Below are 72,089 nucleotides of genomic sequence, written 5' to 3'. Positions count from 1 at the left end.
TCAGTCCCTGAGTGTTCTCACCATCAGTCCCTGAGTGCCCTCTCCCTCAGTCCCTCTCCCTCAGTCCCTGAGTGTCATCTCCCTTAGTCCCCGAGTGCCCTCTCCCTCAGTCCCTGTGTGCCTTCTCCCTCAGTCCCTCAGTCCCTCTACCTTAGTCCCTGAGCATCCTCTCCCTCAGTCCCTCAGACCCTCTTCCTCAGTCCCTCTGATACTCTCCCTCAGTCCCTCAGTCCCTGACTGTCCTCTGCCTCCGTCCCTGTGTGTCCTCTCCCTCAGACGCTCAGTCCCTCTCCCTCAGTCCCTCAGACCCTCTCCCTCAGTCCTTGAGTGCCCTCTCCTTCAGTCCCTATGTGCCCTCTCCCTCAGTCCCTGAGTGTTCTCACCATCAGTCCCTGAGTGCCCTCTCCCTCAGTCCCTCTCCCTCAGTCCCTGAGTGTCATCTCCCTCAGTCCCCGAGTGCCCTCTCCCTCAGTCCCTATGTGCCCTCTCCCTCAGTCCCTGAGCGCCCAGTCACTCAGTCCCTGAGCACTCTCTCCCTCAGTCCCTCAGTCCCTGACTGTCCTTTGCCTCAGTCCCTGTGTGTCCTCTCCCTCAGTCCCTATGTGCCCTCTCCCTCAGTCCCTGAGCGCCCACTCACTCAGTCCCTGAGCACTCTCTCCCTCAGTCCCTGAGTGCCCTCTCCCTCAGTCCCTCTCCCTCAGTCACTGAGTGCCCACTCCCTCAGTCCCTCTCCCTCAGTCCCTGAGTGTTCTCACCATCAGTCCCTGAGTGCCCTCTCCCTCAGTCCCTGAGTGTCATCTCCCTCAGTCCCCGAGTGCCCTCTCCCTCAGTCCCTGAGCGCCCACTCACTCAGTCCCTGAGCACCCTCTCCCCCTGTCCCTCATTCCCTCTCCCTCAGTTCCTGAGTGTTCTCTCCCTCAGTCCCTGAGTGCCCTCTCCCTCTGTCCCTCATCCCCTCTCCCTCAGTTGCTGAGCGTCCTCTCCCTCAGTCCCTTAGTGCCCTTTCCCTCAGTCCCTCTCCCTCAGTCCCTGAGTACCCTCTCCCTCAGTCCCTCTCCCTCAGTTCCTGAGTGTCCTCTCCCTCAGTCCCTGAGTTCCCTTGCCCTCAATCCCTCTCCCTCAGTTCCTGAGTGTCCACTCCCTCAGTCCCTGAGTGCCCTCACCCTCAGTCCCTCTCCCTCAGTCCCTGAGTGCCTTCTCCCTCAGTCCCTGAGTGCCATCTCCCTCAGTCCCTGAGTGTCTTCCTCAGTCCCTCTCCCTCAGTCCCTGAGTGCCCTCTCCCTCAGTTCCTCTCCCTCAGTGCCTGAGTGTCCTCTCCCTCAGTCCCTGTGCGCCCTCTCCCTCTGTTCCCCAGTCCCTCTCCCTCAGTTCCTGAGTGTACTCTCCCTCAGTCTGTGAGTCTCCTCCCCCTCAGACCGTCTCCCTTAGTCCCTCAGTCCCTCTCCCTCAGTCACTGAGTGTCCTCTCCCTCAGTCCCTCTTCCTCAGTTTCTCAGTGCCTCTACCTCAGTCCCTGAGCGCCCTCTCCCCGTGTCCCTCAGTGCCCTCTCCCTCAGTCACTCTCCCTCAGTCCCTGAGTGCCCTCTCCGTCAGTCCCTGAGTGCCCTCTCCCTCAGTCCCTCAGTCACTCTCCCTGTCCCTCAGTGCCCTCTCCCTGAGTCCCCCTCCCTCAGTCCCTCTCCCTCAGTCACTGAGTGCCCTCTCCTCAGTCCCTCTCCCTCAGTCCCTCAGTCCATTTCCCTCAGTCCCTGAGTGTCCTGTCCCTCAGTCCCTCTCCCTCAGTCTCTCAGTGTCTCTCCCTCAGTCCCTGAGCGCCCTCTCCCTAAGTCCCTCAGTGCCCTCTCCCTCAGTCCCTCTCCCTCAGTCACTGAGTATCCTCTCCCTCAGTCCCTGAGTGCCCTCTCCCTCAGTCCCTCTCCCTCAGTCCCTCAGTCACTGAGTGCCCTCTCCCTCAGTCCCTCTCCCTCAGTCCCTGAGTGCCCTCTCCCTCAGTCCCTCAGTCCCTCTCCCTCAGTCACTGAGTGCCCTCTCCCTCAGTCCCTCTCCCTCAGTCCCTGAGTGACCTCTCCCTCAGTCCCTCTTCCTCAGTCCCTGAGTGTTCTCTCCATCAGTCCCTGAGTGCCCTCTCCCTCAGTCCCTCAGTCCATCTCCCTCAGTCCATGAGTGTCCTCTCCCTCAGTCCCTGTGTGCCTTCTCCCTCAGTCCCTCAGTCCCTCTCCCTCAGTCCCTGAGCATCCTCTCCCTCAGTCCCTCAGACCCTCTTCCTCAGTCCCTCTGATACTCTCCCTCAGTCCCTGACTGTCCTCTGCCTCAGTCCCTGTGTGTCCTCTCCCTCAGACGCTCAGTCCCTCTCCCTCAGACCCTCTCCCTCAGTCCCTGAGTGCCCTCTCCCTCAGTCCCTATGTGCCCTCTCCCTCAGTCCCTGAGCGCCCACTCAGTCAGTCCCTGAGCACTCTCTCCCTCAGTCCCTCAGTCCCTGAGTGCCCTCTCCCTCAGTCCCTCTCCCTCAGTCACTGAGTGCCCACTCCCTCAGTCCCTCTCCCTCAGTCCCTGAGTGTTCTCACCATCAGTCCCTGAGTGCCCTCTCCCTCAGTCCCTCTCCCTCAGTCCCTGAGTGTCAACTCCCTCAGTCCCCGAGTGCCCTCTCCCTCAGTCCCTATGTGCCCTCTCCCTCAGTCCCTGAGCGCCCACTCACTCAGTCCCTGAGCACTCTCTCCCTCAGTCCCTCAGTCCCTGACTGTCCTCTGCCTCAGTCCCTGTGTGTCCTCTCCCTCAGACACTCAGTCCCTCTCCCTCAGTCCCTCAGACCCTCTCCCTCAGTCCCTGAGTGCCCTCTCCCTCAGTCCCTATGTGCCCTCTCCCTCAGTCCCTGAGCGCCCACTCACTCAGTCCCTGAGCACTCTCTCCCTCAGTCCCTGAGTGCCCTCTCCCTCAGTCCCTCTCCCCCAGTCACTGAGTGCCCACTCCCTCAGTCCCTCTCCCTCAGTCCCTGAGTGTTCTCACCATCAGTCCCTGAGTGCCCTCTCCCTCAGTCCCTCTCCCTCAGTCCCTGAGTGTCATCTCCCTCAGTCCCTCAGTCCCTCTCCCTCAGTCATTGAGTGTCCTCTCCCTCAGTCCCTCTCCCTCAGTCCCTGAGTGCCCTCTCCCTCAGCCCCTGAGTGCCCTCTCCCTCAGTCCCTGAGTGTCCTCTCCCTCAGTCCCTCAGTCCTCTCCCTCAGTCCCTGAGTGCTCAGTCCCTCTCCCTCAGTCCCTGAGTGTCCTCTTCCCTCGGTCCCTCAGTCCCAGAGTGCCCTCTCCCTCAGTCCCAGAGTGCCCTCTCCCTCAGTCCCTGAGTGCCCTCTCCCTCAGTCCCTCAGTCATCAGTCCCTCTCCATCAGACTCCTCTCTCTCAATCCCTTAGTCCCTCTCCCTCAGTCCCTCTTCCTCAGTCCCTCAGTTCCCTCATCTAGATCATTAATATATATTGTGAATTGCTGGGGTCCTAGCACCGATCCCTGCAGTACCCCACTAGTCACTGCCTGCCACTCGGAAAAAGACCCGTTTATTCCAACTCTTTGCTTCCTGTCTGCCAACCAGTTCTCTATCCAAGTCAGTACCTTACCCCCAATCCCATGTGCTTTAACTTTGCACGCTAATCTCTTATGAGGGTCCTTATCGAAAGCCTTCTGAAAGTCCAAATACACCACATCCACTGGTTCTCCCTTATCTATCCTATCAGTTACATCCTCAAAAAATTCCAGTAGATTAGTCAAGCATGATTTACCTTTTGTAAATCCATGTTGACTTTGTCCGATCCTGTCACTGTTTTCCAAGTGCTCTGCTATTACATCTTTTATAATGGACTCTAGCATTTTCCCCATTACCGATGTCAGGCTTACCGGTCTATAATTCCCCATTTTCTCTCTACCACCTTTTTAAATAGTGGGGTTACTTTAGCTACCCTCCAATCCATGGGAACTATTCCAGAGTCTATAGAATGTTGGAAGATGACCAGCAATGCATCTACTATTTCTAGGGCCACTTCTTTAAGTACCCTAGGATGTAGATTATCAGGCCCTGGGGGTTTATCGGCCTTCAATCCCGTCAATTTCCCTAACACCATTAGGACATATTAGGACAGACTTGGTCAAAGAGGTAGGTTTTAAGGAGCTTCTTAAAGAAGGAAAGAGAGGTAGAGCGGCGGAGAGGTTTAGGAAGGGAATTTCAGAGTTTAGGATCTTGGCAGCTGAAGGCACAACCGCCAATGATGGAGCGATTAAAATCAGGGATGCTCAATAGGGCAGAATTGGAGAAGCGCAGATATCTCGAAGCATTGTGGGGCTGGAGGAGATTACAAAGATAGGGAGGGGTGAGGCCATGGAGGGATTGGAAAAGAAGGATGAGAATTTTAAAATCAAGGCATTGCTTAACCGGGAGCCAATACGGAGGGTGGAGTGGCTATTTTCCTCTTTGTGTAAAGTGAAAGGGGGCATCTTTTACCGGGTTTACGGTAATTTACCTTCCTTTACCTGGTTTACGGTAATTTACTTGGTCAAGCAGCCTTTTGCTGCTGCACTCTGACCAATCCCAAACAGCGGTTTCGAATCGCTAAACCCACCCTTCCAGTTCTGACTGGAGGAACTTATAATTAATGATATATAAAAACGGACAAATGATCTGGATGTGAGAAAGTCAAATTTTATTAAACTAAATAAACTACACCACACGATTTTAGTACAACAGTTAAAATTGCTTAACGGGGAAGGCAGATGGCAAAAACGACGGATAAATGGCTACAATGTTAACCTTACAATCTTAGCAACATTTCCCTTAAATGACCACCCCTTTACTTCTCACTAGGTTGCCTTGTTGAGGAGTCAGAAACCTGCTCACCTGTGGTCCAAGGAATAAGAGAAAGAGATATGCTTCTGAGAAGCTATCTTTATATCCTGGGAGCTCCTGCTGTTTTGGCGCTGAAAAGGTCTTTGTGCAAATTCGTGCTGAAAAGTTCGAATACACAAGAGAAAGGCCATGATTGGCTGATTCAAACGGGCTATTTCCTAGTGGCCAAACTGCTCCCATTGTCTGGAATGGGTTTGGATGAATTACCCATTCTTTTAAACTGTTCCCCTTGTCTGTGAATGGGTTTCGAATAAAGCTTGGAGTGGTTTGAATGTGTCTTCATTCTGGGGCCAAAATGGGATCTCATTGAAACTTATAAAATTCTAACAGGACTAGACAGACTAGATGCAGGATGTTCCTGATGGCGGGGGGAGTCCAAAACCAGGGGTCACAGTCTAAGGATAAGGTGTAGGCCTTTTAGGACAGAAATGAGGAGGAATTTCTTCACCCAGAGAGTGGTGAACCTGTGGAATTCTGTGCCACAGAAGGCAGTTGAGGCCAATTCATTAAATATATTCAAGAAGGTATTAGATATATTTCTTAAGGCTAAAGGGATCAAGGGATATGGGGAGAAAGCAGGGACAGGGTACTGAATTTGGATGATCAGCCATGATCTCATTAAATGGCGGGACAGGCTCGAGGGGCCGAATGGCCTACTCCTGCTCCTATCTTCTATGTTTCTATGTAATATCTCATGTGGCTCGGTGTCAAATTTTGTTTGGTAACGCTCTTGTGAAGCGATTTGAGATGTTTTACTATGTTAAAAGTGCTATATAAATACAAGTTATTGTTGTTGTAAATTTCATCTTATCCAAAATTCTGCTGCCTATATCCTATCCCACTCGCTCATCACCCCTGTCCTTGCTGACTTACATTGGCACCCGGTCAGCCAAGGGATCAAATTTAAAAGTATCATCCTTGTGTTTAAATCTCTCTATGACCCGCTGCTTCCTATCTCTGTAACCTCCTCCAGCCCTACAACCGCTGCCCCACCCCCGCACTCTTCATACCTCTGACTCTGGCCTCTTGTCTATTCCCCTTTCCCTTCACCTCTGACCAAACCTTTGGTCATACCACCCCCCCCCCCAACCCTTTCTTGGTTCAGTACCTGTGTTTCGTTACACCTCAGTGCAATGTCTTGGATGTTTTACTACAGTAAAGGGACTACATAAAGGCAAATTGTTGGTAATAATTAACCTGGTAGCAGAATGGACCTCATTATAACACTACTTTGCTGGTGTCCTGGAGAAGCTGACAGGTGTTATCAATTAAGGCTATACAGGGTAGGCTTCATCTTCCAGGATCCACCCAGAAACTTGTCTTTTTGCCTGAAAGAGTGGCAGCACTGTGAACTGCCTTAATATAAAGGCATTATGGCAACTGCGAGGAAAATGAGCATTGATTTGCAGGGGATGGTGTTTGTTATTACAAGGGAGCTGGACGTTTAGGGGAATGGTACTTTCCTGTTGATGTAAACAACCAGATTGATAAAGGGAGCATGTATAGCTACGTGGGTGCAATCTATGGCCCCTTATACTCTGGAGAATTCTGTTTAATAAAAATACATGATGATGATAGACTCTCATGCTGATGACGGGCCCTAAATCTGATGCTGGGATCTTATGCTGATGAAGTGGTTTACCGTCCACAACCCTTCAGCTGCATTCAAGCCTGAAAATGGTTCGGGCCTTGACAGTATCTTCAGATGGGCAGCACGGCTGCTCTGTCGACTTCACGTTCCTTTTGAAGTTGAAAATCCACCCAGTCCCATTACCTTTACTGTCCATCTGTTTAGTATGTGGTTTATTAAAGCCGAGATACATAAAACTTATGACTAATTTGCATCTTTTCTTCTTTACCAAATATGTCTAGCACAGTATTTAGTGTTACAGAAATATTCTGCTTAAATTAAACATATCTCAAGACTTTTATTCAGCACCTCCTCCAAACTTAAGTAATGACAATCCTACAATTTTTGCTGCTTACATATTAATCATTTTTTTAAATGTTTAGAGTTCCGACATAAACATAAATAACAGGAATATAGCTGACTAGCTGAAGTGCCCGGCGGTGCCGAGGCTTTTTCGAGGGCATGTTGTTGTTGGAAGAGAGAGAGAGAGCGACTGGGGGGAAGAGAGAGAGCGACTGGGGGGAAGAGAGAGAGCGACTGGGGAAGAGAGGGAGGGGAGGGGTGGGGGGAAGAGAGGGAGGGGGGAGGGAGGGGAGGGGGAGGGGAAGGGAGGGCGGGGGGGGAGGGGGAGGGCGGGGAAGGGGAGGGCGGGGAAGGGAGGGCGGGGGGAGGGGAGGGGGGAAGGAAGGGAGGGAGGGGGGGAAGGGAGGGCAAGGGAGGGTGGGGGGAGGGGAGGGAGGGCGGGGAAGGGAGGGCGGGGGAGGGAGGGCGGGGGGGAGGAGGGGGAGGGAGGGCGGGGGGGAGGAAGGGAGGGAGGGGGGAAGGGAGGGCAGGGGGGAGGGAGGGCGGGGGGGAAGGGCTGGGGAGGGGAGGGTGGGATGGAGGGCGGGGGGGAGGGAGGGGGCGGGCGCCCCCCCCGAGGGTCGCGACCCCCCCGAGGGTCGCGCCCCCCCCCCCCCGGAGGTGAAGACCGCCGATTGCGCGCGCAGCAGGAGCTGAGACGCGGCGTCTCTCTCGGCCGGCGGGCCCGGTTGCCAGGGCAACCGTGACGTTGACCAAGCCAGAGAGAGAGACGCCGCGTCTCAGCTGCTCCTGCTGCGCGCGCGGCCCCCCCCCCCGAGGGTCGCGGCCCCCCCGAGGGTCGCGGCCGCCCCCCCCCCTCCCCCCGAGGTGAAGACCGCCGATTGCGGATGTGCGAGACGTCCGGCGGGCCCGGTTGCCAGGGTAACGCTGGACGCTCAGCAAGCCCCGGCAGAGAGAGACGGCTCAGCTCCTGCTGCGCGCGCACCCTAGCGGCGCTGGGCTGAGGCTCGGCCCTCCAGCCTTCGAGTGGGGCCGGGAGGTGCCTAGCTCGGGCGTGGGTGCGGAGGAGACGCCGAGGCTTCTAGGCCTACCTGGAAAAACGGGGAAAGGTAGGAAAATTAATGAGATTAGATAAGTTAATTACTTTCTAAATCATTTTTTAAAAAAACAATATGTGTTTTAAAAGCAACGTTTTTTTTTAAGACGCAGAAAGCGGGAAAAAGGAAAAGTTTGGAATCAAGATGGCGGCGACTCACCTCGGTTCAGAACGATAAAGCCCGGCCACACGCGCACCGATTGGCCCGGCGGCACACGCCAGCAACCCGGCGTACGATTGGTCGAGCTCGAGGTCACTCTGTCGCTAATGAGCGGATAATGAGATGCTAATGAGCGGAATGTTGAAGGTTTTTGGGATACCGCGGGCGCAATTTTAGCCCGGCCGAAACGTAAATACGCTTAAAACCGTCTCGGAAGCGTAAGCTTTCTTTGGAGGTAACGCGCGCGTAGGTACGCCCTGTAACTTTCGAGTGCATACCCGCAACGCACACGCGATGACAGACAGACAGATAGACAGAATGACAGAAGTACCGATTTATATATATAAAGATAATAATATAATATAATATAGCTGATATAATCAATTGCTATGCATTACAAATTACAAAGATTAAACAATGTCAAATGTTAAAGTCAAATGTTTCATTTATCACACACTGTAAACAATCTCTTGAATTGTTTTCAGAAAATTACCTCAGAGTTGAAGAACTCATTCTTTACTTTATTGACATTTTATATGAGAAAAAAACCAAATTCTGGTTATTTGCATTGTTCCTAAAAATGATTTTTCTTTTCTCAGTCCTGTCAATGCTTCTCCATCACTGGACTGAAGACTGGAGAAAAGTGGCAAGTCTTCAAAAGTCTTAGCACACTGTGTGAGCGGCCAGTCTTGCTGTCAAAATTGTGGGAGCTGTAGACACCTGCTGGGAAATAAACAGTACTACTTTCTTGAGTTGCTTCAGGTCATAAAATGATGTTTCAGGGAACCCAACTCATGCACTCAAGCTTCTGGTGGAAAATATTGTTAAACATTTTATATGTGCAAAACAGGTGAGCCTAATAATTTTCTTGTGAATTTTGAAATGTTTTATTGTGTTACAAGCCTTATTTTGACCACTTCTCAGCTAGTGAAAGTTCAAGATGGCAACTGATAGGAATTTAAAAAAATATCTGAAACAATTTCATTGGTTCAGTCTGCTTGTTGCTATTGGTTTTCTTGAGTGCTGATTTTGATTGTAAGTTTGTCAAAATTACCAATCCTCACTTATTATGTGTTGTAGTTTTGTGCATATTCATTCAGAGTATTATACTAAATTGTGGGACTAGAACTAATCACACCGAAGTATGATGGGCAAAACGTGCACGAAACACAATTGGGTCAAAATTCTGTGCCCATTCCGGTGTATTCACACTGTAACTTTAGTGGGAGTGCGGCAGAACATTTGGAAACTAGACCAGGACCCAGATACACTGGGTCCCTCCATCCACCCCAAACAAGGTCATCATCATGAGGTGAAGTGGGGCCAGAGGCAGCGATTCCCTAAATCAGGAGATGTGACCGTTGCCCTCAAGCAAACTGAATGTGTCCTTGGCCGTAGTATGCCTTTTAAAGCAGCTGTATTGGCTGAAGAGTAACCAGATAGCAGGGTGCTGGATTAAATCTCCCCCGAACATCTTTCAGCTGCCCCGGCTGTACTATCCAGCCTTTTGGTTGGGGGAAGTCAAACAGATCATAGGAATTCTCCCTGACCCTATGAACTTTGTGACATCACTTGTGCTAAGATGCACTGCACTGTGGATTTTCATTTTACTAGCAATCTGCTTTTGCATTGCTCAGTGAGTCAAAGGATATACTGCTTTATACCATGTAATATATAATATATTCTCAGAGCCACTGATTAATGGTGATTGGATAACTGAAATTGAATTTTCATTACAAACTATCATGGGATTATCAGTTGTATTTTCAGATTCAAATAATGCAAAGATGTCCATACTTTTGTAGATATTGTAAATGAGTGATCTTGATTATTATTATAGCTGTTAATTGTTAAGGGTATAGAAAAAAGTTATTCAGAATATTAAATTGTGAGGGTAGAACTATTAAATGTTTATATCTTTTTATCTTTCCATGTGAATTTTAGCCTAATCTTCACCACCTTCTGTGCATATGCACTTATGCTCTTTAAAAAAAAAACTGCCAATATTTCAAACATTAAAAGGTAAGCTTAGGACTGGTATCAGGAATTTCTTCTTCACATACTGAGGAATAAACTTCCAGATAAAGTAGTGGTAGCAAGAACACTGGAACCATTTAAGAAACAATTGGGGAGGGAACATTAAGATTGCTCTGAATCAAGATAGGCTGACGAGCATTCCTTGTCCATAATTATCTTGTGAATGCTGCTCCTTACTTTCCTGGTCCTTTCAAAGGAATGCCTGTTTTATGCAGGCATTCAATGCATTAAGTGGATTTGTGGCAGGAATGACAGGAAATCTGACAGGGTCCATCATTCCTTCATTAAATGCTCATTTACGTGCTCCTGGCAACTAAAGGGTGGTCACTTGAGCCACATGCCCCCACATCTGGCATATACTCTAGTATGCAAACTCAGACCTGCTATAATATGATCCTACTCCAAAACCCATCCCTGCCCGTCTTGAATCCGCTGAGAAAGATGCAGATTTTCAAGGTCATTATCTCTTACTGTTTGTGTGTCTCTTTCTCAGTCTTCTCATCAGTCACTGGCAGTTTTTAAAGAGCGTGAGTGCACATGCACAGAAGGTGGTGAAGATTAGGCTGAATTTCTCACAGGAAAAATAAAATGGTAATTTATATGAAATAACCCAAACATTAGTAGATCAAAAGATCAGATATGTGGAAAAAATGGAAAGCACTGTAAAAGATCGCACATACATGGTGAATATAAGGCTAGAGGGCTCAGTCACAATTGGACCTAACTGTATGACAGACAAATGGATTTCAAAGCACAGAAACAAAGCTGCAGGCAAGGAGAAAAAAGTGATTCCTCGGCCCTCAAGAGATAAGTAGGTCTCTGGAAATAAACTGTAGTGTAGGAATGTGAATACAAAACCGAAATTATTTGGGTAAGTTTAATGGCCTGCAATCTCTGTGGATGGCCGTTTATGCTGTTTCTTTCGAGTTTCCATCGGTCTACTGCTGGAGTTATGGCAGGTGACCGTTGAAGCCCATAGAATTTTAGGGTCAATGATTTAGAAGAAATTAATTAATTTTTCTATGTTTGTTATGTTATAAATGTTAATTCTATGGTTACATATTCAGCTGGGACAGAAATAAAAATGCAGTGGGGAGCATTTTGAAAAAAAAATGCAGGGATGTATGTGATTGGTGGAAATTGCAGCCTTCACGTTGTTGTTTTTTGTTGGCTTGTTACAAGTTTCAGCAAACACAGTATGCATAAGTTGCTTATGGAAAACCATGACACTTAATTTTTCTGCAAACGGGCAGATTTAATGTGCAACACGTTATTTGCAAGACTTCTAATTATATAGATAGATGATCATCCCATACATTTTCTTGGATTTTGCTGAGGTTTGGAGAACGACAGTGAGTGCAGTGGAGGCCAACATATCCGGCTTTAATGGTTTTGCCAAACATAGTGCAGGCTAACAAAAAAGGGTATTGTCTCTTAATGCAGCTTTAATCTTTGGGTTCCTGGCAAAACACACACTCTGGTTCTTGATCCGAATGCTGTTCCACTTGAATTGTGATAGAGTGCACACTGAAGTTGTCAAAAATCATCTGTGTAATTTTCTTAAGCACTTGTTGAGGATCCACTGTGTCACCTGTGGATAGCAAGAAAAGTATTTATTTTTAAGCAGGTACTATCAACTCATTAAGCATATGCAAATATATGGTTCAAAGCATGCTGGCTGACAAATAAAACAGGATGCAGCACAGTGGCTTGATCACACCCTTTTTAAATTGACAGCTCCAATATCCCATTTCCAATAATTCTCTGTGAATTTCAGGCTTATTTCATGTACGTACTGTTTAGGAAAAATAAATACTACGTAAGCTGCACATGCAATTCTCATGCACAAGGCTGCAGGAAAGACCAGGAGCTGTGAGGAGACCCAGAAGTCTCGGCAGAGTGGAAAGAAGAAAGTCCAAGATACTTGGACCAGTGAAAATTCAGGACTTACTTAGGCAGAACGGAATTAGGAAAGGTGATGTAGGACTAAGGGAGAGCAGAAGGGAGAATGGGAGGGCACTAACAGAGGCCAGGAGAATTAGGCAGCATGGCTGAGAACAGCAGCCCACCAGGTAGTACCCTCCCTAACTGGTCCTACAAGGGCCTCTCCGAGGAGCTGTGCATCCAAGAGCCGTGCCTCTCCAAGGATGCCATTGGGCATCTCTGACAACTTCATCACAAAAATTTGTAGACTTGCTCCACTGCCCTATCCATATGACATCAGCCCTCAAATTTTATGGCTGTGGATCATGCAGGTGACAGATGCCCTCTTTCATAGAGCAGTTGAGTTCAGTCACTTCGGCATCACCCCCAGGCAGCAAAGGCACCGAGTCAGGGACTTCTACAGGATAGCTGGGTTCCGCAGGGTTCAGGCTGCCACAATAGCATACACATGGCCCTGAAGGCAGAAACCAAGCAGTCACCGACATGTGAATAGGAAAGAGTTCTTTTCCCAGGACGTCCAGCTGGTCTGTGATGCAAAGCAGGGGGTGACTTCACCTGCTGCTGCAGGGGGCATCAGAGGGCAGATCCTGTAGGACGTCTTCATCAATCCATCGACTGTAGTAGCAGTGCCTCAGCCATCCCTTCTTTAACGCACCTTACCAGATGACAGCAAAACAGATCTCTTTGGCCATTAGGATCTTGCCAGGAATCCTCACCTGTATAAAGATGTCTGAACCTACTGAATTTACTGACTTACTGTAATGTTCATAAATAATATCTTGAGACAAGTGCCCAGTGTACTTCAAAGCAAACAGTTTTATTGGAAGCTGAGGCGATGGAAGGTTATGTTTGTGAGGATAAGGCTGTCAGTTAAGGCTTGTGTGACAATTGTGATTACATAGGATGGGAGAAGTGAAGTGAAAAATGTGGGGTGTGAGGATGTTAAAGTGCAGGAAAGTGTGTTGGGGTTATGCAAGGCATTTGGTGTTTGTTAGGGGAGTAACATGTGCCTTTAGCCAGAGTACAGCGTGATGGATTAGTATTGTGAGTGTTGCTTTAAGAGGGTGAACAGTGTGGTGGTGCTCAGGGCAGAATAGGGGAATGTGCTGACATGCTACCCTTGCCTGCTCTCGAAGTGTTTTCTCTTCTTTCTGCACTGTTGATCAGCCCTGGGTTTGAGGGAGTTGGGAGTCAGTGCCAGTTCCAACTCCCTGCAGGCTTGATGAATGGAAAAGACATGAGTGTGTGGCTCCTGTCTTGTACATTTTTTAAAGAGGGCTTGGAGGCCATCTTCAAAGACCAGAGTTGTGCTGCTTCTGCCTGCTGCCCTGGCGTGATGTCCAGTGGGCACAGCTATCACCTAAGTGGGCATGACGGTGCAAATCTGGACTGATGCTGTGGGTGAGAGAGGACATCAAGTGATTTGCTGGAAATTGCCATCAAAACACTTGTTGGCTGTTTACCTTGCTGTTGGACAGTGTTGGGCTGCTGCCGGGCGTCTGTAGAGTGTCTTTTTTAAAGAGTTACACACTTGTACAATGGAGGTTTCCCGGGGGAAAGTGGGGAGTTGTCAGCAACTTACAGTTTCTACACTCAGGTTACATCAGAGCTGCAGCAAAAATATTTAATCTAACTTACCCCAGGAAACTTGTGTAACTCCCTATGTTGGTGAACGGTGTAACTTTGTGGCACAAAAAAGCCATAACTGACATTGAGGAAATTCAGAGCCCATATTTGCTGCTAACTTGGATGAACAGGTATAACTAATATAACAGCAGGTACTACTGACTAAATGAAGCCAAGAAATTGCATTTAAAATGTTTCTTTACTGACCTGTGGCAACATGAGCTGAAAGAATGACCTGGTTCATGGTAAGAGCCCAGAGATGAAGGCTATGCACTGTTTTCACTCCATTAACTGCCAGTATCTTTTCCTTCACATCATTGTAATTCAGTCCAACTGGTGCACCTTGATGAGAACAGAAACAACAGAGAAATTAAATTAAATTAAATACTATTCGTTATCTGTCGTATATTGATTATATATTTTACATTCTATTTACATATACATATACACATAATTATATGCACATATAGATACATTTTCCATGCTTTTGTTACCTCCAGACTCAACTATTCTAATGCCCTCCTGGCCGGCCTCAGATAGGAACAGTAGTAGGTCATGCAGTCGCTCGAGCCTGTTCTATCATTCAATTAGATCAGGGCTGATCTGTATCCTAACTCCATTTGGCATTTTTGTGGGGTTTTCTAAGAGGTGGAGCATCCACCTGTCTCAGACAACAAGAATGCTTAGCACCATACATATTCTCAGCCATTTTCTGCCTCTTGTTGCTAGTATAATGTTCACAAGAAAGAATCCTTGACCCGTTCACAATGCTTCAGATGGTTTGGGGTGTGTGATTTGATTATGAGAAAAAATACTGAAATTTACCAAGCAATAATAGTATGCTCTTTGTTTTCTCATTTGTACTCTCTCTCAAACTTACTGATCCCTCCACCATTATCCACTCTCTCAACTGCAAGTCCAGTCTGTGCCTGCCACCCTATAACAGACCTTCCCTTTTGTTCTTTCCTCGCCTCTGTACTTGCTTAAAACCTGCTACAGCTCTAACATCTTCCAGTTCTGGCAAAAGGTTACCGGCCTGAAACGTTAACTCTGTTTCTCTCTCCACGGGTGCTGTCTGACCTGCTGAGCATTTCCAGCATTTTCTGTTTTTATTTCTGTGCTAACTATGGATGGGCGCCAAGTCCAAAAGCAAATTCCCTGAGCTAGCTAGATAAAACGTAACCATTTCAGATGAACACCAACTTCACAAAGAAATTGCCTCATATACCACCTCTTTCAATTGAGAAAGACTGAGCGAGTGCAGCTGGGGGGAGATATTGCTGCCACGGCCATATCTGGGACCAGAGGTGCATCCAGGCCCAGCCATCAGGGCAGCAGAGTGGGGTGCTAAGCATTAAATTTCACAAAAAATTCTGGAGTCATTCATGAGACAGTTAAATGTGATGGAAGAGGCTGTAGTTTTCTATGGCAGAATGAGTTAGATGGGCTGAATGGCCTCCCTCATCTGTACTTGTCTTTGTGACGCTTGTGTAGTATTCTGGGGACGAGTGTACAGCTCTATATTGCCACATGCTGGTGCTTAAATGCACTGTATTTGCGAGTAATTAATTTGTCTATTTATACCAGTGTCAGCCAGTGGCTCAGTGGGTAGCACCCTTGCCTCTGAGTTAGAAGGTTGTAGGTTCAAGTCCCACTCCCGAGACTTCAGCACAAAAATCTAGGCTGACACTCCAGTGCAGTGCTGAGGGAGTGCTTCACTGTTAGAGGTGCCGTCTTTCGGATGAGACATTAAACCGAGGCCCCGTCCACTCTCTCAGGTGGATGTAAAAGATCCCATGGCACTATTTCAAAGAAGAGCAGGGGAGTTATCCCCAGTTTCCTGGCCAATATTTATCCCTCAATCAACATAACAAAAACAGATTATCTGGTCATTATCACATTGCTGTTTGTGGGAGCTTGCTAAGCGCAAATTGGCTGCTGCATTTCCTACATTACAACAGTGACTACACTTCAAAAGTACTTCATTGGCTGTAAAACACTTTGGGACGTCCGGTGATTGTGCAAGGTGTTATATACATGCAAGTCTTTCTTTTACGCTTCCTTTTTTAAAAATGTTACCGATTCAGAATTAGTAAAATTATCTTAAACTGGGCAGTGTGGGAGCTGAAGTGAAGGTACAAGCCCTGCCCAATTGTCAGTAAAGGATCCGCTTCCTGTTATAAACCCTGCCCAATTGTCAGCAAGATTGGCTGCCTGTTATAAGCCCCACCCAATTGTCAATAACAGATTGGCTGCCTGTTATAAGCCCCGCCCAAGTATAACAGATTGGCTGCCTGTTATAAGCCCCGCCCAACTGTCAGTAACGGATTGGCTGCCGGTTATAAGCCCCGCCTAATTGTCAGTAACGGATCGGCTGCCGGTTATAAGCCCCGCCTAATTGTCAGTAACGGATTGGCTGCCGGTTATAAGCCCCACCCAATTGTCAGTAACAGATCTGCTGCCGGTTATACACCCATCCAGTTTTCCTTTGCATTAAAGTCAGGGGAAGGAAAATCGTGCAGGGTGTGTAATGGGCACCCAATCTGATACCATCAGTTTTCTGTCCCCGCCGAAGTTCAAAGTTATCCCACATCATGTTACACATGGCATTTGATTACTTCTATCTGTACTCGAAGTAATCGAAGTGTGACATCACCAGAAAGCAGATAAGTGATTGGTTGGTGAGTATTTCTCTCTTTTTAAACTTTAACTCTGTGGTTTATCGTTTCAAAGCTCTCTGTGGTGTAGCGGGGACTGTTTGTAAAACCAGGGCCCTTAAATATACCATTTAACTGTAGTGTAATTGGTGGGATTGATTTGATTTAATTTAATTGCAATTAACTAAAGGGTAAGTCATGGCAGGACAGCCCGGTGCCGTGGTATGCTCCTCCTGCGATATGTGGGAACTCAGGGACACTTCCTGTGTCCCTGACAACCATGTGTGCAGGAAGTGTATCCAGCTGCAGCTACTGGCAGACCGCATTGCGGCACTGGAGTGGCAATTGGATGCATACTGGACCATTCGCAATGCTGAGGACGTCGTGAATACCACGTTTAATCAGTTGGTCACACCGCAGGCAAAGGTTGGACAGGCAGAAAGGGAAGGGGTGACCAACAGACAGTGTACTAGGCGCAGGCAGGTAGTGCAGGGATCCCCTGTGGACATCCCCCTCTCAAACAGATACACCACTTTGAGTACTGTTGGGGCAGATGGCTTATCAGAGGAAGGCAGCAGCAGCCAACTTCCTGGCACCAGGGGTGGTTCTGCTGCACAGGACGGGAGGAAAAAGGGGGGTAGAGCTATAGTAATAGGGGATTCTATTGTAAGGGGAATAGATAAGCGTTTCTGCAGCCGCAAACGAGACTCCAGGATGGTGTGTTGCCTCCCTGGTGCAAGGATCAAGGATGTCTCAGAGCGGCTGCAGAACATTTTGGAAGGGGAGGGTGAACAGCCAGTTGTCATGGTGCATACAGGTACCAACGATATAGGTAAAAAACAGGATGAGGTCCTAAAAGCTGAATATAGGGAGTTAGGAGGTAAATTAAAAAATAGGACCTCAAAAGGTAGTAATCTCAGGATTGCTACCAGTGCCACGTGCTAGTCAGAGTAGAAATAGAAGGATGTTTCAGATGAAAACATGGCTAGAGGAATGGTGTGAGGGGGAGGGATTCAAATTCCTGGGACATTGGAACCGGTTCTGGGGGAGGTGGGACCAGTTCAAACCGGACGGTTTGCACCTGGGCAGGGCCGGGACCGATGTCCGAGGGGGAGTGTTTGCTAGTGCTCTGGGGGAGGGTTTAAACTAAAATGGCAAGGGGTTGGGAATCCGAGCAGGGGGACAGAAGAAAGGGAAACAAGGATAAAAGCAAAAGATAGGAAGGAGAAAAACAAAAGTGGCAGTCAGAGAAATCAACGGTTTAAATCAAACATGGCCACAGTAAATAATAATTCTAATAGGTCTAAGAGCGTTAAAAAAACCAAGCCTGAAGGCTTTGTGTCTTAATGCGAGGAGCATTCGTAATAAGGTGGATGAATTAGCTGCGCAAATAGAGGTAAACGATTATGATTTGATTGGGATTACGGAAACATGGTTGTCAAGGTGGCCAAGGCTGGGAACTCAACATCCAGGGGTATTCAATATTCAGGAAAGATAGGCAAAAAAGGAAAGGGAGGTGGGGTAGCATTGCTGGTTAAAGAAGGGATTAACACAATTGTAAGGAAGGATATTAGCTCTGATGATGTGGAATCTGTATGGGTAGAACTGAGAAATACCAAGGGGCAGAAAACGTTAGTGGGAGTGGTATATAGAACATCAAACAGTAATGCGGAGGTTGGGGATGGCATTAAAAGGGGAATTAGAGAAGCGTGCAATAAGGGCACAGCAGTCATCATGGGTGACTTTAATCTACATATAAATTGGGCTAACCAAATTAGTAACAATATTGTGGAGGAGGAATTCCTGGAGTGTTTACGGGATGGTTTCCTGGACCAATATGTCGAGGAACCAACCAGAGATCAGGCCATCTTAGACTGGGTATTATGTAACGAGAAAGGATTAATTAACAATCTTGTTGTACGAGGCCCCTTGGGTCGGAGCGATCATAATATGATAGAATTCTTCATTAAGATGGAGAATGAAGTTGTTGACTCGGAGACTAGGGTCCTGAATTTAAATAAAGGAAACTACGATGGTCTGAGGCGCGAGTTGGGTAGGATTGATTGGGGAATGTCATTCAAAGGGTTGACGGTGGATAGGCAATGGCAAACATTCAAAGACCGCATGGATGAACTACAGAATTTGTTCATCCCAGTTTGGCATAAAAATAAAACAAAAAAGGTGACTCAACCGTGGCTAACAAGGGAAATTAGGGATAGCATAAGATCCAAGGAGAGGACATATAAATTGGCCAGAAAAAGCAGTAAACCTGAGGATTGGGAGCAGTTTAGGATTCAACAAAGGAGGACAAAGGGTTAATTAAGAAGGGGAAAATAGAATATGAGTGTAAGCTTGCAGGGAACATAAAAACTGACTGTAAAAGCTTTTATAGATATGTGAAGAGAAAAAGATTGGTGAAGTCAAGCATAGGTCCCTTGCAGTCAGAATCAGAGAAATTTATAATGGGGAACAAAGAAATGGCAGACCAACTAAATACATATTTTGGTTCTGTCTTCACAAAGGAGGACACAAATAACCTCCCAGAGATGTCAGGGAACATAGGGTCTGATGAAAGGGAGGAACTGAAAGAAATCAGTATTTGTAGGGAAATGGTGTTAGGGAAATTGATGGGATTGAAGGCTGATAAATCCCCAGGGCCTGATAATCTACATCCTAGGGTACTTAAGGAAGTGGCCCTAGAAATAGTAGATGCATTGCTGATCATCTTCCAACATTCGATGGAATCTGGAACAGTACCCATGGATTGGAGGGTAGCTAATGTTACCCCACTATTCAAAAAAGGTGGTAGAGAGAAAACGGGGAATTACAGACCAGTAAGCCTGACATCGGTAGTGGGGAAAATGCTAGAGTCCATCATAAAAGATGTAATAGCAGAGCACTTGGAAAACAGTGACAGGATCGGACAAAGTCAACATGGATTTACAAAGGGTAAATCGTGCTTGACTAATCTACTGGAATTTTGAGAGGATGTAACTGGTAAAATAGACAAGGGAGAACCAGTGGATGTGGTATATTTGGACTTTCAGAAGGCTTTCGATAAGGTCCCGCATAAGAGATTAGCGTGTAAAGTTAAGGCACATGGGATTGGGGGCAAGGTACTGACTTGGATAGAGAACTGGTTGGCAGACAGAAAGCAAAGAGTTGGAATAAATGGGTCTTTTTCCAAGTGGCAGGCAGTGACTAGTGGGGTACCGCAGGGATTGGTCCATGGACCCCAGCTATTCACAATATATATTAATGATCTAGACAAGGCAACTAGATGTAATATCTCCAAGTTTGCAGATGACACAAAGCTGGGTGGGCGTGTGTGCTGTGAGGAGGATGCCGAGAAACTCCAGGATGATTTGGACAGGTTGGGTGATTGGGCAGAAGCATGGCATACAATATAACGTGGATAAATGTGAGGTTATCCACTTTGGTAGCAAAAACAGGAAGGCAGATTATTATCCTAATGGCAATAGATTGGGAGAAGGGGAAGTGCAACGAGACCTGGGTGTCCTTGTGCACCAGTCGCTGAAGGTAAGCATGCAGGTGCAGCAGGCGGTTAAGAAGGCAAATGGTATGTTGGCCTTCGTAGCGAGAGGGTTTGAGTACAGGAACAAGGATGTCTTGCTGCAGTTGTACAGGGCCTTGGTGAGACCACACCTTGAGTATTGTGTGCAGTTTTGGTCACCTTATCTGAGCAAGGATGTTCTTGCCATGGAAGGAGTTCAGCGAAGATTCACCAGGCTGATACCTGGGATGGCAGGAATCACGTATGAGGAGAGATTGGGTCGATTGGGCTTGTACTCGTTGGAGTTTAGAAGAATGAGAGGGGATCTCATTGAAACTTATAAAATTCTGACAGGACTGGACAGACCAGATGCAGGAAGAATGTTCCTGATGGTAGGGGAGTCCAGAACCAGGGGTCACAGTCTAAGGATAAAGGGTAGGCCATTTAGGACAGAAATTTAGGAGGAATTTCTTCACCCAGAGAGTGGTGAACCTGTGGAATTCTCTACCACAGAAGGCAGTAGAGGCCAATTCATTAAATATATTCAAGAAGGGGTTGGATATATTTCTCAAGGCTAAAGGGATCAAGGGATATGGGGAGAAAGCAGGGACCGGGTACTGAATTTGGATGATCAGCCATGATCGCATTGAATAGCGGAGCAGGCTCGAGGGGCCAAATGGCCTACTCCTGCTCCTATCTTCTATGTTTCTATGTTACTCGTCCTCTGAATTCCAATTACTGATCGGGTAATTGGCCTGCCCCTTTATAAAAGGTGTTAATTGACACATTAAATTTGGCACATTGGATCCAAAATTGGCTTAGTGGCAGGAGGCAGAGGGTGATGGCCGAAGGTTGTTTTTGTGACTGGAAGCCTGTGTCCAGTGGTGTACTGCAGGGATCGGTGCCGAGTCCTTTGCTGTTTGTAGTGTACATTAATGATTTAGATATGAATGTAGGAGGTATGATCAGTAAGTTCGCAGATGACACGAAAATTGGTGGAGTGGTAAATAGCGAGGAGGGAAGCCTCAGGCTACAGGACGATATAGACGAGTTGGTCAGATGGACAGAACAGTGGGAAATGGAATTTAACCCTGAAAAGTGTGAGGTGATGCATTTTGGGAGGACTAACAAGGCAAGGGAATACACAATGAATGGTAGGATCCTAGGAAGGACAGAGGATCAGAGGGACCTTGGTGTGCATGTACATAGATCCCTGAAGGCAGCAGGACAGGTAGATAAGGTGGTTAAAAAGGCATATGGGATACTTATATTCTATGCGTCAGCTAATGAAGGCAAGAGCAGGGAGGTTATGATGGAGCTGTACAAAATGCTAGTTAGGCCACAGCTGGAATACTGTGTGCAGTTCCGGTCATCACACTATAGGAAGGATGTGATTGCATTGGAGAGGGTGCAGAGGAGATTCACCAGGATGTTACCTGGGCTGGAGCACTTCAGCTATGAAGAGAGGCTGGACAGACTGTGGTTGTTTTCCTTAGAGCAGAGTAGCCTGAGGGGGGACCTGATTGAGGTGTACAAAATTGAGGGGCATAGATAGGCTAGATAGAAAGGAATATTTCCCCTTAGTAGAGGGATCAATAACCAGGGGGCATAGTTTCAAGGTAAGGGGCAGGAGGTTTACAGGGGATTTGAGGAAAATCTTTTTCACCCTGAGGGTGGTTGGAATCTGGAACTCACTGCCTGGAAGGGTGGTAGAGGCAGGAACCCTCAACATTCAAGAAGCATTTAGATGAGCACTTGAAACGCCATAGCATACAAGGCTACGGACCAAGTGCTGGAAAATGGGATTAGAATAGACAGGGCTTGGTGGCCGGCGCGGACACGATGGCCTAGATTTTCAGTGTGCCGTGAGGTGGGCTTTTAAGCGGGCGGGGGGCAAAAATCCCGAATTCGGGGGTCCCGACACCATCGCGCCCAAAACCCGCCTTCACGTAAGTTTCAGAGGAGGCGGGTACCTGCCCCGCACTGGGACCTGCCGACCCGAGGCGGGAAGGGATTAGTGCCAATTAACTGCCTGTTAACAGGTAGTTAACAGGCAGTTTTTAGCCTAATCCCTATTTTGAGGGGTGTCGTGTGGGATTCCTGACGGCTCCAAACCACGCCAGGTTAGAGCAGGCGGGCTATCGGGTTGAAGGACTTGGAGGGGTCGTGATGTCGGTGTTCAGGTGAGTGATGAGTGCAAAGCTAAGTGTGTTTGGTGTGTCTAAAGTGTGTAAAGAAGTTTAAAGTACCTGAACTTACCTTAACAGCCTTTCTTCCTGTAGGCGTCAGGAGTCCATCACTCAGCCTGAATGGCTGCAATCTGTCAAAAGTGACAGCCTTCAGCTTTCATTGCCGGTGACAGTTCTAACTGAGTCTGTGTAGAAGGACTCAGGTTAGAAGTCAGACTGTCAGTGTTTGACAGCTTCAAACTGCTGTGAAACAATGATATTTCATCTGTCAAGGCCCGAATGTTGTAGTCCCGCCTCCTTCCCGACAGCTTAATGAAAATCGACCCCGATAGGTCTCTTTCTGTGCTATATAACTCTATGACTCTAAGGCCTAGAAATTCGGTGGGCTGCACCACAAGTTAGCGCCTAAAGAGGGCACTTAGTGGTTTTAGCGCCACTGGCCACGCCTCCTGCAAAATTTAGCGGGGCACTAATGGCGGTGTTAGCCTGTAGCGCTGCGCCGCCACCGATGACGTCATCGGTGTGCGCAGCGCCCCGCTACCGCCCCGAACGCAATATTGGGTTGCACCCCCCCCCCCCCCGTAGTGCCGGTCGCAATTCGCGACCGGTTCAGGGGGTCCTACCTGTGGCGGTAGTGGCGCTAATTAAAGGGGAGGTGTGGGGCGGCCATTTTTTTCGCTGGCCGCCTGCCAGCACATCCTCGCACCACTGTCCCCGGCCTCCTGATTCCCCACCACCCCCCCCCCCCCCGGGCAGTGCCGGCTATGTCCCAAGAGCCCGGCACCGAGGAGAAGCTGGCACTCGTGATCAGAGATCGCACTGGTGCAGGCCCCTCCCCTTTTAAGAAGGGGAGGAAGGCCTGCAGTACCGCAGCGCGCCGTGCCGCAGCATGTGGCGCTGCAGCACGTTGCGCTGCGATATTCAGTTTCAGCGCCCCAAGAGGGACGCGGGGCGCCTCGAGCAGCGCCGGCTTCCGTTTGGGGCGCTGAAACTGAATATCGCACTGGCGCAAGCGGCTCCGTCCGGAGCGGAAATTCTGGCGCCCAGGCGAGCTTGGCGCCACAAACGGGGCGCCACCGAATTTCTAGGCCTAAATGCTTTATCTGGGAGTGTAGGCCACATATCCACAGTTCTACAGGGAAAATCCTTCCAATAGCAAAAAAGTTCCAACTGCTTGTAAAGCATAAACACAATGGCCCTGAAATTAGGATCGGGGGCTTGCCGCGCGTGCAAGCCCCCGATCTGCACTCACCCTGCGCACCGACATCTGAAGCCCGGGCCTGCTTGCATTTCCTGTCACAGGCCCGGTTCCGATGTCGGTGCGATGTGCTTACCTGATCCAGCGGCGTAGTTAGTGCGATGTGCCGGCTGGGATCAGGTGAGCACTGTGCAGCCAATCAGGGGAGGGGAAACTCATTCATGAGTTTGACAGTAAGAGCTGTCAAACCCATGAAAAGTATGGGCTGCCAAAACACTACTTTAACTATAAATAAAATTTAAAAAAACATCCCACTGATTTTTTTAACTTATTTATACTTAATACAATGTTTTAAACAATTAATCAATTTTTTGGAAAAAATAAATTTTTAAAAAATAGGGTCTAAAACTAAACTTACCATCCTGTAAATTCTTTAAAAATAACACACCTGTGGGAAAAAAATTTCTACATTGTACTAAAAGCCCACTTACCTGAAAAACTAAATACTTACGTCTTGTTTTTCCACGCGTAAAGACTGGAGGCGTTTACACGCGCGCAACTCTGGAAAAAAAAAGGAATTTTACTGCACACGCGCTGCCTGTGCAGTCGCGCGCGTTCTGCCTCTTAACCCCTTGGGTCAGAGGACAGGAAATGCCGGTTTTCAGCGCATGCGCTGTGCATGCTGAAAACCGGCAATTCCTCCGGGCACACGTGTGAGTACCCCGTCCGTACTCATGCGTTGTGCCCGGAATTACTGGGCCAATAAGCACAAATTAGAAACAGGAAAAGACCATCAGGCTCAAAAGGTCAGTGCCTTTTGATTGATCCCATCTGTCTATTTGTGTACCACATTCTCCAATCCCTTCTCTGTCCAGATACACATCTACTTGCCTCATAAGCCGATTTATATCATTTGCTTGAATGACCTCCTCTGGTAACTTACTCCACAAGTCCATTATTCTTTGTGTAAAAATAGTTACCTTCTTACTCATGAAAAGTACTATAAGAACTTAAAAACATAAGAAACAGGAGCAGGAGTAGGCCAATCGGCCCCTCGAGCCTGCTACGCCATTCAATATCATGGCTGATCCAATCTTGACCTCAACACCACTTTCCCGCTCTCTCCCCATACCCCTGGACTCCCTTGTAGTTCAAATGTCTGTCAATCTCCGCCTTGAATATATTCAATTCTAAAGATTCACGACCCTCAGAAGAAATTCCTCCTCATCTCCATCTCTTGTCCGACAGGATCGGACAAAGTCAACATGGATTTACAAAAGATAAATCGTGCTTGACTAATCTACTGGAATTTTTTGAGGATGTAACTGGTAAAATAGATAAGGGAGAACCAGTGGATGTGGTGTATTTGGACTTTCAGAAGGCTTTTGATAAGGTCCCACATAAGAGATTAGCGTGTAAAGTTAAGGCACATGGGATCGGGGGCAAGGTATTGACTTGGATAGAGAACTGGTTGGCAGACAGAAAGCAAAGAGTTGGAATAAATGGGTCTTTTTCCAAGTGGCAGGCAGTGACTAGTGGGGTACCGCAGGAATCGGTCCTAGGACCCCAGCAATTCACAATATATATTAATGATCTAGACGAGGGAACCAGATGTAATATCTCCAAGTTTGCAGACGACACAAAGCTGGGTGGGCGTGTGTGCTGTGGGGAGGATGCCGAGAAACTCCAGTATAATTTGGACAGGTTGGGTGATTGGGCAGAAGCATAGCAGATGCAATATAACGTGGATCCACTTTGGTGGCAAAAACAGGAAGGCAGATTATTATCCTAATGGCAATAGATTGGGAGAAGGGGAAGTGCAACGAGACCTGGGTGTCCTCGTGCACCAGTCACTGAAGGTAAGCATGCAGGTGCAGCAAGCAGTTAAGAAGGCAATGGTATGTTGGCCTTCGTAGCGAGAGGGTTCGAGTACAGGAACAAAGATGTCTTGCTGCAGTTGTACAGGGCCTTGGTGAGACCACACCTTGAGTATTGTGTACAGTTTTGGTCACCTTATCTGAGGAAGGATGTTCTTGCCATGGAGAGAGTGCAGCGAAGATTCACCAGGCTGATATCTGGGATGGCAGGAATGACGTATGAGGAGAGATTGGGTCGATTGGGCTTATACTCGCTGGAGTTTAGAAGAACGAGAGGGGATCTCATTGAAACTTAAATTCTAACAGGACTAGACAGACTAGGTGCAGGAAGGATGTTCCCGATGGCAGGGGAGTCCAGAACCAGGGGTCACAGTCTAAGGATAAGGGGTAAGCCATTTAGACAGAGATGAGGAGGAATTTCTTCACCCAGAGAGTGGTGAACCTGTGGAATTCTCTACCACAGAAGGCAGTAGCGGCCAATTCATTAAATATATTCAAGAAGGAGTTAGATATATTTCTTAAGGCTAAAGGGATCAAGGGATATGGAGAGAAGGCAGGGACAGGGTACTGAATTTGGATGATCAGCCATGATCTCATTGAATGGCCTACTCCTGCTTCTATCTTCTATGTTTTTATGTTTCTATGTAAATGGGCAACACCTTATTCTGAAACTATGCCCCCTGGTTCTAGATACCCCTACTAGGGGAAACATCCTCTCAGCATCCACCCTGTCAATCCCCCTCAGAATCTTATATGTTTCCATAAATTGAGGGCATCATGAAGCCAATAGTTACATACTTGATGACACCTCAAACTGTCTCTGATCAGAACTTGTTCTTATGTCACTAGAACTAAAATGAGAATAGTAGAGATAAGAATTACCTTCCATCAGCACCAACAAAATATCCCGCAGAACGGTGATAGTTGTTCCCAACACAAACACAGAGAAAATAAATGTGCAGATAGGATCAGCTACTTTGTATTCAGGCTGGAAGAAACAAGAATAATAATGCCAATTCAAAATGTTTATCAGATGCTGCTGTGAAGCATATTATTAGTCACTGCTTACTCCATTTTAAATTTTATGCTTGTTATTTCCTTTCTCTCTAAGTCTCCATGACCTATGCACCCAAGTTAAGACCTCTGCCAGTGTTGCTCACTAAGGTGCTCAAGGGCCCAGAGTGAGTTTTTTACTTCTTGCTTTCTGTCACTTCTTGTGGAGAAGTGTTCAATCTATGTTTACAACCTCTCTCCAATTGCATGGCTCAGATTGCAAACCTGCCTGGTAAAAAAAAATCACAAGTATGAATATGCTTTGTACCACCATGACACAATGTGCTGGGTGCTAGATCACCTCATTACTAATGACCATATGGTTATTAGCTTCCTGTAATGGAGGCTTCAACAGATTGCATTCAGATAAAGTGATTCATTTGTCCCCCAAACAAAATTTGGATTATCCAAGCCTTAATCTGTACACATAGGGTAGACAAGGCAGAGCTTCCCTAAAACCAACGAAGAAAGCATTACCAGGGAATCTGGAGACGCTGGTTCATCAGGGAATTTGGGCAGACAAATATCCATTACAGAGTTCAAACAGATAGCTGCATAACCAATAGGCTACCAAAAACTTAAGACAGGCACACAGGATTATAGAGGGCGATTTTCTGAATACATGCCTTTCTCTCTGGAGAATCTTGCCTGCCAGTGTATACAGGTGCACTATCCCTTATCCGAAACCCTTGGGACCAGATGTTTTTCGGAATTCGGAATTTTTCGGATTTCAGAATGGTATTCAGAATCAGTATGTAACACCCTAGCGGGGGTCTGGGCAGCACCCCGTAAGCAAACACATTAATATTTCTGCAGCGAACCTTATGAATATTCACTGAGTGGGATAAATAAAGACCATAAATAGTATTACAGTTTATTTGTACAGTAATAATTTGGTAAATTAAATAGTGGGATAAATATAGACCATAAATACTCTCGTTACGCTCCACGAAAAAACTTTCGGTTTTCAGAGGTTTTTGAATTTTGGAATTGCGGATAAGGGATAGTCTACCTGTATTAAAAAATTGTGAGCAACCAACATTGGCACATACTCAGGAAAATTATCCCTATAGTACACTCTTTGAATATTGCACAGAACTGGAATGGAAGAATGAAATTATTGTTGAGATTTTTAACGAAGAAAGAAAAGACTTGCATTTATATAGCGCCTTTCATGACCACCGGACATCTCAAAGCGCTTTACAGCCAATGAAGTACCTTTTGAAGTGGAGTCACTGTTGTAATGTGGGAAACGCGACAGCCAATTTGCGCACAGCAAGGTTCCACAAACAGCAATGTGATAATGACCAGATAATCTGGTTTTGTTATGTTGGCTGAGGGATAAATATTGGCCAGGACACCGGGGAGAACTCCCCTGCTCTTCTTCGAAATAGTGCCATGGGATCTTTTACATCCATCTGTTCATTGATATACATTTGGCATGTATATCAATGAAAGCCAATTGCTTTCTATAGGTGATACTTCCATGGTCCCAGAAGCACAGAAATTACCATGCTCCATTTGATCAACTCAATCTTTATGCATCATGACAAATTTCCTAACTAGATTACTTACCTAGAACTTTTTTGAAAAAAATTACCACATAGCATAACTATTTTTGCTATTCCACATATCTGTTACAATGCGAGAAAAAAACTTGATGTGTTAACTAGTTTGAGATTCTCTTGTTTCTAGGGGATCTAGTGCAGATAACCCTGGAGTTGCCATGTGCGCCATGGTGAGCTGTAGTTCTGTTAAACAGTCATTCACAACTGCACAGATGTGGGTAAGAGGACCCCTGCATATTTACCAGATCTTGCAGGATGCTGTAATAATTTGAGCTCAGACAGCATCCTTCTTTTAAATGCAGACCCCATGAGATCCAGATCCCAGGACTCTGCAGCTGAGGAAGGTGGTGAGCTGGCCCTCCGAATATCTGCTCCTGCTCACATGCTCTGTACATCACTATCTACATGCTCTGGTTGGAAGCACTGGTGGAGTGCATGACAAGTGCTAGGTGCCACTGGGACCTATGCCTTGTTCACTGGGAATGCCTATAAAAACTTTTGGGGAACATATGTTAGAATGGTGGATGAGAAACATCTGCTCAAACAGAACTCACACAGTGAATAATGTGAGTCATGGTGCTTTGCTGCAATGAGTCAGTGGGTGAGTGAGTGATTGTAGAAGAGAACAACAAAAAAAGGATAATGTTAGCACTGAGCTTTGAGAGACTTCCCGCTTCATCCTGGCCTATTCTCGCTATGTTCTCAAGCTCCAAGAAGTTGAACATCGCTTATTCAAATTGACTGCTGAATCTAAAATTAGGGTGGCCTCTCATGTCTGGACCTGATGCCTACTGTTATATATCATATTTTGCTGCAAGTCAATTAAGCCCGAAAACAAGCGATGCCACCGCTTAATGGCTGCCCGCAAAAAGCGCAAGCAGCATATAAACGAGCAGAGCGCAAAAGCTCTCTTGCAGTGCACTCTTTCCGGCAGTAACATCAGCAGGAGGCCGAAGGTCGCGTCTAAAGGATCGGTGCAGCGTTCTTGGGCAGTCACCTTATTAACAGTGAAGGCCCGGCATAGATGTCCTTAAACCGCTGCCTGAGAAATCCTGAGATTATGCCCAAAAAATAAGCCGAGCGCAGAAAATGTAATGGACTGAGTGCAATATAAAGGAAGTAGCGCCATTATATGGAAGAGAGATGTTGCTGAAGTGGCAAGGATGCAAGAGATACCAGTGAGTACTGGCCACTTGCTAAATTTGTTAAAATAAGGCAATGATCACAAGAGATGTACTGTGGAAATTCCACACTGTTCTTGCATGCTTATTTTAGGATTATGGTTGTATAGGAACTGTATAGGCACCTATGTATATATTTTCAATAAAAACAAAAAAAATCCTCTATAAATCTTAATATTTCTTTGTTTAGCAGGTTCATCAACATTTTCTTGATGTAAACTGGATCTTGATAAACTTCAAAAAAAATTAAGCAACAATGAAAAAAAAGCCAGCTTGATCTGGATCATATTAAAGAGTTTTTGCAATAAACTGAAAGACAATTGAAGTCAATTATTTGGGTGTAACTTATTTAAAAGTAGCACGGTAAATGTGAATTGAAATAAAATTAAGACAAGGGAAACATGAACCTCTTTACCTCAGAATTTACTGGTGTAAATCGTGCAGAGAGTTCAATTACATTTTTAACAACAGACCTTTGAAGAATTCTTGGTGAGAATATGGTGTTAAATTTTTCTTAATTCTTATCCTTTTAAAAACAGACTTTGAAACTTTACATATTATTTTATGAGTTCCTAGATTTTATAAATTGGGTTTTTTAGTTTAAGGAAATGTAGCTTTGATTTTTTTCCTGAGATTCTTACAACTGTAGTACAGTATAGTTTATTCTAAAAGTATTTACCACCTGTAATGTTTGACTGACCAGGGGGGAGATTTGATGCATCTCATTGGATGCAGTTTTCACTCCAATTACATAGTCTGAGCTCTTCATAGTTACCAGTTATCTCAGCAGTTGTTTACTGTACGGTTTATAGCTCACCATCACCTTCTCCCAGCTCTATGCACCGTCAACGGCTACATGCACGGGCGTGCTTTGGAGAGGGCGGTAAGAGTGGCGACATCCAAAAATCATTGACCGTGCGTCAATTCGGCGTTGCACACTGATTGATCTCACCCTCCTGGTAATTAAAATACTTGCGGCGAGCGCAAGCAACGGCAGCGCTGCCGACATGCCCAATATAGCAGCCGTCACGTTCCGCACCGGAAGTGGGCGGAAACGAGGCGACCGCCATTTGTTCTTCAAAACCAGCTGGCGCTAAAGGTTCGAATTTCTAGGCCATAGTGTTGAGATGCTGGGATTTAGAAAATTGCACAGAATGACAGCCAAATTTCCACTCTATAATGGAGATTGTGTGAGAGGCAATGAAAATGGATCTGGTTGATAGTTTGTGTTGTAAACTTGCGTTGTGAACTCACCTTTTCAAATAGTCATGCAACAACAGTTCCAGTTTTAAGTGGCAGAAATAAAGTGTTCCCTCCTCCAGTATGGGTGTGAATGTGTAGCTTAGAAAGAGCTGTTTTCTGAGAGTTTAGCATGCAGCCTCAGTCCAGGTGTACCAAGGTTGCATGCATGATTTGTCCATCTACTTGGTATAATAAAATAACAAAATGAAATGGAACTCAGAAATTTTGTTGACCCAGAACTATCGACAAATTATAAATATAATAACTGACCTTAAAGAAAATTATAAAGGCACTGATTAGCACACTAAGGCTTTGTAAGAAATCTCCCACAACATGGATGAAAGCGGCTCGAATGCTGGCATTTGGCTGATGGCTGTGGACAAATTCTGCTGACTGTTCGATGTAAGTTGCACTATGGTTGTGACCATGACCACCCTGATGAAGTGCCAATCCCATTCTGGAAAAGATAAAATTAGATGAGTTTTGCTTTTAGGTTTCAATAGGAAGCAGTGATGAATAGATATAAAATGGGATATTTATATACATTGAATATTATGGTTTGAGTTTGCATTTCTGTCTCATCATAGGAATTGTAGTAAGTGGTCAGTTTTTTGTTTCTGCACAATTATTTGATTTTTTTTATATTCAGAGCTAAAGGGGGCAAATTTTGGTTGCTTTGCACCTCCTGTTAGCACCCTAGCAACTAGCACCCAGGCGGGATGCCGCTAACGCCTCCCGTGAAATTCAACAGGAGGTTAGCGGCGGTGGTAGCCGGTAGCACCCCGCGGCGCTGTGCCTCCGGCGATGGCGTCATCGTCGTGCACAGCGCCTCGCTCGCAAACTTCGGTTGCGCCCCGACGTACCGCTGGACGCCTGGTTCGTCAGGGTTGGGGGGGCATACGTGCGGCGATATTTAAAGGGGAGGTGCTGGGCGGCCATTTTTTTGCTGGCCACCTGCCAGTACCTTCCCCCCTCTGCCGGCACCCTGCGGGGGTGCCGGCCGTGATCAGGCAGCCCGGTACTCCGAGTGTCGGGCTCTTTTGTCGGCACCCCGCTCCCTGGTGGCCCAGCTGGGCCCTGGTTCGTGCTGCGCAAGGCCCCTCCCCTTTAATAAGGGGAGGGAGGCCTGCAGTACTGCGGTGCTGCGGCACATAGTGCCGCAATATTGGGCTGGAGCGCCCCAAGAGGGAGGGGGAGCGCTTCCAGTAGCATCCCGCCTCCTGCTTGGGGCGCTACCATCAAATTTCGGGCGCGGGGGCGCTAACTTTCTCGGGGCGCTAAAAGTAGCGCCCCAGCGAAGTTAGCGCCCCAAAGTGGGTGCGACCCAATTTTTGCCCCAAAAGATTTTATCTCTCTTTAATTGGGATTTTCGAACAGACATGTTTCTAAGAAAGGTGTTAGCCTTAGCTCAGTGGTAGCACTCTTGCCTCTGAATTAGAAGGTTGAGTTCAACCTGTGCCCCACTACAGAGATTCATTGCTGTTTGTGTGCAAATTTCCTACATCTCAATGGTGACTATACTGCAGCACTACTTCATTGGCTTTGGGATATCCTGAGGTTGTGAAAGGTGCTATATAATTGCATGTTCTTTATTTTTTAATGTATATGTTTTATTAAAGTGCATATATTTGGCAGAAATGTAATGGTGAATGTAAAACTAGAATGAGAAATAATATTATAGTCCAGTACATTTAGAAGTAAGCAAGAATATTAGTGTTTAGTCTTCTGACTGTGCTGCAAAAATACTGTAGAAGTCAAGTTTATAATACTGTAGAGAATCAAGCAGAATACAGAAAATACAGAGGATAACTAAAAAGGAAATAAGAGGGCCAAAGAGAGTGTATGAGAAAAGATTAGCAGGTAGCAGAAAAGGGAGTACTAAAATCTTTTATAAAACATATAAAGAGTATAGGGATAGTCAAAGGAAGGGCGAAAAAGAAAGACTTGCATTTATATAGCGCCTTTCACGACACCGGACGTCCCAAAGCACTTTACAGCTAATGAAGTATTTTTTTTTTAAGTCACTGCTGTAATGTAGGGAACGCAGCAGTCAATTTGCACACAACAAGTCTCCCATAAACAGCAATGTGATAATGACCAAATAATCAGTTTTAGATCTTGATTGAGGGTTAAATATTGGCTAGGACACCGGGGATAACTCTGCTCTTCTTCGAACTAGTGCCATAGGATCCACCTGAGAGTGCAGATGTGTTTAACGTCTCATCTGACAGTGCAGCACTCCCTCAGTACTGCACTGCAGTGTCAGCCTAGATTTTGGTGCTCAAGTCTCTGGAGTGGGACTTGAACCCACACCCTTCTGCCACAGCTGACGCTCTTGCCGATTAGTGACCAAAAAGGAAATCTTCTTGTGAAGGCAGATGGCTTGGCTCAGGTACTAAATGAATACTTTGCATCTGTCTTCAAAAAGAAGAAAATTCTGCTAATGTCACAGTAAAGGAGGAGGGGTAGATAAATTAGATAGGATAAAAATAGATAAAGAGGAGATACTTAAAAGGTTGGCAGCACTCAAAGTAGAAGTGTCACCCGGTCCAGATGGGATGCATCCTTGGTTGCTGGGGGAAGCAAGGGTGGAAATAGCGGAGGCTTTAGCCACAATCTTTCAATCCTTCTTGGATATGGGAGTGGTGTCAGAGAACTGGAAACTTGCAAATATTACACCCCTGTTCAAAAAAGGGAAGAGGGATAAATCCAGTAACTATAGGCCAGTCAGCCCAACATCGGTGGTGGGGAAACTTCTGGAGATCATAATCCAGGACAAAATTAATTGTCACTTGGAAGAACATCAGTTAATGGCCCAGAAATTTGGGTCTCCACGGGCGAGTATGCACGGGGTACTCACCCATAAGCCTAATGGAAGTGCCGGTTTCCTGCATGCACTGCGCATGCGCGGGAAACCGGCACTTCCGTTCCCCTGAGAGGGGTTCAGAGTTCGAACGCGTGCACGCGAGAGGCTGTGCGTGCGCATCGAACTTAGGTTTTTTTTTTTTTACACATTTTCCCGGGAGGGTAAGTCTGCAGAATTTACACATATAAAAAAGCAGGCCTGCTTTTTACAAGGTAAGTGGTGAATTAATTAAAATTAAAACATTTTTTCCACAGGTTTATTATTTTTAAATACTTTAAAGCAAGGTAAGTTTATTTTTAGCCCTGTTAGAAAATAAAATTATTTTTTTCAAAAATTTAAATTATTGTTTAAAATAGTTATTTCATGTAATTTATAGTTTATTTAAAAAATGTGAATTAAAAAAAAAAAAATTATTTGAAGATTTAGTGATGTTTTGGGGCCGTAGTATTTATAAGTTTTGACAGCTCTTCCTGTCAATCTTATGAATGGAACATTCCCTGCTCTGATTGGCTCCCTATGGCCCACGTGATCCCAGGGGACGCATTGAACTAACTGCGCCCCTGGGATACGCAAGCACTGCGCGCCGGCTGCTGGAGCAGGCCCAGGATCGGAATTCCACGCGGGCCCACAGCTCAACGGCCGGCGCGCAAGGTAAGTGCAGGTCAGGGGCTTACACCCGCGAAGCCCCCGACCCGAATTTCTGGGCCAATAAATGACAGCCAACACAGATTTATTAAAGGTAAATCGTGTCTGACCAACTTGATTGAGTTCTTCGATGAAAGAACAGAAAGGGTTGATGTTGTGTATATGGATTTTCAAAAAGCATTTGATAAAGTGCCACATAATAGACTTCTTAGCAAAATTGAAGCCCATGGGATTAAAAGGGCAGTGGCAGCGTAGATACAAAATTAGCTAAGAGACAGTAGGCAGAGAGTACTGGTGAACGTTTGTTTTTCAGACTGGAGGAATGTAGACAGTGGTGTCTCCCAGAGGTGAGTATTAGAGCCATAGCTCTTTTTGATATATACTAATGATGTGGACTTGGGTATTGGAATTATAATCTCAAAGTTTGCAGATGATACAAAACTTGGAAATGTAGTAAACAGCGAGGAGGATAGTAACAGACTTCAGGAGGACATAAGACAGACTGGTGAAGTGGGCAGATATATGGCAGATGAAATTTAATGCAGAGAAGTATGAAGTGCTGCATTTTGGAAGAAAGAATGAGAGACAATATAAACTAAATGGTACAATTTTAAAGGGGGTGCAGGAACAGACAAACCTGGGGGTTTGAAGGTGGTAGGACAAGTTGACAAAAAGCATATGGTATCCTAGGCTTTATAAACAAAGGCATAGGGGACAAAAAGGAAGGAAGTTATACTAAATTTCTATAAATCACTGTTAGGCTTCAGCTGGAGTATTGTGTCCGATTCTGGGCATCACACTTTAGGAAGGATGTCAAGACCTTAGAGAAGGTGCAGAGGTGATTTACTAGCATGGTACCAGTGATAAGGGACTTCAGATACATTAAGAGACTAGAGAAGCTGGAATTGTTCTCCTTAGAGCAAAGAAGGTGACTGAGATTTAATAGAGGTGTTCAAAATTATGACGGGTTTGATAGAGTAAATAAGGAGAAACTGTTTCCACTGGCAGGAGGGTCGATAACCAGACAGGGATTTAAGATAATTGGCAAAAGAACCAGAGGGGAGAGTAGGAGAACATTTTTTACACAGCACGTTATGATGATCTGGAATGCATTGCCTGAAAGAGTGGTGTAAGTAGATTCAATAGTAACTTTCAAAAGGTAATTGGATATATACTTGAAAAGAAAACATTTGCAGGGCTATGGGGGAAAAAAACAGGAGAGTTGGACTAATGGAATAGCAGATACAATGGCCTCCTTTTGTGCTGTATGAGTCTATGAAGTCCTAAAACTTAAATCTTTTAAAAACATTATCCTTGAAATTACACTCTCAGATAATAGGTATAAATATTGGTCCAGGGCCCCAAACACTCTTTCCAGGTGAAATAGCGATTTACTTATACTTCTTGCAATTTAGTATACTGTATTCGCTGCTGTCTCCTCTACATTGGGGAGACCGAACGCAGATTGGGTGACCGCTTTGCGGAACACCTCCATTCAGTCTGTAAGGGTGACCCCGAGCTTCCGGTCGCCTGTCACTTTAATTCTCCGCTCCACCCCCACTGATCTCTCCGTCCTCGGCCTCTTACACTGGTCCAGTGAAGCTCAACGTCATCTTTTGATTAGGCACTTCTGGACTCAACATCGAGTTCAACAATTTCAGACCATAACCTCTGCCCCTATCATATTTTTTTCTCTCTCTCACATGGCAGCTGTTGACCATTCTGCCATTGCCAATTACACTTCATCTAGAGTCATCTTTTGTTTCTTAACTTGTCCCATTACCATCTCCTTTTGCCTTGCACCATCATCTCTTTTGTCTCAATCTCTCCTGCCATCCATCCTATCACAAACCTTCCCTTTTGTTCTTTCCTCCTCTCCCTGCCCCTACACTTGCTTAAAAACCTGTTACATCTCCAACTTTTCCCAGTTTTGATGAAGGGTCATCGACCTGAAATGTTAACTCTCTTTCTCTCTCTCTCCATAGATGCTGCCTGACCGGCTGAGTATTTCCAGCATTTTCTGTTTTTATTAAATGTTGAACATGTTCATTTAAATTTCCTCTCTCCGCTATTTTAGCAGAGACATTAATCCATTTAAAAGTAATGGATTAAAACTTTCTCTAAACTAGCAGAGAAGAAATTCATCCCTTACTGTAATTTCAAGGTGACCATTTCTTATTTAGGAAAAGAACATCTTCCAGCGTGCTGTTTATACACAGGTTATAACTGAAGCATGCTTGCTGTGACATGTACCAGCTAGTCTATTACAAAGGAACTGTCTTCATGAAAAAGTGCTTCACAGGTTTTTGTTTGTAAACTAAACACAATGGAACAATGGAAATTGTGCTAAACAGAATCAATGACATGAAGTTACAATGACAAAAACCTTCATCATCAAACAGATAAAAAATTGCAAAACACTTTTTCGAGAAGATGTCCATTTACACCAAAGAGCTCAAACAGAAAAGGCACCATTGCTATTGTGAAGAAAGTGGACACCTCCATGACGTATGCTATACCATGTAGACAAAATTCCAGTTGGAGCCTGGGTGGAAATCGGGCATAATGCCTAATGGGTTAGCAGAAAATGGAGTGGAACCCAGTTCCACCCTATTAAGCAAGACCTGCAAAATTCCAGAAGGTGGGGAGAGGATGAATCTTGACCCCGCAGCCCAGCACCCTGCCATGTCACAGGAGCATGGCTAAAGAAGTTTCCAGGCTACCCCGGGAATTCGGCCCAGTATGTCTTTGGCAGGCCTCAGCAAAACTCTTGCCAACTGAGAGCTAGTCTTGCAGAGGCCCCAGGAACAGCCCCAAAACTCCTGTAGCCAAAGAGGGAGAGGGGATCAATTAACAACTTTAGTGGGCCAGCAACTTTCAGAAGAACAATATTGTCATTTTTGGCCTTCTAAACTTTAGCCCCTCCCCAGAGTGGATACCGCTGAGGCACCCCACAGGCATGGACTGCCTACCCTATCCATGCAAATAACCCCATCCTCGCAATTTGGGGCCAGGTCTTGGCTTTTGAGCATGGACAACTTTAGGGCTTGCTCCGCCACACTTCCTCCAGCAGAGTGACCTAATTAGAATTTTGTGCCTTACATGTTGAACTTTGCTTTTATCACGAGCATGTATGCATCAATTTTCCCAGAACGTCTGATTGGGATTTCCTGGCACTACCAGTCAGAGATCTTTTCCAGATTTGAATAATGCATGTGACTGAACCTTCCTAGATATGCTGAGACCTTTCTCATCATGGACAAGTGTCCTTCCTTGTAAAAAAAATTATTTTACTGGACATTTCTCTTTGCAATGGGGAAGTAGATCTCCTCATTACTGTTTCTGTGGTTTGATAGTAAATTTCCCTCACTGGATGAGAAACAAAAGACCAAGCTGCTTGGCATAAAACTGTGGAAAGTGAGCCAGGGAATGGAGGGCCATTATTGGCCGTCTCCCACCCTTCCCGCTCATGGCTCACTCCCCACAGTGTTTTATTAAAACCCAAAGTGCCCCGGGGAGATCAGAAATTTTGTGGCCACAGTTATCTCAAATGTCATTCCATCTTGGCTGTTATGTGATAATATTATCTCCCCTTCTAGATGATTGCTTTGCTCCCACTTACTGCTTATGATAGTTGTCTGGTCAAGAACTAATGAAATCCATCCAATGGAAACAAGCAAGAGAAAGTGGCAGGCAGGTGTAGAATTTGAGCTGGTGATGATCTGCTTGCTATGCAAAGGTTCATGCTCATGATTGCTTTGGCAAACATGAGGTAATTTTCTGACTTCGCTCTCCCAGTGGGGAGCCTTGCTCGGGACTTCATATTGGAAATTTGGGCTGCGTAGCACATGATCTCCTGTCCATCTAAATTAATGGGTAGAAAATCATGCACCCAAATTTCTGACAAGCATTCCCAATGAGCAAGGCTCCATGCTAGAAGCGCAAAGTTAGAAAATTGTCCCCACTGTATCGTCATAAAGTTTCAAAACAATGGGGTGGATTTTGTGGCCCCTATGGGTGCGTACGTGCCTGTAAGGGCCGCACAACTTCTGCCCAGCGAATGCCCGTGAAATTCTTACGCCTGGTAAAAGCAGGCTTACGGCCTGCTTTTACCAGCATAAGAGATTTAAAAAAATACATTTTTTATCAATTATACATTGAAAAACCTGTACAATAAAGTAAGTTTTAGCCCCTTTAAAACATTTAAATTTATTTTTCAAAAAATTTGTTTTAAATATTTACTTAAATGGCATTTTAATTAATTTTAAATATGTAAAACTAACTGTGCTGTCCCCACTGCTGCTTTGACTGAGATTGCCTACCACATTGGGGGTGGGGGAATGGAAAGGTAAAAGGATTACTTTTTATTTTAAAAATATGTTCATAAAAGTTATGTAAAGACTGTTTTATTAAGAAAAAGGTGGTATATGTAAGGGAGCACCAAAAAAGTTATAGAAAGTTAACTTACATTACGTTTGCTACCACTGCACAGGTAGATGTTACAAGCATGACCATTCCATCAATTTCATAACCAGCATGGATGAACCTTACACAGGCGAGATAGACCAGTACTCCTGTTACAAGCCAAATTGTGATCACCGAGAAGAGTGCACCAAGGATTTCTAGTCAAAATAAAATTGGACAAGAATTTATTTCGGAATTAGTGAGGCTCCTTAATAGATAAACAACAGAAAATGTATTTACTGGGTAGAAAGCAGAGCCAAAGTGTTTATTCACAGAGAAAGAGGAGTCCATCTGCACTGTCCTCTCAATCAGCAAATGATGACCAGCATAAGAGGGAAGGAATAACTAAAAATTGAAGAATGAAAATTGAGTAAGTGCAGATCTTCACATCTCGTAACAAACAAAAGACAATAGCCAGACATCAGCAATGCAGTCATTGCATAGTCCAGGACGCATATAAATCATCTTGTTTCATGAAGCGAAAAGAAAAGAAAATCAGGTAGGCTATATAACGGGCAGCTAATCCAATACCGTCCCTTACACCCATAGAGTTTTACAGCACAGGAGGAGGCCATTTGGACCGTCTTTTTACACAGGGTTTTCAGGACACAAAATGCCCCAAGCCAAAACATCATAGAACTTTTAGTTTACACTTTTTCAGAAAAGCTACTGTTACAAGTTTTTTTTCTCATATTCCTAATGTTTCCCTTTAAGTAAACAGAAAATTTCAAATATTTTTATGAAACTCCTACCTGCTCTGTACCATCCAAAATTTAATTTCTTTGTGGCCGCTCTTGAAGATAACCATAATGAGCACAAGCTAATCAGAAAACCTGTGACATCTGCTAGAAGATGTGCTGCATCGGTCATAACAGCCAAGCTCCCTGCTAGATAGCCACCTGAGAAAGAATAGAAAGGTAAGGCATGGCAAACAATGGAATGATTCTATATGTGCCTAGTAAAGACCATCACAATCTAGTAATTACCCAACTTAATTCAATTAATTTTTTATTGCAATTGTTCTTTGCTTATACATTGTCATATACATTACATTATTATATTCATAGTATATAACTTGCATTTATATAGCACTTCACAGGAGCGTTATCAAACAAAATCTGACACCAAGCCACATAAGGAGATATTAGAACAGGTGACCAAAAGCTTGGTCAAAGTGGTAGGTTTCAAGGAGCGTCTTAAAGGAGGAGAGAGGTAGAGAGGCGATGAGGTGAATGTATGGCTGCCAATGGTGGAGCATTTAAAATTGGGGATGGGCAAGAGTTCAGAGTTGGAAGAGCACAGAGATTACGGAGGGTTGTAGAGCTGAAGTAGGTTACAGAGATAGGGAGGGGCAAGGTCATGCTGCCCCTTGGCGACATCATCCGAAAACATGAGGTCAGGTTTCACATGTACGCTGACAACATCCAGCTCTACCTTAAATGAAGCACCCCCCCACCCCACCCCCCTCAAAAGAAGATTCAAAGTACAAAGAATACAACATTTGGCCATTTTATGAAGTCCCTGTTGAAATGGGTTCACCAGAACGGTCCCAATCTCAAGTAGTCAATGCCAGCACCCAGCCTTAAATGAGTGTTTCTAGAATGGCCTTATGAGGTGGAACCTCCACTTGCTCCTACAATGTCACTAACGTGAGGGGAGGGTAAAGAGCCAGATTCCAGGAAACTCCCTAAATTGGGAGTTCTCATACTATGTCGGGATCAAGTGTATGATCAGCACAGGCACACGTGATCTCACCAGGTGCACCTGCTTGATCCTGGCAGAATTAGGACCCAACAGGGGGTTGAGGCTGAGCTTGGAGCCTGATGAGGAGACTAAAAAGTCTTGGGTCTTAAGCGTGGGCACCTGATACCCACCCCCAAGGCAGCCACCTACTGGTGGCATTCCTGGGGTCTTCAGTAAAGGCTTGGGGGGGGGGGGGTGGCATAGAAGCACACAGTGATGAAGGCCTGCTCCTCCAGCCCTGCCAAACCTATGAACTTCAGCATAGTCAGTGGCGGTGTTCTGTGTTTCCGCTGATTTTCCAGACCAAATAATCTGGAATTGGTTTAAACGTAACATTATAGAAACATGAAAACCTCACATTGTTAGATTATTTCATAGTGGGCTGAATTTCCTTGACCATTGTGTTGGAGTCCCACTCCAATTCTTGCAGGAGTCCGGCAGAATGGCTTGGAAAACAGCCAGGACCTGGATATGCCAAGTCCTGCTCCCATTTGAGATTTCCCATGTTGGCTTTGTAATAGGAGGAGCCTCTCTTTACACTGGGTATTCCCACTTCTCCAGCCCATATAGGACCTGGCATAGGACTGGAGGCTGGTACCTCCAGAGTGGAGCAAGCAAAAAAAGTGACCCGGACCTTGAAAAGTGGGCAGTTTCTTTCCCCCCAAACTTTTTTTTTTTTAAACTCCCATAAACTGAAAGGGGGGCAGTAAATGGGGTCTTAGACATCCCCTCCGCCTCAGATAGCAGTCAGGCACCAAAGGTTAGAAACATAGAAAAATAGGAGCACGAGTAGGCCATTCGGCCCTTCGAGCCTGCTCCGCCATTCAATATGATCATAGCTGATCTTGTATCTCAATACCATATTCCCGCTCTCTCCCCATGCCCCTTGATGCCTTTTGCGTCCAGAAATCTATCTATCTCCTTCTTAAATATATTCAGTGACTTGGCCTCCACAGCCTTCTGTGGTAGAGAATTCCACAGGTTCACCACCCTCAGTGAAGAAATTTCTCATCTCAGTCCTAAATGTCCTACCCCATATCCTGAGACTGTGACCCCTCGTTCTAGACCCCACCAGCCAGGGAAAACATCCTCCCTGCATCCAGTCTGTCTAGCCCTGTCAGAATTTTATACGTTTCAATGAGATCCCCTCTCATTCTTCTAAACTCTAGTGAATACAGGCCTAGTCGACCCATTCTCTCCTCATACGACAGTCCTGCCATCCCAGGAATCAGTCTGGTGAACCTTCACTGCACTCTCTCTATGGCAAGTGTATCCTTTCTTAGGTAAGGAGACCAAAACTGCACACAGTACTTCAGGTGTGGTCTCACCAAGGCCCTGTATAACTGTAGTAAGACATCCTTGCTCCTGTACTCAAATCCTCTTGCAATGAAGGCTAACATACCATTTGCCTTCCTAACTGCTTGCTGCACCTGCATGTTTGCTTTCAGTGACTGGTGTACAAGGTCACCCAGGTCCCTTTGTACATCAACATTTCCCAATCTATCACCATTTAAATAATACTCTGCCTTTCTGTTTTTCCTACCGAAGTGGATAACTTCACATTTATCCACGCTATACTGCATCTGTTATGTATTTGCCCACTCACTCAACTTGTCTAAATCGCCTTGAAGCCTCTTTGCATCCTCCTCACAACTCACAATCCCACCTAGTTTTGTGTCGTCAGCAAATTTGGAAATATTACATTTGGTTCCCTCATCCAAATCATTGTGAATAGCTGGGGCCCGAGCACTGATCCCTGCGGTACCCCACTAGTCACCGCCTGCCACCCTGAAAAAGACCCATTTATTCCTACTCTCTGTTTCCTGTCTGTTAACCAATTTTCAATCCATGCCAGTATATTACCCCCAATCCCATGTGCTTTAATTTTGCACACCTCTTATATGGGACTTTATCAAAATCCAAATACACCACGTCCACTGGTTCTCCCTTATCAATTCTGCTAGTTACAACCTCAAAAAATTCTAACATTTGTCAAACACGATTTCCCTTTCATAAATCCATGTTGACTTTGTCTAATCCCATTAATATTTTCTAAGTGTCCTGTTATCACAACCTTTATAATAGACTAGCATTTTCCCTACTACTGATGTTAGGCTAACCGGTCTGTAGTTCCCTGTTTTCTCCCTCCCTCCTTTTTTAAATAGTGGGGTTACATTTGCCACCCTCCAATCTGCAGGAACTAGTCCATAATCTGTAGAATTTTGGAAGATGACAACCAATGCACCCACTATTTCCATGGCTACCTCTTAGTACTCTGGGATGCAGATTATCAGGCAACATGGGGAAGGCGGGTACCCTCCCAATGGCCCTGCAAACTTGGACAGGGTCAGCACAGGGGTGCACTGGAAGTGCAATCCCAGAATAACTGCCAAGATCGTAGCTCGTTGATTTTTGACCTCCACTGCATTAGGAGGACATATGTTAAGTGTTCACATTTATTATATTCATGATTCCTTATTACTAAATTTCAGAGGTAGCAGTACGTAAACTGTTAAATTATTGTTCCAGCTAAATCTGGAAAAATTCTCACACTAAGTTTGGTTGAAGGCTAACGTTGAGATAAGCCAGGTGTTTTCTTTTGAACATTAAATAGTGTTGTTTAAAATGAAAGTGCCCGCAGCGAAGCCTCTAATATGTTCTAAGAAGAGTGAATCATCCTTTAAACAGCTGAGGGCCAAATGTCCGTGGGCCTTTGATCCCAGCATAAGTGTTGTGATCAACCTGCGGGGAACCTCAGCTACTGTTCCTGCTGGACTTACCAGCAACTGGGAGTTTCCCCCATTAAATTAATTTGGCTGATGCCTCCTCTGCAAGGGACGAATCTTACGCGCGATCCCTAAAATGAGACGACCAAGAAAAAAACACCGGTCAGAAAACTTTCCAAGGGGGGATCAGATCATGGCCCAGGCCTGGAACCCCAGATGGGCCCCACTTGCACTCCTGCAATGGGTGGTACACCTCCTTTCACCGGAGGCTCCGCCCCAAACAAGGCCCCGCGGGAACTGCCAGATATGCCTAATTCCTGGGCCTTCCTGTTGGATTCACAGTGAGAGTGTGCCTGAAGGAGTGTTGAAATTCAGAGCTCTGGTACCTCCAACACACCATACAGACAACCTGTGGCCTTTAAGGAACAGGTCATGTATGCCACAAATTTACTGAAATTCTTTGAGCAGGTAACTAAGTTGGTTGGTAAGAAAAGCCTTCTTGGATTTTTCAGAAGATGTTCAATAAGCTTCCACGTATGAGGCTTATGGGGAAGATTAATGCTTATGGAATTAATGACCAGTTAGCTAATTGGTTTGCACAGTAGCTTATATAGTGATATATAAAGCAGATGTGTATCAGGGTGTGTCGGTGGGAGTACACCCACTTTGGGTGAAGGTTGGGGGGGGGGTGGAGGGGCATGAATTATCGATGGCTACATTTTTGTTAAGAAACCAAAGCTGGTGGAAGGGAGGGGGGAGTGGGTGTAAGATACTGGCCATACCACACAGCAGGAGACATCGGGTGGGGGTTGAGATGGAGGTACCATAGTGCTGGGATTTGGGAAACATGGATAAGGCAGCACAGTGGGAGACATGGGCCTGGGGCCAGCGTGACTGAATGTGGATGAGCCAGCACAGTAGGACACATTGGCTGGGGGTTGCTACAAGCGAAAATGTATAAAGCAGTCTCAATTTTTAAGTAATGAAGCAGTATAATATTTAAAAAAGTATTGGAGCTGAGGTCAATGGTGCCTGCAGGCATGGAGGGGACAAAAAGTTTTAAAAATAAACATTTTAATAAACAAACAGAGATGGAGAGGCAATGGGGAGAGGGTGCAGGCTAGCCCACAGCTTGAGAAAATAGCTGAAACATATATATATTAAAAATAAATAAAATAGGTAGCTAGAGCCAGAGAGGGAGGGGAGGAGGTATTGACTTAAGGAAATAAAAATCGGGAGAGATGGAAAACGGGCTGCTGATTCACTAACGCACAAAGTCAAAATTACCACACTGTGTGGGAGACCAGGCTGGGAGAATCTGTGACAGGCAAGGTGTGACACCCTTAACATTGAAAACTCTTATCACAGCACCACCTACCAGTATAACAGGTATTACAGTTTGAATGAAAGGTCATCGACCTGAAACGTTAACTCTGTCCTCAATTTTCATAGGGCGGCGTGAAGGCTGCGTGCGAGTGCAGTAGCGGGCGCTGCACTCGGCAAGGCCGGGGATGTGGAAGCCCTGCCAATCTTAATGGCAGGGCCTCATTTAAATAGACCTTTCCACTGTTCTGCCTGACATCCGGCCAGACTGATTACCTGGCCGACAGGCAGGAGTGGGAATTTAGCAACAGGTGACCTGTGGGAACGGTCCCTGGCAGTCAGTGGGGGGATCTTTGGTGCACGGGTGGGATTAGTGGGCATAGCCCTGAGCCTGCTGATCTGTGCAGAATTATGTCAACCAGGAACACTTCAGTAAGATAGATGATCGGCTGAAAGGAGGATATGGCAATGATCGGCTGAAGGGGGGCTGTGGTCGTGTTCGGGAGCCCGGAGCTGGGGAGACCCAAGGCTTTCTTATGAGGCCTGGAGGGGAATTTTAAGGTTAATAGAGAAATACAGTGCAGTTTTAATTTCAGAAACATATATTGAACCATATATTGAACATATACTGACTTATTACACCATAAACAGCATACGACAACATAGGTGAATAGCTCCCTCAGTGTTAAATTTCTACATACATTATTTAGTTATCACTAATTTTGTGCCTGAAAAACAGATGGGTGGCAGCTGAAATTTGGGGTGACACCCCGTGGGACATCCCGGCTGCTCCTTTGACGTCCAAGCCCGATGACTGCAACAATCAACTGGGCCTGTAATTGGTAGAACAGCCTGCCTGCCTGCCTGCAACAGGAATACGACTACTTAAATATGCAAATAGGAATCCTACGCCAGTTATAAGACCCCAATTGTAAAATTCAAGTACAAGTGGACGGAACATGCGCTGTTCACGTTCCACATGGTTATACCTGGCAGTGAAGAGGAAAAGGCCCCAAAAAGCTTAGTGAAAAATTAGTTTTGCATGGCCAGTTCTCCTGTGGCTTCACAAGAATAATGTCAGCCGTTGCTGCTGCTGCCCTGGGCTCGCCCTCCCCTTGGCAAATATGCTAACTCCCACTCTCCCGCCACCCCACCACCAAATAGGCCAAATTGGCCTCTGGACCACTCAATTCTGGGCTGCCTGGAACTGGTGAGCTGCAGCGGGATGTCCGTTGGTGGTGAGGCCCAAACCCAAATTTGATTCAGGCCTCATGTCGTCACGAGTGGGCGGGCAGGCAGGCAGAGCAGCCACAGAAGGCTTTGCACCCTCTTTCAGTGGCAGAACTTGAATTTCTCCCCCATTATTCATTCCAGGGTTAATATATGCCCGATAGAAGAAAGAACTTGGATTTATAGAGCGCATTTCGCAACCTCAGGGCGAGGTCGTCCCGAAGCGCTCTACAGCCAAGGATGTACTTTTGAAGCATAGGCACTGCTGTAATGTACTCACCAACCAGTTCTCCGATCATAAATAGTACACAGATGACCAAAGCTATCCACAGCCTCCTCTTGGCTTGGTGTTGCTCTATTTGCTTCTGTTCAAGAGCCTTTTTGTTGCAGTGGCAATGGAAGACCCCGCTGGATTCGCTGACAGTCTCAGGTGGGAGGTGGATGTCCAGTTCCAGATTTGGCTGCTGGCAGGTTGAGCTGTGGGATGGCACAGGTCGGTAGTGGGTCAGCTCAGCGCGGGCATCGGTCACTTTCCTTCTCACACTCGAGCCCTGGGGGTCAGACACCAGGGGCGCGAGGCCGGGGCCGATGGTACCGGGCGGGTGGGCGGCCCGGCCTCGTGAGCTGGCAGCCGGCCAGCTGCTTGGGCGCTCGGAGACACCTCATCGGCCGGGGGTAGGAGGCGAGACCAGGAATGAGGGGGCGACACCGGCCGAGGCTCCAATCCTAAGGAGGGGATGGGGCCTATGAGGGAGGGGTCACTGGGGTGTGACCTTTGAGGGGGAGGGGCCACTGGGGGTGGGGCCTTTGAGGGGGAGGGCCAATGGAGGCAGGGCCACTAAGGGTGAGGCCTATGAGGGGTGGGGCCACTGGGGGTGGGGTCTTTGAGGAGGAGGGCCAATGGAGGCGGGGCCACTGAGGGTGGGGCCTATGAGGGGCGGGGCCACTGGAGGTGGGGTCTTTGAGGAGGAGGGCCAATGGAGGCGGGGCCACTGAGGGTGGGGCCTATGAGGGGAGGGGCCACTGGGGGTGGGGCCTTTGAGGGGGAGGGCCAATGGAGGCAGGGCCACTGAGGGTGAGGCCTATGAGGGGTGGGGTCTTTGAGGAGGAGGGCCAATGGAGGTGGGGCCACTGAGGGTGGGGCCTTTGAGGGGGAGGGGCTGATGGGGGTGGGGTCTTTGAGGAGGTGGGGGTCAATGGAGGCGGGGCCACTGGGGTGTGGGGCCACTGGGGGTGGCCTTTGAGGGGGCGGGGCCAATGAAGGGGGGTTCGAAGGGAAGGGATCAATGATGGAGGGGCAATCGATGGGAGGGATCAGAGGGGCAGGGGCAATGAGGGGAAGGGATGATGGGAGAGGGCGGGGTGAACATGAGAGGGGTTCTTGGAGGGGAGGGGCCATTGAAGGTTGAGGTGATCTATGGGGCAGGGTGATTGAGGGATGATAGCAGGCCCGAATGTTTTGTGGAGCCTGGAGGAACACTCCTGCTCATCCTAACCCCACAAATATGTGAAAAAAAATTCCCGACCTGGTTTTTTGAAGCGCCTGCTGTGGTCACTTTAAAGAGGGCTGGATAGGCTGCTCCATGCCAGAGGCCAGTGGTTGGGGCCTTGCGCCTCAGCCTCCACCTCATGCCTCTCAAAAATGACGTCTGGGTCCTACAACGGCTTAGGACCTCAATTTAAAGACAGGATTTTAAATCCCTGCTCCCACCGGAAACAGGAGTTAACATCAAAGCATTCCACTTACCACTCTTTTTCTGCCTCACAGCTATCCTAAAGCCAGACAGCAAAGGTGCACGCTTGACTTATGAATTTATGCAAAAGGAGGTCTGTTACATAGACTGGACTTCGAAGCTGTCCGCCATGGCAGCTCGCCAGCATCAGTTAAATAAGGCTGGGCCATAATAGGCCGAGCCTCCCACTACACCTCCCAAATGGTTTGCCTGTGTGTTCAGCCAGCCGACCGGATGCGAGTTAAGATTCCCCCATAGTGCTGACCACGTATTTTGAGGCTCGCTCAAAATTCAAGTCGGGCAGCCAATGGGATGTTCTTTTTTAAATTTTCCTTTGTCTACCGCCCCGTTTTCTAGCATTAATGGGGCGGTAGACATACGAAAATCGGCCCCTACTGTGATTTTATTATGGTGGCATCTAGAAAGTACTGAACCTTTACAATCTCAGTTGCAGCTGAGGTTGCCATGGTGACAAGTAGGGTTCAGCTTTCATGAGGATTCTTTCGCTCTTCTACAATCTATTTCAAACTTCATTTTGAGCTCAGGCTCATTTAAATCTCACTGGAAATCTGCACACTCCAAAAGGGCATCCCGCTGCAGCCCACCAGCTTCGGTCTCGTGCAGTATAAGACAGTTCAGACGTTGCACCCACCAGGTAGGTCCTGGGAGGGGGACTGCGGAGGGGTTGGGTCCAGGCTGGCAGCGACCTGAAGTATTTTCATGGAGCTAGGAAGAGGACTTCTCCTGGCTGCACAAAAATATAACCCAGAAACCTATCGGGGCTATTTAAGGAGTAGCCAGCAGAAGTCCTTTTAAGGACTGCAGATGAGGCTGTTCAACACCAGGATACATGGCACAGCATACGCTCTACCCATGTGTCTCTGAAAATTACAATCAGGGTCCTAAGTATGTCATAGAATCCCAATTTACACTTACTGCTTGAAGCAGGTGGGCGCTCCGGCTGCCCAAGGGATGGTCCATTTAGAAATGGCACTAATGGGGCGGTATATCTACTCACTGAGCCTTTGAGGTAGACTTCTCTTTTGCACTTGGGCATTAAATAATCATTCAGGAGAAGCACATAGATGAAGATTCGGTGGGTGGTATCACACACCCATAACAGAACCTGTCTGATTTTCCATCCATTTCAATTAATGGACAGAAAATGGAATGAGTTCCATTACAGGCATGTGATCCTTCCTGCCAGATTTTTCTCTGGGTTTTGCCAAGGCAATTATTTCATGCCAAAATGCCAAAAGAGGAAAATTTTCCCTTATTTCTTTTGAAATAGTAGCGAGGCAATATTTTATACTGTCAGCCATTCTATTAAATATCTTCATCACTAAGTGCAGAATTCTGGCTCTGAGCTCAAAAGTTATTGACCAAGTGATACAAGGAGCATCTCTCACAATTACTGATTCTTAGTAGTATCTGGAGTTTCTGGTGGATGCCAACTTATCCTTGGTCACTGTTAAGAATATAAGAACATAAGAAATAGGAGCAGGAGTAAGCCATACGCCCCTCAAGCCTGCTCCGCCATTCAATAAGATCCTGGCTGACCTTCTACATCAACTCCACTTTCCCGCCCTATCTCCATATCCCTTGATTCCCTTAGTGCCCAAAAATCTATTGATCTCAGTCTTGAATATACTCATCAAATGAGCATCCACAGCCCTCTGGGGTAGAGAATTCTAAAGATTCACAACCCTCTGAGTGAAGAAATTTCTCCTAATCTCTGTCCTAAATGGCCAAACCTTTATCCTAAGACTATCACCTCAGGTTCTAGACTCTCCAGCCAGGGGAAACAACCTTTCAGCGTCTATCCTATCAAGCCCTCTAAGAATTTTATGTTTCAATAAGATCACCTCTCATTCTTCTGAACTCCAGAGAATATAGGCCCATTCTACTCAATCTCTCCTCATAGGACAACCCTCTTATCCCAGGAATCCCATGAGCCCTAATCGTGTGTAACAACCTCTTGTGTGGCACCTTATTAAATGCCTTCTGAAAATCCAAATATAATACATCCACTGGTTCCCCCTTATCTACCCTCTCATCCCTAGTCAACATTTATTGCAGCCCCTCTAAGACAAGTATATCCTTCCTTAGGTAAGGAGACCAAAACTTTACATAGTACTCCAGGTTTGGTCTCACCAAAGCCCTATATAATTGCAGCAGGACTTCCTTGTGTCCTTGGCCACTGTTAAGAATATAAGAACATAAGAAATAGGAGCAGGAGTAGGCCATATGCCCAGTAGGCATCCACCAGAAACTCCAGATACTACTAAGAATCAGTAATTGTGAGAGATGCTCGTTGCATCACTTGGTCAATAACTCTTGTGATGTTCAGAGCCATAATTCTGCACTTAGTGATAACCACCACTGTATCCCACTGGCTAGGCCATTGGTTAATATGGTGAATGGAGTGCACAAAATTTCACGTGAATCTGCAATAACATAATATTAGCACAATTATTTGAGAAATACCTGGATCTGAGACTGATGCTTATGATGCAATCCAATACATCCCTTTGTAGTGTCAGCTGTGGCTCAGTGGGTAACACCCTCGCCTCGGAGTCAGAAGGTTGTGGGTTCAAGTCCCTACTCCAGGGACTTGAGCACATAAAGCTAGGCTGACCCTCCAGTGCAATACTGAGGGAGTGCTGCACTGTCGGAGGTGCCGTCTTTCAGATGAGATGTTAAACCGAGGCCCCGTCTGCTCTCTCAGGTGGGCATAAAAGATCCCATGGCCCTATTTCGCAAGAAGAGCAGGGGAGTTATCCCCGGTGTCCTGGCCAATATTTATCCCTCAATCAACATAACAAAAACAGATTATCTGGTCATTATCACATTGCTGTTTGTGGGAGCTTGCTGTGTGCAAATTGGCTGCCGTGTTTCCCACATTACAACAATGACTCCACTTCAAAATGTACTTCATTGGCTGTAAAGCGCTTTGAGATGTCCGGTGGTTGTGAAAGGCGCTATATAAATGCAAGTCTTATACTCTTATACTCCAACCCGCTTGCAATAAAGGCTAACATACCATTTGCCTTCCTAATTGTTTGTTAACATATTAACTTTCTGTGATTCATGTGAAAAGTCCCCCAAATCCCTCTGAATACCAACATTTACTAGTCTCTCACCTTTTAAAAAATATTCTGCTTTTCCATTCTTCCTACCAAAGTGCATAATTTCACACTTCCCCACATTATACGCCATCTGCCACCTTCTTGCCCACTCACTTAATCTGTCTTTTTTCCCTTTGCAGCCTCTTTGCGTCCTCCTCTCAGCTTACTTTCCCACCTAGCTTTGTATTGTCAATAAACTTGGATATATTACACTCTGTCCCCTCATTGATTTAGATTGTAAATAGCTGATCCTTGCGACACTCCACTAGTTACACACTGCCATCCCGGAAATAACCTGTTTATTCCTACTCTGTTTTCTGTCCGTTAACCAATCCTCAATCCATGCTAATATATTACACCAATCCCATGAGCCCTAATCGTGTGTAACAACCTCTTGTGTGGCACCTTATCAAATGCCTTCTGAAAATCCAAATATACTACATCCACTGGTTCCTCCTTATCTACCCTGCTAGTTACACCTGTCAAAAATTCTAATAGGTTTGTCAAACAAGATTTCCCTTTCACAAAACCATGTTGACACGTTTGAACTGTTCTGTGGATTTACAGACCAAGAATGTAATGAGATTAGGGAATAGGTTATGCAATTGCGTTCCCAGTGCAGAGCCTCCTCTGCCAGGAATGCATATCGGAATTCAGGCACGTGCTTCCTACAAGTTTTGAACCACTAAAATTAATGGCACAACCACCTGAATTCTCAAAATGCATTCTCGGTGCTGGGAGTGTGATTTGGTTAAATTATCCCTATTGTGTGATACATTATGCAACAATGAAGAGTGCAAATTGTCTGAGCTAATCTTCAGTAATTGCTATTGGGGGCGAAATTCAACTTTAGTGGGAGCGCAAAACGTACATTAGTTGATTGGGCCTCTGTTATACAACACAGCCCAATTTTCCTTTCCATTGACTTTAATTTCACCCCCATTGTCTCTATGCTAGTCATTCTTATTCCAGGGATTCATTTTCCAGCCTATACTGACCTATTCTCAGCACCCTGGAGAGGGAGTCAGCCTTATTCCATGCATTTCTCTTTGGCAAAGCTGCTTACATGAGTACTTGAGTTAAACAGGATCATGACAAGTTAACCTTAAATGGAGCAGTAGACTTGGATGTCTAGAACGTCAAGGTGGTTATAATGTAAACTGTTCTTTATAGGTCCATCTACCAGACTGAAGACACTCTGATGCTTGGGATGATAGCTGCTATACAACATTACTTGGCGGCTGCTTACAGTCATATATCCAGGGTTTAGTGCCTACTATTATAATACTATGGAAGCATAGTTCTGTAATCCTTCAATCAGTACTATTTGTACTGTTATTATTTTTTGTTGATGCTGCTTTCACAGACTAATATTAAGATTGGCTTCAGATAGCTGTGTTTTTTAAGTGTTCTTTTGTCTTGATATCCGAAGCAAAAAATATACTACTGTATTCTGTCTGGAGAAATCTGCATCACCATGGGGACCATTTAACTTAGTTTCCTTCAGTGACATCAATGCCAGCATTTATAAGTTAATTTCTTCAGAACAAACAACAACAGATAGCCAAGAAGCTGCTGTTCACACTCTATTGAGGGGTAGAATTCATTAATACCGTTGACCAAGGAACCTCTTTGATACTATGTGTTGTCTACCTTTAGAGAGCCTGAAGAATTGTATGAGATGTGAGTTTTCCCTGTATCTCCAGTTTCCTGTTGGATTGCTTGTTTCCACTTTGAGATGATTAGAAAGGGATTCAGTGGGACCTTCTCCACATAGCGTGCATCAGGGATTGAATTGAAAGATTCTGGAAAGAACCACTAGGATTTGAGTATGTTATTTAAGTACTGTGTAAGTCAATTGCAGAGTGGGAATTAGTTGCTGCTAAAGCTCTGCACTTTCAACTGGCAAAACTGCCGTCCAGTGTCCATATTGCAGTCGGGCGAATGTGGAAAAGCATTTAGACACTTTATGGTGAGTTATGCTGCTCTCCATGCCTCTTGGGAGAAGCTTCTAATACCTACTGTTCATCTACCATGGACTTAAACCTACATTGGTCAGCTGTCTACTGACCAGGAATGACCAATTTATTGTGACTGAATAATTCAAATTCTGTTTTCATTACATGGGATTTCAGGATTTTCACCAGTGTTTTTGGAACCAAATTCTGCAATTCCTTTCTTTTTCCCCATGAAAAACTATGAATTAGTGACCTTATTATTCACCAACTACTGACTATGGTAGTTTGGGGGGTTGAGGGGAGAAAAATAATCAGCTTTCTTTGTGGAGTCTGTTTGGGTCCAGTGTGACCTGCTTGCCAAGGATGCCCGATGAAAATTTGGAACCAATTCAATCATCCATGTCTGACTCCATAATCCAATACCTGAGCCAGGCAAGTCTTTAGTACTCCACAGCGCAATTAAGGATTTACCAAGCATCTGGCTCAATGATGGACTTGGAAATAGAATTGTAACTGAAGGGGGTTCCATTGGATTCTTTCCACCTGGCTCAAATTAATCCTGAAAACCAATGACCTAACAGTTAGGATGGTCCTAGCTGGACAAGTGTCAGTAATTTTACCAATGATCTGTGTTGGTAAACTGTGTATTTTTAGTTGGTTAAACTCCAGCAGTATGCTTACAAATACTCTGGAGGTCCCTAAGCCTTAGCTCTTGCCAGTATGCACCTACATTTTTGGGGGTCAGATAAAGTGACGTGTCCCTACGCTGAAAGAGTGTACATTCTGGGGGTAATTTTATGAGTCCGCTCTCCCATCCACTGGGAGCACGAATCAGAATTCAGGCACACACTGCCCTCTGACCAGGAAGGTTGCAAAATCATGGATAGTGTGCACCCAAATTTCTGATATGTACCCCTGCAAGTGAGGCACCCAGCCAGGAGGGCACGCAAAATCGCCTCAATATCAAAAAAATGAAAACTTTGGGGGGAATTTTAATGTGGGTGAGTGTGTGGGTTTGGGTGCGGATAGGGGGTTAAGTCATGGAAAAATGCGAGCGCGTTGGCAAACCAGCTCCAACCCGTTGACTTCCGCATTTAACTCCAGCGCGTTAGACTGCATGCGTGCAAACCCCTTGGGAGAGGCAGGTTGTCAATTTCAATATGTTAATCACTCAATTGCAGCAAAATTAACATGGCTTTTGGAATTTAACTGTGGGTCCACGGGTTGCCCGAGCTTCCTGGAACTCGCCAGGGAAAGCAAGGCGAGAACACAGCAGCAATTAAGGGCGCTGAAGACGTGACAGGGAAATATGCCAATAAGTATTGACACCTCACAGCTGCTTTCTTACCTGTTTGTGTGAAATGCTTTGTTCACAGCACTTGTGCTGAGGTTACATTTACAACTTTGGAGGCGTTATCTACATTTTGGAGATTTGTATGTCTGATATGCACTTTGGAGCTCTGATCTATCAGATCAGCATGGGTGCCGCATATGCTGTGTTACTTTGGACCTCAGACAAGGACCAAGATGAGCAGCAGGAGTAGCACCTGCAACAGTCTGCTGCTCACAGACCTCCAGCTGCACAGGAGAGAGGGGATCAGCAGAGAGGTGCAGTTCGCAGGAGGCCATATCCGGCACAGTGTCTACAGGCAGAGGATAAGCATCCTAATTATCCTAATATAGACTGGGATAGTAATAGTGTAAAGGGCAGAGAGGGGGAAGAATTTCTGAAGTGTTTTCAAGAGAACTTTCTTGATCAGTATGTTTCCGGCCCAATGAGGAAGGAGGCATTGCTGGATCTGGTTCTGGGGAATGAGGTGGGTCAAGTGGAGCAAGTGTCCGTAGGGGAACATTTAGGGAACAGTGATCATAGTATCATAAGGTTTAGATTAGCTATGGAAAAGGACAGGGAGCAATCTAGAGAAAAAAAAGTTAATTGAAGGAGGGCAAATTTCAGAGGGTTGAGACTGGATCTGGCCCAGGTAAATTGGAATCAAAGATTGGCAGGCCAAACTGTAATCGAACAATGGGCTGCCTTTAAGGAGGAGATAGTTCGGGTACAGTCGAAGTACATTCCCACGAGGGGGAAAGGTAGGGCAACTAAAGCCAGAGCTCCCTGGATGACAAAAGAGACAGAGAGTAAGATGAAGCAGAAAATGAGCGCGTATGACAGATGTCAGGTTGCGAATACAAGTGAGAATCAGACTGAATATAGAAAGTTCAGAGGAGAAGTGAAAAAGAAAGTAAGAGGGGCAAAGAGAGAGTATGAGAATAGATTGGCAGCTAACATGAAAGGGAATTCAGAAGTCTTTTATAGGCATATAAATAATAAATGGGTAGTAAGAGGAGGGGTGGGGCCGATTAGGGACCAAAAAGGAGACCTAGGCATGGAGGCAGAGGGTATGGCTGAGGTGCTAAATGAGTACTTTGCATCTGTCTTCACCAAGGAAGAAGATGCTGCCGAAGTCACAGTGAAAGAGGAGGTAGTGGAGATACTGGATGAGATAAAAATTGATAGAGGAGGTACTAGAAAGACTGTCCGTACTTAAAGTAGATAAGTCACCAGGACCGGATGGGATGTACCTGAGGATGCTGAGGGAAATTAAGAAGGAAATCACGTCGGTACTGCCATATTCTTCCGATCCTCCTTAACTATGGGGGTCCTCTTTTATTGAACCAAATTAACTAACTTAATAAACTTTAAATAAAACTTAACTAATTAAATTAAAATTTGGTTTGCTGGGGTGATGATGCACTCCAGTCCCCGCGGCACCCACCGGTCTCGGAAGGCCTCCAGTGTGCCGGCGGACACCTCCATCTCCAGGACCACCCGAGTGCGAACATAGCCGCGGAAGAGAGGCAGGCAATCGAGCTGGATGACCCTCCCAACTGCCCGCTGCCTGGACCTATTAATGGCCACCTTGGCCAGGTCCAGGAGCAGTCCTACGAGGAGGTCCTCCGACCCACCTGCACCCCTCCGCACCGGGTGACCGAAGGGCAGGAGTGTGGGACTGAAGTGCAACCAAAATCAAGGAGCAGCCCCCTTAAGTAATGGAACAGGGGCTGCAACCTCTCACATTGAATATAAACATGGAACACGGACTCCTCTAGGCTGCAAAAAAGGCAGGCAGCCTGGGAGTCTGTAAACCTACTTAATATTTTATTGCACAGGACTGCTCCATGCAACACCCTCCAGGCCAAGTCCCCAATAGAAAAGGGGAGGACTCCGCATAGAGAGCCCTCCATTGGGGACCTCCGCCTCCGCCGGACGGCAAGATTTAAATATGGGGGTGGTGCCAGAGGACTGGAAAATTGCAAATATTACACCCTTGTTCAGAAAAAGGTGTAAAGATAAACCCAGCAACTACAGGCCAGTCAGTTTAAACTTGGTAGTGGGGAAGCTTTTATAAATGATAATCAGGGACAACGTTAATGGTCACTTGGACAAGTGTGGATTAATTAAGGAAAGCCAGCATGGATCTGTTAAAGGCAAATTGTGTTTAACTAACTTGATTGAGTTTTTGGATGAGGTAACAGAGAGGGTTGATGAAGGCAATGCAGTTGATGTGGTGTACATGGACTTCCAAAAGGCGTTTTATAAAGTGCCACATAATAGGCTTGCCAGCAAAGTTGAAGCCCATGGAATAAAAGGGACAGTGGCAGCATGGATACGAAATTGGCTAAGTGACAGGAAACATAGAGTAGTGGTGAATGGTTGTTTTTCGGACTGGAGGAAGGTGTACAGTGGTGTTCCCCAGGGGTCGGTACTAGGACCACTGATTTTCTTGATATATATCAATGACTTTGACGTGGGTGTACAGGGCACAATTTCAAAATTTGCAGATGACACAAAGCTTGGAAGTATAGTGAACAGTGAGGAGGATAGTGATAGACTTCAAGAAGACATAGACAGGCTGGTGAAATGGGCAGACACATGGCAGATGAAAATTAATGCAGAAAAGTGCCAAGTGATACATTTTGGTAGGAAGAACAAGGAGAGGCAATATAAACTAAAGAGTACAATCCTAAAGGGGGTGCATGAACAAAGAGACCTGGGGTTATATGTGCACAAATCAGTGAAGGTGCCAGGGCAGGTTGAGAAAGCAGTTAAAAAAGCATACAGGATCCTGGGCTTCATAAATAGAGGCATAGAATACAAAAGCAAGGAAGTTATGATGAACCTTTATAAAACACTGGTTCGGCCTCAACTGGAGTATTGTCTCCAATTCTGGGCACCACATTTTAGGAAGGATGTGAAGGCCTTAGAGTGGGTGCAGTATTTACGAGAATGATTCCAGGGATGAGGGACTTCAGTTATGTGGATAGACTAGGGAAGCTGGGGTTGTTCTCCTTAGAGCAGAGAAGGTTGAGAGGAGATTTGATAGAGGTGTTCAAAATCATGAGGGGTCTAGACAGAGTAGATAGAGAGAAACTGTTCCCATTGGCGGAAGGGTTGAGAACCAGAGGACACAGGTTTAAGGTGATGGGCAAAAGAACCAAAGGTGACATGAGGAAAAAAATGTTTACGCAGTGAGTGGTTAGTATCTGGAATGCACTGCCTGAAAGGGTGGCGGAGGCAGACTCAATCATGGCTTTCAAAAGGGAATTGGATAAGTACCTGAAGGAAAATAAAACTCAGGGCTACGGGGAAAGGGCGGGGTAGTGGAACTAGCTGAAGTGCTCTTGCAGAGAGCCAGCACAGGCTTGACGGGCTGAATGGCCTCCTGTGCTGTAACCATTCTATGATTCTATGACACTAGTGTATCAAGAGGCTCAGGGTGTCGCAGTAGGTGGTGGCAGATATTTGCAGCCTGCTTGAACAAGATCTGCTGCCAAGTGGATTTGGTGGCCACACTTTACCAATGGCTGTCAAAGTCACCACTGCCCTCAACTTCTTTGCCTCTGGATCCTTCCAGGGCTCTGCTGGAGGCATTTGCAGGATCTCTCTGTCAGCAGCCCACAAATGCGTAAGACAGGTGACTTATGTTTGTTTGCCAGGGCCGGCAATTATGTACATTTTTCCTACGACGATGCTAGTCAGAATGAATGGGCAATTGGGTTTGCAGCTCTGGCTGGCTTCCCACAGGTGCAGGGCGTCATCGACTGCACGTATGTGGCAATTAAGGCACCACTGGATCACCCAGGAGTATTGTTCAACCTCAGGGGCTTCCACTCCAACAATGTGCAACTACAAAAGGATCTTTTGTAGGTGTGCACAAGATTCCCGGGCAGTTGCCATGATGTTTTTGTCCTGTGGCAGTCCACCCTCCCCGATCTCTTCACACCTTGAAGCAGACTTACCAGCTGGCTGCTCGAAGACAAGGGATATCCACTTAAAATGTGGCTGATCCCAACCAATGAGGCCCAAGAACGATACATTGAAAGCCATATGACAACCAGATGTGTCTTTGAGCTAGCAATCGGCATGCTGAAGATGTGCTTCAGGTGCCTGGACAGATCTGGAGGTGCCCTTCAGTACGCACCAGCCACTGAGGAGCAGGGGGCAATGGGTGAGAAGTGGAAGTGCTTTGAGCCAAGTCCCCACTTCCACATCTCCTTTCACCATCATCCCTCTCATGGCCAATCCACACTTCCCTGCCAGCAATGAGCTAGAGAACACTTTCAGCAGAACAGTGGGGTGATGAATGGTCAATTTTAAGTGTATTCTTCATCCTATTTAAGGTGGCATTCATAGTGCGTAAGCCATTGGTGAAGGTTTGCATGCACTCGTTTGATTGCCACGCTTGATGCTCCATGTAGATGGCCACTCTTCCCATGGAAGAAGACATCATCGCAAAGGCCTGCGACATCATGCCACTTATGCTTGAGACAGACTCCTCCAATCTCTCTGCAAGTGTGCACAGAGTGTCTGGAAAGCTTGCCAGTACATCACACATTCTTTGCTGCTGCTCCAGAAGTATCCTGTTCATCTATGGCCCCTGAAGTTCAGCATCTGTGTCCAGTTGAGCAGAGCTTGGAGCGCCCTGCAGCCTCTGACGTAGACTCTCCACTGCTGTCCCTGACACCATCTGCCCCTGCTCACTTATGATGTGTGAGTTACCAGGTGAAAACCCAATATCTGCCTTACCGAAGTGTAAGTATCTAAGCTGGTGCATGATCTGTATGTGTCCTGTGATGGTGCACCCTCAGAGGGCGTGACCTCCTCTGAGGAGTCGTTGTCGTCCTCCTGGACCAATTCCTGTGGAACGTTTGAAGGCCCTGTGGGAGATTTAAGGCATGAATTAGATTTGTCAAGGTAAGAATGTCTCAAGTGATCATTATGCACATGATCATATTTCACTCGCTGCTGACATCACGTCAACATGAGTGAGTGTTATATGCCATTGATCCACTGATGCCCAGTGCCTCCTACTCCGCAGCTGTCAGTTGCGAGATGGCTGGAGGGCATCTCCGGTTCTCTGCCTCTCCCTCATGTTCTGTGCTCTCTTCTGCACGGAGGGAAAGAGACCTATGAGTGAGTGTAATGGCATGTGTTCACCCGATGGATGGAGAACATTTGTTGAGGGTGACTATGAGGGAGAGGCATGACATTGCATAAGGATGAGGGTGAGTATCAATGGTGGATGGAAAGATGGGTATGTGAGGAAGTGCATAGACAGAGAGGGATGGGTGTACCTGCAAGGTAAGTTGGTGTGAGGAGTGATGTGCTGGAGTAGGCTTGAGAAGGCAGAGTGAGGGGGTTGGGGTGATATACGCATCAGGATGTAGGGCAATGAGATGCAACACCTGCCCTTTTACCTCCTCCCTTTCCACTGTCCAGGGGCCCAAACACTCCTTCTAGGTGAAACAGTGATTTATTTGTACTTCTTGCAATTTAGTATACAGATTGGGTGACTGCTTTGCAGAACACCTCCGTTCAGTCTGTAAGGATGACCTTGAGTTTCCGGTCGCCTGTCACTTTAATTCTCCGCTCCACTCCCACTCTGACCTCTCAGTCCTTGGTCTCTTACACTGTTCCAATGAAGCTCAACGTAAGCTTGAAGAACAGCACCTCATCTTTTGGTTAGGCACTTTACAGCCTTCTGGACTCAACATCGAGTTCAACAATTTCAGACCATAACCTCTGCCCCTATCTTTTTTTCCCCCTCTCACATGGCGGCTGTTGATCATTCTGCCATTGCCATTTACACTTCATCTTGAGTCATCTTTTGTTTCTTAACTTGTCCCATTATCATCTCCTTTTGCCTTGCACCATCATCCCTTTTGTCTCTTAATCTCTCCTGCCTCCCATCCTATCACAGACCTTCCCTTTTGTTCTTTCCTCCCCTCCCCCCTCCTTTTCCAGTTCTGACGAGGGTCATTGACCTGAAACAGGAAGGTCTTCATTGCAAGAGGATTTGAGTACAGGAGCAAGGATGTCTTACTACAGTTATACAGGGCTTTGGTGAGACCACACCTGGAGTACTGTGTGCAGTTTTGGTCTCCTTACCTAAGAAAGGATACACTTGCCATAGAAGGAGTGCAGCGAAGGTTCACCAGACTGATTCCTGGGATGGCAGGAGTAGTATGAGGAGAGATTGGGTTGACCTAGGCCTGTATTCACTAGAGTTTAGAAGAATGAGAGGGGATCTCATTGAAATGTATAAAATTCTGACAGGGCTAGACAGACTGGATGCAGGGAGGATGTTTCCCCTGGCTGGTGGGGTTTAGAACGAGGGGTCACAGTCTCAGGATATGGTGTAGGACATTTAGGACTGAGATGAGGAGAGATTTCTTCACTCCCGTGGTGAACCTGTGGAATTCTCTACCACAGAAGGCTGTGGAGGCCAAGTCACTGAATATATTTAAGAAGGAGATAGATAGATTTCTAGACACAAAAGGCATCAAGGGGTATGGGGAGAGAGCCGGAATATGGTATTGAGATAGAGGATCAGCCATGATCATATTGAATGGTGGAGCAGGCGCCAAGGGCCAAATGGCCTACTCCTGCTCCTATTTTTCTATGAAATGTTAACTCTGTTTCTCTCTCCACAGATGCTGTCTGACCTGCTGAGTATTTCCAGCATTTTCTGTTTTTATGCCGCTGTACTCACCTTTCCTGCCCAGCTTAGGTCATTAAACTGTTTTCAGCATCGAATCTACGAGCGTGGCACCACGCTCCTGTTGCTGACCTCATGGGCAACCTCCAGCCATGCCTTCTTTGTTTCACCTGCAGGCTTCTTCCTCCCATCAGTAGGGAAGAGTATCTTCCTGCGGACCCTTACTGCCCCCAGCAGCACATCCAAGGAGGCGTCACTAAAGCGCGGCGCAGCCTTTGAACGTCTGGACTCCATTCTGCCAAGTCCTTCTGTTGTCCTCCCAACTCCATCAAATCGCATTTTTGGAATGGAAATCGCCTCATGCAGGTGGTCATCATGCTCATTCATGCTAATTGGTCGGAAACCCGAATATGATATGGTAATTTAGTGGCTGGGGTAAAAAGTTACTGACAGAGACGCTGCTTCGGGTTTCCCGCGCTACCGGAACCCCCTCCCCCTCCCAGCGCGCCGTGAAGTTAAAATCCAGCCCTTCAGTTCAGTGGATTCTCAGTAGTCTGGTCTGGAGACACTATTAAACATGATGGTGGAGATGGATTTCTGCATCACGTCAGACACCGGCTGACCAAACGAAAAGCTGCAGAATCTGTAACAGGCAAAGCAAAGGCAAAGCTTCAATCTTACCATATGGCATTCAGTTACTTTTCTAAGTGTTGGTTTCATCCATTAAATGAATCGAGAAGAGTTTACAAAACCTTTAGTCTCGCGGTCAGACTGAACAGATGGAATTTTCTCACGCGCAAAAAAAGGGACGGAGCCAGATCTTTAACTATTTCTATTTTCTGCTTCTTCGTTGCCTTTTTCACACAAGTACGGGAGGAAACCAGATTTTTGCGATGTTTATATAGTAATATTTTAGTATTTGTACATTACTGCCGGTCTCTATCTAGTTGGTGTGCCTCAGTTGAGATGGTCAGGTGAAGCAGCAGCTCGGGACGCGCGGTGAGCGACACCGGTTCGTGTTATAAGGCGTGGAGCAAGTCAGGACTCTTTTTTATCAATTTCACACTCGCGGTAAAACAGCGTCAAATCATTTCATCTATTGTAATCCCTGGTGTAAAAAGAAACATGAAAGGTAAGTTATTTCAGTAGCACAGACAATAAATATGGGAGTACAAATTTATGACTGGAATTGCTCGTCCGGCTGGAACCAACACTAACAGCTATCTCTGCAGTATAAATGAGACTAAAAAAGTACAGGTACATTGGGAGGTCCTATTCAGCTAAGAACTCCCATGTGTATGTATCCCTCCAAGTCTTCAGAATATTCTTGAAGCGAGTTGTGAGAATTTGGTGAGCTGGTTTCAGCGCCAGTAAAACTGATGGGAGGGTTGCCCTCTTGTCCGGTCCTTGGACCCTCCTCTTGTCCGGTCCTTGGATCTTCCTCTTGTCCATTACCTGGACCCTGCATCGCCGTTATTTTCAATATATTCTGTCACATCATCGGACTGCAGTTGGGTTAACGAGAAACGGGTTCGGGCACAAAGGCGGCAGTGTAAGTCCGTGGGCCAGGTCCTGAGAACAAGCAGTTTGCTGAGCCCAACTCCAGCACCTTCCGGGCACTAGTGATGGATGCGGTGGACTCTTTTGGGTACGAACAAATAAACAGTAAATTAACAAAAACACATCAAATGAAACTTATTAAATTAAAATTTGGTTTCCAGGGGTGATGATGCACTCCAGTCCCTGCGGTGCCCACCAGTCGCGGAACACCTCGATGATAACAAAATGGAACATTCAACGGATCATCCTCCGCCATTTCTGCCACCTCCAGCATGGTCCCACCACCAAACGCATCTTCTTCTCACCTCCCCTTTCAGCATTCCGTAGGGATCGCTCCCTCCGCGACACCCTGGTCCACTCCTCTATCACCCCAACACCCCTTCCCCTTTGCCCAGCACCTTCCCATGCAAGTGCAGGAGATGCAACACCTGCCCTTTTACCTTCCCACTCTCCAGGGCCCCAAACACCCCTTCCAGGTGAAACAGCGATTTACTTGTACTTCTTGCAATTTAATATATTGTATTCGCTGCTCGCAATGTGGTCTCCTCTACATTGGGGAGACCAAACGCAGATTGGGTGACCGCTTTGCGGAACACCTCCATTCAGTCCGTAAGGGGGACCCCGAGCTTCCGGTCGCCTGTCACTTTAATTCACCGCCCCATTCCCACTCGGACCTCACCATCCTCGGCCTCTTGCATTGTTCCACGGAAGCTCAGCGTAAGCTTGAGGAACAGCACCTCATCTTTCGATTAGGCACTTTACAGCCTTCTGGACTCAACATAGAGTTCAACAATTTCAGATCATAACCTGGCCCCTATCATATATATATTTTTTATCCACACTTTTTGTTTGTGCCTTCTGTTCTTCTCTCACACATGGCAGCTGTCTTTCATTCTGCCAGCACAATTTACACTTCATCTAGAGCCATCCTTTGTTTCTTAACTTGTTCCATTACCATCTTCTTTTGCCTTGAATATCTCTTAATGTCTCTTAACTTCTCCTGCCTTATATCATATCACAGACCTTCCCTTTTGTTCTTTCATTCCCCTCCCCCATTTCCCAGCCCCTACACTTGCTGCAACATCTCTCCCTCGGAGGAAAGGCCCCGATTTGAATGACCCGTTAAACTTTTGCGCATCCTGCTGCATGAAGGTTACTCATTCATTGGATCTTTGCGCCCAGTTTGCTTTGGGGTCGCAGGGTTAAGCTTTGTGCACACGACACACCTCAGGTTTAACTGCCTGTTGCTTACAGATAGGTCAACTGATTTGTCTACTTTTTGGCTTTGTCCTCTTATTGTTTTATCAAATGTTGAAGCTAAGATAATGAAAAGCATTTGGTTATGTCCATCTCCCAGTGAGGGTACCGCGTTATTTGATGCAGGTTACTACTGCCGCACTGGCCAAGACAACGGCAATTAAAATACAAGACAGACCCCCGCAGAGTTGTCTTGAGTGAAGTGTATATAGAAAGGTCCCGGTGAATAGTCAGACCCACCTGCCCAAACAGCCGCTCACAGTAACTCCAGAAACTTGTCCCGTGAGCGAGTCACTAACAGCTTGGAACTGGGTTAAAATTGTAAATCTTACCTTTCCCCTTCCAAAGAAGACAGCTTGCTCGTTTTATCCGGCACCAGGCGAGTTTTTTCTGTGTTCTTATTCCTGGATGTAAATGGTGAGCTGTGGGGGGTTATGTGAGAGAAGCGATCCATCTCCAGCACACCAGTCCAGGATCCCAGCTAACTCATTCACCAGAGACAAAACTGTCCAAACCTGAAAGTTCTCCTTGTAACTTTTACTTTCATATGAACTTTGCTTCGTTTTCCGTCTGAAATAATCTACCCTCTTCCGATCAACTTTTATCTTTTCTGATTGAAGGATCCGAGTTTATTTTTAAGATGGATCTGCTTGACCCGTTCCGCCGAACCTTTGGCATCGACTTCTTTCTCCGGGTTTAAATCAGGACCGATTGAGCCGTGCTGAAAGAAACGCCAGGGGAGAATTGCAAAACTTTGGGTAAAGTTAGCGGTGCGTGCGCAAAAAAAACTAATTCGGGATGTTTCAAGGCTATTTCATAACAAATAGAAAGATCGAATTACATTTGGATTAGAGTTGATGTACTTTCCCCCTGCCTTCCCCTCTCCCCCTGCAGATTTCCAGTAAATCTTTTTCCCTTAGCTTAATTTTCCTTTCAATGTTTCCTTCAGTTTGCTTCCAGTCCATTTTAGTGACTTGCAACTCTTTTTCAATGTATCTGCCTTTCAGAGTGCTTTAAAGTGGCTTGTATTTCCCAATTTTCTGCTCGTGCCATTTCCCGTCTTACTCTGACCATACAAGTCGCGGACGACTTTCCTAGATTCCTGATTTCACACCTGTTCGGCTGCAAACCTAAAACCACTTTGCATTCGCTGGCCTATTAAACTTCTGCTAAACGTCACCTTGAAATAAAACAGCTCCTGGAACTGCACTGGCACATCAGTGTCTAACAAAGATGGCCATTTTCCAAATGGCGGTTATTTTTAATGCTGATAGGACCTTTCAGAAAACAACAAACCCAGTGTAAAAGTGTGTCCAAACATTGTTAATGTAAAATAACAACAGAAAATGTTGGAAAAACTCAGCAGGCCAGGCAACATCCGCGGAGAGAAAATAGAGTCAACGTTTCGGGTGAAAACCCTTTGTCCAGACTTGTTAATGTAAAGTTATGTTTCATTTCTGATCATGAGTTACATGGCTTCTGGCAGTGAACTTATAACCGCAGTTGAGCCAATTATTAGGGGTTGGCAAATGCATTGGCCAGTGCAGAGCTGAGCCACACAAACCGAGAAGGTCACAGGTTTAGTGAAAAGGCAAAATGTGATAGTTGTAAACACAGTCTAAAGTGATGCGGAATCAGAGTTGGAATGTTGAACCCAGCAGTGAGAGAGGCAGTAATAGGGTGAACCAAGAAACGGACTGGTATTCTCGACCAATGTTCCCTGTAAGGTGCGCGGGTGCAGCGATCTGTAAGGTTCCGCGCACTCAAATTCAAGGCCGCGCACAGTGAGCTGGAGCAGGGGGGAGGGGCCCACAGAGCCGATCTGAATTGGAACAGCATTTGCTAAGCTACGGAGCCCTGGAACCCGGCAAGCGTTGTCTCGGGATTCTGCTGGTTCTTTTTACGCGGAGACGCGTGCAGTCGGTTCCCGGGGAGTGAGCGACGGCCTCACTTTGGAACAATTCACCGCGGGAGCCAGTTATTGCGCGGCGAAAGTTCACACATTCCTTTTACGGGCACAGAGTACACCGAATCTGAAAACTCACCACAGAAAATGACATTGGCATTAACTGGGGTTGCTCCAATCGACACCGTCACCCGAAACCACCAGAATTCGCAGCCAAACACACCGGGGCTACTCAGATGGGGGGCATTCTCTGCGTGAGGCTGCTACTTTCACATCAAATGCCTTTTCCACCAAGCCTTTGGTCCATAATAAGTGGCCATTCCTGTTTACCCAAGGAAGGAATGAGATATGCAACATATTGCTTGCTGGAATATATTTCTTTTTTAGGTTAACTTAAAAAAAAAACACATTTAACGTCCATATATTTATTTAATGTAAATGTTTATTTTTAAGTAAACAAACGTTAATGTCCAAAGGTTTTTTTATAAACGTCGCTCGGGTTTTGAAGCCTTAAAAATGTCCAAAGTTTGTGGAACTGAAGCCAAGAGGACGATGGTGATGCATTGCAGCTTTGCGAAAGGTGGACTATTGACAAATGGATCACCCCTCGATGTTTCAGAGCTTTCCCGATCTCTAGACAGTGAGTGTCTTGGTGAACCTCTTCATGCAAACTTTTTTTATGTTTCACGTTTCAATTTATGCAGTGTAATGCGTCAAAAGGTGAGCTGTGGATGTGTAACACAAGAAGACGGTCCTGAACTGGAAATGTTGATGTGAATGATGTGTGTCTGGTTAAAACTGAACAATACCAAGGCGGGAGGGAAAGGGAAGCACTTTTTAATCTTAAATTTGGCCGCAGTTCCACAAGCGCTTTTGCTCCCATGGAAAGTGGTTTTGGGAGCACTTCAATGAAAAAGTGGTGGTATAACCCAAGAGATAACTGAGGGTACTAAAGGCGTGAGGCATGAGTCTCACACGGGTTTATATTTGCACTGAGTGCCCGTTAACTCCAGCTTTATAGTTTCTCACCAGCTAATGCCTGGCATAATAATAAGAAAATGTAACAGAACAAGTCATCAAGTGTTTTCCTTCCACTAACAATATCCAGTCTATTTGTTTTTGGGATGAGACTTTAAATCTGCTCCTGTGGTTCAGATGGATTAATAAGGGACAGCCAGCACAGATTTTTGCTGGCTGTCCCTTCACCTGAAGAAGGAGCAGCGCTCCGAAAGCTTGTGATTTCAAATAAAGCTGTTGGACTATAACCTGGTGTTGTGTGACTTCTTAGATTTTTTAAAGGCAAACCGTGTCTGACTGACGTGATTGAGTTCTTTGATGAAGTAACAGAGAGGGTTGATGAAGGTAGTGTAGTTGATGTATATATGGATTTTCAAAAGGCATTTGATGAAGTAGCACATAACAGACTTATTTGGAAAATAGAAGCACATAGTATTAAAGGGATGGTGGTAACCTGGGCGCATAATTGGCTATGGGATAGGAGGCAGAGAGTAGTGGTGAATGGATACTTTTCTGACTGGAGAAAAGTATGCAGTGGGGTCCCCCAGGGGTCAGTATTAGGATCATTGCTTTACTTGTTATATATAAATGACCTGGACTTGGGTATCGGGAGTACAATTTTGAGTTTGCAGATGATGCAAAACTTGGCAATGTAGTAAATAGTGAACAGGATAGTAGCAGAGTAAAAGTGCGAGGAGAGGGAGAATGGGATGCGCGAGGAGAGGGAGAATGGGATGCGCGAGGAGGGGGAGAATGGGATGCGCGAGGAGGGGGAGAATGGGATGCGCGAGGAGGGGGAGAATGGGATGCGCGAGGAGGGGGAGAATGGGATGCGCGAGACTTTGCCCAGAATGTATATTGAAGCAACGTTCCTGCTCACTAAACCTCCAGACCTTGACATACCAGCTTGATAGTTTAACTGCTAATCAATTTATCAATCTGTTTCCTGTCCGAATTTACAAAGGAACAGAAGATAACCTGGACAATCCCAGATAATGTGACCTTGCTATGTTGCTAATAGTTGCTATGTGTTTTCTTTGGTGTCGCCATTGTTCTGGCCAATCTGCTATTATCACTTCAAATGGGATGTTGCTAACTCGTCTGCTTCTTCCTACTCCCCCCATTGTCCCGACTAATCTCCAATATTAGCATATCCTAATCGGACAATGATTAACATTGATGGGACACCTGACAGAGCAAACTCTAACACGAGACACGTGTAATATAGTTTTTGTAAGAGCTGTGACCTGTTAGAGATTAAATAAAACCACTAATGAGGCTTATAAACCAATAAAGAGCAACTGCTTTCATGATTTTTAAGAGTTTGTCTGATTGTCTCATGATTTGAGACAGTGGGGAGGCAATATGGCATTACTGTATATCTACTTTTAAGTGGTTGTTGTTGTAAAATTTGCCCACGGACAAAAAGGTTGCACTCAAAGTAGTTAGTGGCCGCTCAGTATAAAAAAAGTTAGAGGGAACATTGCTCTCGACTGGATCCTCAGCGTCCCCCTTCCCTCTATGTCATTACACCCCTCCCATATACTAACAGGGAAAAGTGAAAGAAATTGCGCAGGAGGATGAGGAGTTGATATCAGTCCTTTCACAGCAGACAGATGCTGTAAAGGAGTTACAAAAAAATCCCCTGGTTAGACAAGCAAAAAGAGTAACAAAAGAATTAGGATAAAGAGGAAGAAATTAAAAGTCCTCAAGCCTACTGCCCGGACTTTCACCACACCAGGCTTGTGTGAAGACATGGACGGTGAGCTTGAGATTTTGAATCAATACAGAATGGGGTTTCTGTACATAGGGAGAGAGGGAAGGTTGCTGGTGCAAGTGATGCTGGGTTGAGCGAGGATGTGCAGGACTGTGAGGACTGACAATGCAGACTGATGGGGATGTGATGACAGGCACAACAGAATTAAGGGAATTGTGCTTTTATACTCACTTTTCCTGTGTGCAGGAGATCATTGAACCTCTTCCTGCATTAAATCCAGGTGCGTGTTACCATTGACCTGGCATTGACCTCCCCAGCTATTCTCAGCCAGGCTGCCTTCGTCTGCTGAGGAGGTTGCCTTCTTCCATCTCCTGGGTACAGGACCTCTCAACGAGCTCTGACTCCCTCAACAAGAACATGCAGGGATTCCTCATTGAACCGGGGAGCTGCCTTCTGTCTGTCTGCAGACATATTGAGCAGCATAAACAACTTCAGATGTAACTGTAGAATGGCCCCCTTAAGTACTCCGGCTGCACATGTCAGCAGAGTAGCTGAACAGACCTGCAACTTGTGATGAGTGCGGTAGGCCCAATTAAACAAAAATGTGTCGAAACGCCGTCTAGTGCTGGCAATGGATCCGGAACTCGCCGAGCTCCGTTCCCGACTCCAACCCGCCTCCATGAACAGAGTCGCGGCCATTGAGTCCCTCTATTTTTGGATCCGAACTGAATTAGAGTAATTGGCCTGAATTTTAATCGGGAGGCAGGTTGGGAGCAGGGGTGGCTTGGAAGCGGTTGAGAAACCCAGGAGGACGGGTTTCCCGCAGGCCCTGATGAATTTAACGGCAGGGCCTGATTTGCATTGGAAAACTCTGTTCCCCCCGGCAGCCACAGATTGAGAGGTTGGCTGACTCTGGGCGGTTAGGCCTAGTTAAATGCACAAGGAGTTTAAAAAAATCAAATCAAATGAACTTTGGAGAACTAAACAGTTACAGGACGATGTCTTATTTTGTGTCTGTGAGATTCAAGATCTAAGATGATTGTTTTCTTTCAATTTGGTAAAGTTTCTGAGCTGCATTGGTGAATGACATTGTTAATCTTTTTGTGTCAGGCCTTCATTTGAGTGGATATTTCAATTAACCTATTTCAGGGCTCCCAAGAAGAACCACAATGGATATTCTTTGTTTTTTTAACAGGTGACCATGGTTTTTGGGATCGTGTCAGGGTGATGGCGCAGGATTACCGAGTACTTCTTTTACATGAAAGGTATTCATGCAAGGAGGAGATCCTGTAGTGTTAAGAATTTAAAGTCAGATTTGCAGACATCAGAAGATCATCAACTGTCACAGCATGGTGACACAACGGAGTAAAACCTAGCCTCTCCAAGACCTAATTTTAACACATTGTTGGAGAAATTCAGCATGTTCGTGCCTCCCGTTATGGGGCGTTAATGGGTTTGCGGCAGGGCGCGGCGAATCCAACGGCGCACGCGAAATTCACCTGGGATTTAGCGGTGGCCCTAACAGTTAGCACCTAGCCCTTTAGCGCCTGGCAAATCGTAATGTCAGTGACTTTGGAACACCCCGTCAACGGCCCAGATGCAAAATTGACTGTCGCCCCCTGCCTTAGCACCTGGCCTGAACACCGGCAGGAAGAGGAGGCGTGATGCAGTCGGCTGTAGGGGCGGTATTTAAAGGGATCAACATCCGCTTTACTTTACTTGCCAATCAATGCTGCCTGCTCAGTTTCACATAGCGAAACAGCCGTTTTCAGTGAGTTAAACGTTTCTTACTTTTAGAAGTGTTATACCTGCTAAAAAGTTGTCACTTTCATTCTGCTAAGATTTCAAAGTCCTACACTTGCTTACATTAATGGGGGCTGTACTGGCACTCGACCCCGCCTCCAGCATCAACGTCGGAGGCAACGGAGACAGAGACAAAATTGGAAAATGTGGCCAGAGGGAGGAGGGCCAACAAGGCTCTCAACAGGAGGCCTTACCCTCCCAGGGTATTCCAGGAGCATTTCTCCTATATAAATTTAACTGAGAAGGAGGTGGTCACAGAGCTCTACCAACTCCTGCAGCCAGACCTTGAGCCTCAGATCAGGACCAGTGGCAGTCAAGGTCACAGTCACCCCCAATTTTTACGCCAGTGGATCCTTCCAGTCTGCAGCAGGAGTCATATCTAACATCTCGCAGTTCGCCGTCCATTGTTGCATCCAGGAGGTCACAGAGGCTCTCTACAGAAGGAGAAGGGACTACATTTCCTTCCCCATCACCAGAGAGAAACAGGACGAGTGTGCATGTGGCTTTGCCAGGATAGCAGGCTTCTCCATGGCGCAGGGTGCCATTGATTGCACCCACATGGCTTTATGGGCATGGCATAGCAATCCTGAGGTCTTCCATAACCGCAAAGGCTACCAATCACTTAATGTCCAGTTAGTGTGCGACCACAGACAGCGAATCCTCACCGTCAATGCCCGCTATCCTGGCAGCAGTCACGATGCCTTCATCCTGTGCCAGTCCAGTGTGCCAGCACTCTTCCAGCCACCACATCAAGCTCGCGGCTGGCTGGTCAGAGACATGGGGTATCCGCTCTCCACCTGGCTCATGACTCCCCTCCGCAACCCCAACACTCCTGCCCAGCATTGGTATAATGAGAGCCATGCCGCCACCAGGAACATCATCGAGCAGACCATCAGAGTGCTCAAGCAATGGTTCCGCTGCCTTGACCGCTCGGGAGGAGCCCTCCAGTACCCGCCGGAGCAGGTGTCCCTTTTCCTCGTGGTGTGCTGAATGCTGCACAACTTGGCCATCATGAGGGCGCAGCCATTGCCACCAGGCACAGCGGGACCACCTCAGGAGGAGGGGGAGGGAGAGGAGGAGGAGGAGGAGGAACAGCAGCGAGGGAGGAGGCAGCCATCCAGTTGGTCTTCTGGAAGGGCGGTCCATGACCGTCTCGTCAGACTGCGGTTCCAATAAATTCTACCCCACATCCCGGTTGCTCACCATATCCCCATTATTAGATCCATTTCACATGCCATGTGACAGTGCAAAGCTGAAATGAGAGACATCACAAATTCTGCAACATTCAATTAATAAATTTCTCAACATTCAGTAAACACATATATACAACAACAATATTAACTAATCGCCCTTGTGCAAAGCCTTACTTCCCCTCTTTACAGTGCCTTTTCCTAATCCAGTGCTCCTACGTAGTCTGTCCCCAGTGGCTGCAGCACGGCTGCTGGAAGGCTGCTGAGTGTCGGTGCCAGAGACTACAGATGGCCTTGCAGGACGCCCTCGAGCAGCTCAGCCTGGAAGGCCTGGCTGCACACTGCACCTTCTCAGGCTGGGCGGCGGCAGTCTGGCCTGGCTGGATGACAAGGGCAATGCGGAGTGGCAGTGGTGGAAGCATGAATGCTGTCATCCTGAGAGAGGACAGCAGGTTCCTGCTCCACTGACACACTGTCACTCCCCTGGGGCATCACCTCAGCATCCCTAGCAATCTGCTGGAGCACAGATTGCTGGCCTGCTGCGACACTGTGAGATCCCTGGTGGAGTGTGGTGGTTCCAGCGATGATGGCAGCAGTCAGAGCTTGCGTGGCATCAAGCTGAGACTGCACGAGAGCAGTCTGAGACTCGATGGCAGCAATCATTGACTGCATTACAGCACTAAGACATTGCGTGGCTTCCGCCTGTGCTGCAATGGATGCTGCCACATCGCCTATGACACATGGCATGAGGTCTGGGCTCCCACTGTTTCTCAGGGAGTCCACCATCCTTGCAGACTGCCAAGGATGGGCTCCATGGTGTGCGCAGAGCTCTGTGCAATGTTGGAGGCAGACTCCTCCACACTCCTTACCATTGCCGACAGGCTCTCGGACACCCTTGCCATTGCACCTATCATCTCGGTGTGCATGCCCATCACCCTTGTGAATGCTTCCCCATCGAGATCCTCATCTGAGTCCTGTGCAGCAGAAGTCGTGCGCGAGCTTGCCCTCCGGGGAGCTGGTTCCTGAGCTACCCTTTCCCCCTGGCCTTGCTGCAGCCCGCTCATCTCCAGTGCATCACCCTGTGCAGAACCCTCTATTAAACTTGCCTCTGAAGATCACGTAGTCGCAGTATCTGAGGTGGTGCCTGCGGGTGAGAGATGCAGTGATGCGGTGCTTTCTTTATCCTCCTCTTCTCCTGCCTCACTCTCACTGGGAGGCTCAGGGACAGGCTGGTCAGCTGGTTGCTGATTACCTGAAAGCATAAAGATACAAGACTCACATTAAGGTGAGGGCAGGGGGGCAGGAAGGGAGCAAGGAATGCAAACAGTATAATGAGCTGGAAAGTGGGAAAGGCTTGTGGTGTGAGGAGGAAGTGGGATGACAGAACGAGAGGGGATGAACATACCGTCGTTGTCCCCAAGGGCCGACGGCCATGGTGCCCACCACCTGGCGCCCAATGACTCTCAGCACTTGCTCCTCCAGGTCTGTAAGCTGTTGGATGTCGGCTTCAGCCCCGCCTGTTCGTTCCTGCTCCCTCCTATTTTGGCCTGCAAGAGAAAGGAAAGTGTGTGAGTGAGTGTGCAGCTATGTGTTTGGGAGATGTGCCTGCCATAGTTGAATAGCTGATTGTAGGCAAGATGTGGATGTGAGTTTGAGTAGGTGGAGATG

General features: G+C 46.4%; 1 protein-coding gene across 1 annotated transcript; it reads right to left on the bottom strand.

Annotated features, from left to right (window-relative positions):
• Positions 1 to 11,424: 11,424 nt before the first annotated feature.
• On the bottom strand, positions 11,425 to 63,769 carry slc30a8 (solute carrier family 30 member 8). The gene is made up of 8 exons (XM_085992126.1): positions 63,121 to 63,769; positions 45,433 to 45,629; positions 38,883 to 39,029; positions 38,135 to 38,288; positions 30,426 to 30,612; positions 25,994 to 26,099; positions 13,884 to 14,018; positions 11,425 to 11,697 (listed from the first exon to the last, which is right to left on the bottom strand). The coding sequence occupies exons 1-8, from the start codon at positions 63,240 to 63,242 to the stop codon at positions 11,552 to 11,554; spliced, it is 1,194 nt and encodes a 397-aa protein (XP_085848252.1). The 5' UTR covers positions 63,243 to 63,769; the 3' UTR covers positions 11,425 to 11,551.
• Between the last annotated feature and the right edge of the window lie 8,320 nt (positions 63,770 to 72,089).

Source organism: Somniosus microcephalus, chromosome 7 (genome assembly GCF_052327205.1).
Source record: "Somniosus microcephalus isolate GS21.2 chromosome 7, FLI_Smic_1.0, whole genome shotgun sequence".
Classification (NCBI taxonomy): domain Eukaryota; kingdom Metazoa; phylum Chordata; class Chondrichthyes; order Squaliformes; family Somniosidae; genus Somniosus; species Somniosus microcephalus.
The sequence above is the reverse complement of the archived record's forward strand: the minus strand, read 5'-3'. Positions and strand labels throughout refer to the sequence as shown.

What these genes read in the sequence shown, in the direction of transcription:
- slc30a8 (XM_085992126.1), bottom strand. Translation starts at nt 63,242, where the DNA reads ATGGATCGCTTCTCTCACATAACCCCCCACAGCTCACCATTTACATCC. An exon ending in TCTTCTTTGGAAGGGGAAAG is followed by an intron (nt 45,630 to 63,120) that starts GTAAGATTTACA and finishes GCCATCCCACAG; the next exon opens with CTCAACCTGCCAGCAGCCAA. An exon ending in TTCAGCTCATGTTGCCACAG is followed by an intron (nt 11,698 to 13,883) that starts GTCAGTAAAGAA and finishes TGCTATCCACAG; the next exon opens with GTGACACAGTGGATCCTCAA.